This window comes from Triplophysa dalaica, chromosome 14 (genome assembly GCF_015846415.1).
Source record: "Triplophysa dalaica isolate WHDGS20190420 chromosome 14, ASM1584641v1, whole genome shotgun sequence".
NCBI lineage: Eukaryota > Metazoa > Chordata > Actinopteri > Cypriniformes > Nemacheilidae > Triplophysa > Triplophysa dalaica.
In genome coordinates, this window is record NC_079555.1 from 18484952 (window position 1) to 18557040 (window position 72089).

The following is a 72089-nucleotide window of genomic DNA, read 5'->3' on the forward strand; positions in this document are numbered from 1 at the left end:
CAGTTTCCGTGAAAAGACCATATTTCTGACTCTCCCAGCACTCAGAAAGAGCGTTTATGAAACTGATTCTGTTCCTTAGCTGAACGCACTTTTTCATTATGTCCCCAGTCAGTTTTACACAGAATGCAGATTTCAGTGAAATGCCCATATTTCTGACTCTCCCAGCACTCAGAATGAGCGTTTATGAAAATGATTCTGTTCCTTAGCTAAACGCACTTTTTCATTATGCACACAGCCAGTTTGACACAAAATGCTGTTTTCAGTGAAAAGCCCATATCTCTGACTCTCCCGGCACTCAGAAAGAGCGTTTATGAAAATGATTCTGTTCCTTAGCTAAACGACCTTTTTCATAATGCACACAGCCAGTTTGACACAGAATGCAGATTTCAGTGAAATGCCCATATTTCTGACTCTCCCAGCACTCAGAAAGAGCGTTTATGAAACTGATTCTGTTCCTTAGCTGAACGCACTTTTTCATTATGTCCCCAGTCAGTTTTACACAGAATGCAGATTTCAGTGAAATGCCCATATTTCTGACTCTCCCAGCACTCAGAAAGAGCGTTTATGAAACTGATTCTGTTCCTTAGCTGAACGCACTTTTTCATTATGTCCCCAGTCAGTTTTACACAGAATGCAGATTTCAGTGAAATGCCCATATTTCTGACTCTCCCAGCACTCAGAATGAGCGTTTATGAAAATTATTCTGTTCCTTAGCTAAACACACTTTTTCATTATGCACACAGCCAGTTTGACACAGAATGCTGTTTTCAGTGAAAAGCACATATCGCTGAATCTCCTAGAACTCGGAATGAGCGTTTATGAAAATGATTCTGATCCTTAGCTAAACGAATTTTTTCATTATGCACACAGCCAGTTTGACACAGAATGCAGATTTTAGTGAAATGCCCATATTTCTGACTCTCCCAGCACTCAGAAAGAGCGTTTATGAAAACTGATTCTGTTCCTTAGCTAAACGCACTTTTTCATTTTGCACACAGCCAGTTTTATACAGAATGCAGATTTTAGTGAAATGCCCATTTTTCTGACTCTCTCAGCACTCAGAAAGAGCGTTTATGAAAACTGATTCTGATCCTTAGCTAAACGACCTTTTTCATAATGCACACAGCCAGTTTGACACAGAATGTGCAGTTATCAGTGAAATGCCCATATTTCTGACTCTCCCAGAACTCAGAATGAGGGTTTATGAAACTGATTCTGATCCTTAGCTAAACATACTTTTTCATTATGTCCCCAGCCAGTTTTTAACAAAATGCAGTTTTCAGTGAAAAGCCCATATTTCTCACTTTCCCAGCATTCAGAATGAGCGTTTATGAAAACCGATTCTGATCCTTTGCTAAACGCACTTTTTCATTATGCACACACACAGTTTTAACCCAAAATGCAGATTTCAGTGCAAAGCCCATATTTCTGAGTCTCCCAAGGACTCAGAATGAGCGTTTAAGAAAAGTGACTGTGACCCATTGCGAAACGCACTTTTTCATTATGCACACAGCCAGTTTTCCACAAAATACAGATTTCAGTGCACAGCCCGTGTATCTGACTCTCCCAGCACTCAGAATGAGCGTTAATGAAAACTGACTCTGATCCTTTTCTAAACGTACTTTTTCATTATGTCCTCAGCCAGTTTTACACAAAATGCTGTTTTCAGTGCAAACCTCATGTTTCCAAATCTCCCAGCACTCAGAATGTGCGTTCATGAAACTGATTCTGATCCTTTGCTAAACTTACTTTTTTATTATGTCCTCAGCCAGTTTTACACAGAATGAAGTTTTCAGTGAAAAGACCATATATCTGACACTCCCAGCACTTAGAATGATCGTTTCTGAAAACTGATTCTGATCCTTAGCTAAACACACTTTTTTATTATGTCCTCAGCCAGTTTTACACAACATGCAGTTTCCGTGAAAAGACCATATTTCTGACTCTCCCTGCACTCAGAATGATCGTTTATGAAAACTGATTCTGATCCTTTGCTAAACCCAATTTAATGAAAGATTGCGATAGGAGCGCGGGAAGACAAATTTCAAAATAAAAGCGGTTTCGCACTCTCTCATTTGTAATTGTTTTAATGGTTGCAAGTGACTGTGAACCGTAGCCCCTGTTGATGGATGAGGCACAGCTGGCCGCCCAACAGTTGCCAGTCCCGAAACTCCTGGTGTACGCAGACCTCAAGAAAGCTATCGTCCAGCGGGTCGGCCTAAGCCCAGAGCAGCAGCGGCAGCGGTTTCGATCCTTGAAGCTGGGGGATGCTGGCCAACCCTTCGCCTCGGCGCAGCAGCTCCGGGATGCCTGCCGCAAGTGGCTGATGGCCGATGGAGGCAATGCCCAGAAGATCATTGACCGGTTGACAGTGCACCTTTTTCACCTTTTTTGCAGGTATGATTATAACATGAAGGCGGACAATTTTTGTTAATTTCCATTGGTAATTTTTATTCTCTGGACATTCAAATTCAGCCAGCTCTCAGGAGGTGCAGGGTGCTGGGTCCAGGGACATGTCCACAGACAGTGAGTAATCATCACAATAAACAATTCACCTCGAAAAACACATAATTTTATCAACCATAAACCATTTAATCAACTACGTTGTGTGTTAAACCCAGTTGAATCTCAGAGCATATTTCTTCTGTATTTAGTATTTCCATTAACCTGCATTTAACTGTAAATTAACTTAATGTTTTTATATTAGACCCTGCACATTCAAATGTAAACCAAGCCAGCCAGTCGAAGGGTGCTGGGTCTAGTCATCAGTCCAGCCACAGTGATGGATCTCGGCACAGCAACGGGTCAAGGCACAGCGAGACTAGTCATCAGTCCAGCCACAGGGATGGATCCCGGTACAGCGACGGGTCTCACGCACAGAAAACTTTACCGACACAGAAAGCAGTCCAGGCATAGCAACCGGTCCACGGACAGCGACGGGTCCCGGCACAGGAAGCATTGCAGGCACTGCGACCAGCCCAGGGACAGCGACAGGTCCAGGCACAGGCTACTCCAGGGATAGCGACGTGTCAGGGGACAGCAACCAGATGGGACACAGCAAGCAATCCAGGGACAGTATTTACCCAAACCTTTATGCAATTCACAGTGGCAAGGGAATACATAGTGGATGTGTCAGATGTAGTGCATATTTTGAACAACTGGTTTTGTTGTTACATTCTGAGCCTCACGGTGACCACTCTATTTATTATCTATCAAGTGTCATCATGGCCAAAAATAGATTGATCTCTTTGCATTGATTGAGCTCTACTGACTGATGAATACAGGCAGGAACTGAACACTAGGGTTACCCAAACTTAATGAATTATATGGTCAAAAAACTTGCTACAAGAGAAGTATCTACTATTACGAACGAAAAAGTAATATTTGACAAATTTTGTCTTTCAGATTGTGAAAGTGTTTAAACATCAATCTTAAAATACTCTGGGAGGTCTTTCTCAGAGCAGAGTAAGAGATTCTCTGCACATGAGTCCAGTCATACAGAGCCTCATAGGCAAACCGGCATACGTTTTCTTATAGCCATGGCAAGTAAGTACTTAAACTCCCCCTTGGGTGAAAATCAAGTTTTTAATGTTGATTATATGTCTTTGTGGTGTTTTTAATATGCTTCAAGTCAATCCATGTGCAAATACATAAGTCAACTCGTCACGGTATGTCTGGGGAGACAATGCAGGAGAACCCAACTGCAGGCAGAGACAGTACGTTGATGGTAGGGGTAAACAAGGATATTTAATATACAGACAAGACTATACAAAAAGGGAAAAACAAAACCCACAATGGGGAAAACAAGACAGGATAATATATATATATATATATACAGTATTGTTCAAAATAATAGCAGTACAATGTGACTAACCAGAATAATCAAGGTTTTTAGTATATTTTTTATTGCTACGTGGCAAACAAGTTACCAGTAGGTTCAGTAGATTCTCAGAAAACAAACAAGACCCAGCATTCATGATATGCACGCTCTTAAGGCTGTGCAATTGGGCAATTAGTTGAAAGGGGTGTGTTCAAAAAAATAGCAGTGTCTACCTTTGACTGTACAAACTCAAAACTATTTTGTACAAACATTTTTTTTCTTCTGGGATTTAGCCATCCTGTGAATCACTTAACTAATATTTAGTTGTATGACCACAGTTTTTTAAAACTGCTTGACATCTGTGTGGCATGGAGTCAACCAACTTGTGGCACCTCTCAGCTGTTATTCCACTCCATGATTCTTTAACAACATTCCACAATTCATTCACATTTCTTGGTTTTGCTTCAGAAACAGCATTTTTGATATCACCCCACAAGTTCTCAATTGGATTAAGGTCTGGAGATTGGGCTGGCCACTCCATAACATTAATTTTGTTGGTTTGGAACCAAGACTTTGCCCGTTTACTAGTGTGTTTTGGGTCATTGTCTTGTTGAAACAACCATTTCAAGGGCATGTCCTCTTCAGCATAGGGCAACATGACCTCTTCAAGTATTTTAACATATGCAAACTGATCCATGATCCCTGGTATGTGATAAATAGGCCCAACACCATAGTAGGAGAAACATGCCCATATCATGATGCTTGCACCTCCATGCTTCACTGTCTTCACTGTGTACTGTGGCTTGAATTCAGAGTTTGGGGGTCGTCTCACAAACTGCCTGTGGCCCTTGGACCCAAAAAGAACAATTTTACTCTCATCAGTCCACAAAATGTTCCTCCATTTCTCTTTAGGCCAGTTGATGTGTTCTTTGGCAAATTGTAACCTCTTCTGCACATGCCTTTTTTTTAACAGAGGGACTTTGCGGGGGATTCTTGAAAATAGATTAGCTTCACACAGACGTCTTCTAACTGTCACAGTACTTACAGGTAACTCCAGACTGTCTTTGATCATCCTGGAGGTGATCATTGGCTGAGCCTTTGCCATTCTGGTTATTCTTCTATCCATTTTGATGGTTGTCTTCCGTTTTCTTCCACGTCTCTCTGGTTTTGCTCTCCATTTTAAGGCATTGGAGATCAATTTAGCTGAACAGCCTATCATTTTTTGCACCTCTTTATAGGTTTTCCCATCTCCAATCAACTTTTTAATCAAAGTACGCTGTTCTTCTGAACAATGTCTTGAACGACCCATTTTCCTCAGCTTTCAAATGCATGTTCAACAAGTGTTGGCTTCATCCTTAAATAGGGGCCACCTGATTCACACCTGTTTCTTCACAAAATTGATGACCTCAGTGATTGAATGCCACACTGCTATTTTTTTGAACACACCCCTTTCAACTAATTCAACTAATTGCCCAATTGCACAGCCTTAAGAGCGTGCATATCATGAATGCTGGGTCTCATTTGTTTTCTGAGAATCTACTGAACCTACTGGTAACTTGTTTGCCACGTAGCAATAAAAAATATACTAAAAACCTTGATTATTGTGGTTAGTCACATTGTACTGCTATTATTTTGAACAATACTGTATATATATATATATATATTATTTATATAAACAAAAACAAGAACAAGGACTAACTAAACTAACAAGAACAAACACTTGACCAACACTAGACTACACTTACTACGTCAAAGGAACTGGAAGGACAGGGTAACAATGAACAGAAAACTGACGAGGTACAAGGTACAGAATCTCATAAAGATACAGCTACGTACAACGTACAATGAACCAGCACAGGACAATGAACACAAGGATGTTTTAAAGGGAACCAAATCAAGAGGGAACAGGTGCAAGGGATACACTAATTAAGACAAACTAGGAAACAGGAGGGCAGGAACGATGACACAGACCGGAGAGAGAGAGTATGGTGAAAAATAGGAGCCAAAATCGTCTCTCTCCCACATGAAACAAAGGATCCTGTATGATTCCACCTCTAGACCAAGAAATACCTGACACGACGAGGTGGAATCATGACACAACTCCATTGTTGAGTATTTTCTCCTTAAAACTACAGCAAAAAAAAGACTCACGGTTTGAAATCATGGTAGTCTGTGACGTCACAAACGACCTTGTAACGACCTTGACCTTGCAATCACGCCAACGTGCCGGCGGACATTTAGCATATCATTAACTATGATGGATCTAAAGCAAGGGAGTCTCAAAAGAAGCCAAGATATCGCTGTATATTTGAACATTAGAAACACATTATTAACTGTTTGATAATGCAGTCAAGAAAAAGACCAATCATATTCATTACCATGAACGTGAAGTGCCCCACATTCAAGCTGAATAATAAAAAGCACAAGGAACTTCAAACCTGCTTTCATATACAAATACTATATGCGAACACGCATACTGCTTATGTTATTACACTGGTTTTCTTTTTTACATTTATAATTTTAGTTTTTGTTCAACTCTCGCAGCTGCTGTCATGAAATAGGACAAAGATGCTACAGAGGCTACAATCAAGCATCATGCAGCAGAACTTCTTAATAATGCACCAGGGAGAAAAGGAGGTGGAGGGCACACAGGGGTTGAATGAAACGGAATGTATTTATTTCCAGTTTAGGGGACTTTATACCTCCCTCTTTGTGTCATTCTTCAGTTAGCAGTTTATTAATAATTTAACTATTAGTATTGTTTTACTTATCAGCTTGTTCATATTTTGCTGAAAACATTAAAGATTGGAAAAAATATTCTGTTGTCATTTCAAATATTACATTTTGTCATTAATAGACATCACATATTTCCAATTGTAAATAAGGCTACTAAAATGTCTTTGAGTATCTTGTGTATCTAAGGGGATAGTTACTATTTGAAATTTTAAAACTGTACTTCTGCACACTGCCATTTCTATGAATGAGTTTTATTGAATTGTTGAGTTGTGAAAACATCAATTTGGAACCCTGTAAGGATGTCACTTGGACGAGAATAATGAACATTTAGAATACGTGTAAAACAACAATCTCTCCGTTGTCGCGTCTTTTAGCCCGCCCCTTATATCTTCATCAGCTCCCCATTAGTGTTCATCCCTCTCACCTGTACCCTCAGCTTCCCTCCAGTTCCCATTATGTTGTACAAGTCTTGTCACCTGCCCGTCAACCTCTCTGTGTTAATATCCCTATTTAGTGTTTCCTTTATATTGTCTCGGTTGCCATTGTCCCTCGTCGTTGCATTGTTCCATGAATGTTTACCTCGCCTTACCGTACCCTCGTGTTCTGGACTCCTTGTTCCTTCCTGTGGATTTATTGTTGAATAGCCCTTGTTTTGTTTTGTGCCCCTTGAGGGAAGTTTTTTGGTTTTGCCTTATTATTAAGAATCCCTGATTTTGCCCAATTGTGGGTTCTGTTTTGTTTATCTTTGTTAAATATTTTTTTTGTTAAATCCTTGTTGCCTCCGCCTGAGTTCTGCCTCCATTTCTTGACAGAAAATGCTGTTTTTAGGGCAAAACTCATGTTTTTGGCATCTCTGAGCGCCGAAAAAGACCTTTGCACAAACTAACACCGTTCCCTTGCAAAATGCACTCATTCACTCTCCTGTTGTAGTGACACAAAATACTGTTTTCATTGCAAAACAGAACTGAAAGTTCGGTGCGGTCAAAAAGAGCTTTTGACTAATGAACTGTGTTCCGTTGCAAAACTCACTTGTTCAGTTTCTTGGATCACAAAATGCTGTCTTTAGTGCAATAATAATGTTTTCACGGTTCGGAGAGCTCAAAAAGAGCTTTTGACTAATTAAATGTGTTTCCTTGCAAAACTCACTTCTTCACGCTCCTGAGTTCTTCTCTGAGATATGTGAATTCCTAGGTCATTCTTGTTCTTCAATAATGATAAACCATGGTTTACTGATAAACTGGAACAACTTCTTCACACCAAAGAGGATGCTTACAAAAGTGCGGAAAACATTTACAACCAGGCCAGGAACAGACTAACAAAGGAGATTAGCGTGGCTAAAAAAGACAACTCTGACAGCTGAAAAACAAGTTTTCGGCCAACGACCATGGTTTGGACTGGTCTGAAGAACATCATCAAGTACAAGTTGTTGGAGAGGCTGGTCATGGCCTACCTGAAGGACATCAGTGGATCCCTGCAGGATCCTCTTCAGTTTGCCTACAGAGCAAACCGGCTACATTATATTCTGCAACACCTTGATAGATCTGGGAATTTCGCAACAATCTTATTTTTGGACTTGAGTTCGGCCTTTAAACAATTCATATTACACTTATATGTATTTTTTTGTCTATATTTTTCACTTTTTGTATACAGTGCATCATTTTTTTATGTAATTATCTTTTTTTTCTATTTTAATGTATACTTTCACATGTGTACACTTTCTTTTGCACTAGGCTCCTGTCGCCAAGTCAAATTCCTTGTGTGTAAAATATACACGGTAATAAAGCTCCTTTTGATACTGGTTCTGAATTAAAGTTCTCAACCCTACTATGATATTTTTAATAATGATATTTTTAGTTAATATGACATAAATTGTTTAATTTCTCTTTACCAAGATGTTAAGTTAACAGATCTTAACAGAAATTGAATAAAACCACTCATCTAAACAATGGTAACCACAGAACTAGAAAATATAACAAACTCTTCTGAACCTTAAAGATAAATGAACATTAAACACTGAATTTCTGTGTTTTTCAGTTTTCTCAACAAAAATGTTTTTTTGTGATAAATAGTGTTGAATGAACCTTTTTAAATGAAGTAAATTGGACGAGTAGCAAAATTCATATTTTTTTGTGCAAACCCCAAATAATGTGACAATTTAAAAAGAGAAATTGGCATTCCTGAACCTTCTAGTACCATCACAAGCAGTTTTGGGCACGTAAGCAAATGCTCATATCTTATTGAACTGCATTTTTTATTAGCGCAAGGTTAAAAAACCTAGTGCTTGACGTGAACAGCTAAATCATTGATTACTTTAATTCAGAAGCATCATTGCATCACACATTTGTTTCACTTAACCATGTATGAAAGTAACCCTAACATTTCGAAAAACTCTTGATTTAATTTTACAACATAAAATATTTTATCTTTTATATTACTTAAAAATGGGGGGGGGGCACGGTGGCTTAGTGGTTAGCACGTTCGCCTCACACCTCCAGGGTTGGGGGCTCGATTTCCGCTTCCGACTTGTGTGTGTGGAGTTTGCATGTTCTCCCCGTGCCTCGGGGGTTTCCTCCGGGTACTCCGGTTTCCTCCCCTGGTCCAAAGACATGCATGGTAGGTTGATTGGCATCTCTGGAAAAAATTGTCCGTAGGGTGTGAGTGCGTGAGTGCGTGAGTGAATGAGTGAGTGTGTGTGCCCTGCGATGGGTTGGCACTCCATCCAGGGTGTATCCTGCCTTGATGCCCGATGACTCCTGAGATAGGCACAGGCTCCCCGTGACCCGAGGTAGTTCGGATAAGCGGTAGAAAATGGAATGGAATTACTTAAAAATATGTTTGAAAGCTACTAAAATAGAACCCAATTCAAAATACAAGAAAATAAATAAAAAATTCTTAGCAAATGTTATGTTTTTTACGATAATATAGAAAAACAACACAAGCACACATTTTATAGCATGTGTGTTTAACTAGATTTCTATAAAAAAATATATATACTGTATGTATTTTACTAAACAGTAAGTTATTCTGAAACATTGTTGAACCAGTGTTGTTTATGTCATCCGAAGTGATGTATATCCTTGGTTGTCATTGACCCCTGAACACCTAAAGATCTGAGTGTCCAAATTACACATTTTTTAGCACAATGGTATTTTATTAAAATAACTGGAAATATGGAGTATTTATGAGGTGTGAGGTATCGTACAGTAGTATTTCTACGTTAAATACTCTTAACAAAGAAAGAAACAATGGACATTTACAATATAAATATAACCAAAGAAGTGCTACATATACATGCAAACTGTGTAAAAGTGAAACAATACTGATAGACTCAAGGAGAACATTACAAACAGGTCTTGCATAGAATAAAATAAATACATTTAACAGACAAATACATTTGACAGACACTATATTTCTCTATATTTAGTAACAGAGACAACAGCTATAATACATACGCAATCTGATAATTTAACTTTACAAATGTCCAATTTGACATAAACTTGGGTTGAAACAACCAAGCATAATTAATTAATACTGTAACAGTTTATGGTGGTTGGTTGAAATGCATCTGTTTGTTACACAAATGTAAATGACTCTGCTCGGGCTGGGGTTAATTAATGGATTCAAGGGCTCTTGTTTGAATTACGATTCGCTCACCAAAATCCACCATAATTTTGCAGATGCAAATGTATGGAAGCAAATAAGAGACATAATGTTTTGAAATTTAACAGCCTATGAATACTTGATTTTGAATTATTTTACTTTGGAAACCATGTATCTGGATTTATTTGTTTCGAATTTACCTCTATGAAATTTAAATATGAAAATTCTTGATTTCCAATTTAAAAACCTGAATTTAATGCTCACAAATTCAGATACAAAAAAAAATCAACTTACAGAATTTCAGATAAAATACATTCAGATTTATCAAATTTGATTGCTCTTATTCAGATCTCAAATTTCAAGTTAATACTTTTCAAGGAAAACATCTGTCTAATTCGACTGCTCAAATTCAGATCGAAAAATTCAAGTTAAATATTCACATGGTAACATCCGGGCTACCCAGGATAGGAAAAACAGTTAAGCCCAGAGCCCGTCTGCAATTGAACCGAACCATTGAACCGAGCCATTGAACCGAACCAATGAACTGACGTCGGGCGGCCTATCAGAGCACGACAACCTGACTGTCTGTCATGATCCAAGAAGAGGCCAAGGCACGGATATTAAACCTGTTAAGAAGATGACTTCTAGGGAAAACGAAGGCGCTCCGGTAAGTTTGCTGTTTATGTACAATCAGACTCTACAGAACAAAAGTATGTTGTTGCTAATTATTTTTTGGAACTATTATTATTATTATTTTTCGACCGACGTCGGTTCGGTTGGTTCGGTTCATTGGTTCGGTTCAATAGTTCGGTTCAATGGTTCGGTTCAATTACAGACGGGCTCTGGGCTCAATTGTTTTTCCTATCCTGGGTAGCCCGGATGTTACCATGTGAATATTTAACTTGAATTTTGCGATCTGAATTTGAGCAGTCGAATTAGACATGTTTTCTTTGAAAAGTATTAACTTGAAATTTGAGATCTGAATAAGAGCAATCAAATTTGATCAATCTGAATGTATTTTATCTGAAATTCTGTAAGTTGATTTTTTTGGTATCTGAAATTGTGAGCATTAAATTCAGGTTTCAGAAATCAAGAATTCAGAAATCAAGAATTTTCATATTTAAATTTCATAGAGGTAAATTCCAAACAAATAAATTCAGATACATGGTTTCCAAAGTTAAATAATTCAAAATCAAGTATTCATAGGCTGTTAAATTTCAAAACATTATGTCTCTTATTTGCTTCCATACAAATGTGTCTACCAATACAATTTAGTGGTTATATTTATGGTAAACTAGCTGACTTTATATGAAGTTCCTCACAATAAAAGAGAAAGATATAGCTATAACTGCTCCGTTTGCACATGTGTGGCAAAATTTTACAGTGTATACATCTTCTTAAAGCAGGTAAGCAGAAGAAAACAGAATATAAATGTGTAACTCGAAAGGGTACTCATGGTGTTTCCCTCCCCTTTATGAGCTGTCATTTTGCTTGTGGTATTTATATTTCGGGTTCTTCTGCTTGCTTGTACATAGTATAGCAGTATTAATAAGGTGTGTGCTGAATTTGATCTTTACATGTATTTGTCTTCATGCATTATTCCACGTTAAGTATGTTTTTTTAGAAAGCCATGTAAAAAGTGCAAGTTATCGCACCATCAGGTAACATTATTGGCCAAATCAGACTACAGAATATTTTCAATCCGGTTCGTCTATAATGATGTGTCTGCTGTCATTGAGAAGGCGGAACTAGCTTTCACATACAAGAGAAAACCTGCAAGTTAACTTTATGGTCTTTTGTTAAATGCATATGTTTGTTTCACAAATGTAAATCACTCTGCTCAGGAGTTCAAACTACAATTATGAATATAACGATACAGAGGAACAATATCGTTTGAATCACTTTCACTGCATTTTTGCTGTCAGATGAACGATAATACTTACAATAAAGATCCATTGGAACCAAAGGGGCTTGTTTATTTAAGTGAAAATGTAGCGCAGAGTTGAAACCTTATTAAGACGTTATCATCCGTTAGTGTTAACGATATAGTGGCCTTCAGTGGGTCATTTGTTTGTAAATCTGAAATGTGCACAGAGCCAATGTGTGCTCTAAATGAAATGGATCCAGCCGTTTTCCCACTCCCTCAGAGGAGAAATTTTAAACCTGTGACGTCTCACTTTGTAATTAGTTCCATTGTTGTTATCCCAAAATTCACCTCCGCAGACAAAGTACCTGATGGCAAACTGCAGGGTTCCTCCACACTCCATAAAGTTAGGAGTGATAATTTTAAAGCTAAACTTGTCCGTCAGTCCGTCGCTTGAATGGGGCACGTAAAACGCGAGAACATCCATAAATGACGTCCAGTTATTTAAAGAGTACCTCAAACAGATATTTTTCTCGAAAGCCAAATTAAGAACACGCACGACTCCTGCGAGACTGAACTCATCCGCATGAACAGATTCCAGTAAAACCTTTTCATCTTTAACTCTGTTCAGGAAGTCTGGCAGCGAACCTGGACTGGTGAAGAGCAGCTCCATGAACACAGACTGGCTCGACGTGCTGGACTTGTCGAAGTTGTTTAAGTGAAGAGCTCTTGCTTTTCTGAATTTGTCAGCGATACGCTCTGGTACCTCGGGCACATCCGTCTCGTCAAAGTGTTTGATGGAAATCAGGTCCAGGCCCAAAGAGTCGGCAAATCTGACTTTTTTCTGACTGCTTGGGCTCCGGCTTCGCGCGATCTCAAGCTTGGCTCTTTCAGCCGACGTGGGAAGAGATTTACACCTGCGACGCTGGATCGGGCTGTGCGGGGGTCTCAGGGACGCCTCCCTTCCTCTCGGTTTCTCATACACTACACTGATTTCCAGCATTTCGCAGTCTTTATTCGTGTCATCTCCTTCCATGTCTCCGTCCTCAAGCTTCTGCTCGGATGCTAAGCTCCCGAACAGACCGGCGATACAGCTGTAATTCCTGGGGATGCAGTTTTTGGGAGGCAGCATATTACACATCAGATTCCAAAAAAGTCCTTAAAAATGTCTAGATCGAGCTCCGGCGTGAGAAGGCGGTTTAAATGTTAAAGCGTAGTACACTTACTGCTACTGCGGATTTCTTATCCTTTTTGCCGAAACAACGCTAACATAACCGCATGCTAAATGCGAATAGGCGCCGCTATGGCGAAGCCAGTGGTTATTAATATTAATGCGTATTATTAATATTAAATTGGCCAAGCAAGCGTTTCTTGCTTACTCCGCCCCGCAATACATCTGATTAATATTTATAAATCGCGACCGTCACCTCAGCAGATCTGTTGATTCGCCATCTGACTAGCGTCCACCTTCCATCCAATCAACTAAGTCTATTATGCTTACGTCCCGATATGTATTTATTATTCATAAGCCAAGACGTCACCATTTTAGGATTGGCTGTTAGTTAAAGTCACACCCCTCGGCAAAGCAGCCCGTGAGCTCGATCACGTCTCGCTGTTCATAAAAACACAGACGCAGATCCGTGTGCAGAAATCGTCATACGACAGGGCTTACGTGTGATTCAACAAACATTCGCATGACGGCAATCTCAAGATTCGAATGATCGTACCTTGATAAATGTCGCGGGTGAAATCGGTCGTAATTTAAATATCACGCCCCAATAAATTCAGGGTGTAGAAGCATCGCATTCCGCGACATGGAGAAACGTTATCCGGCCAAAAAGAGGAATTTTTTCAATTTAGAAATTAGAAGTTTAACCTTGAAAAGTGGAATCAAAGGAAGTAAAAAAACAGTTTGGAAAGAGATCACTGTGGTCAATCACGTTGGTGTAGTAAACCGAACTACAGCGGAAGTTTGAATTTTTATAGGATATTTATGTTATATAAATATGACCGCAAATATGGTATTTATTATAAGTGTTTCACTGTTAATTTACACTTGACTTAACTGTGAAAAACTTTGTTTAAGTTACATTTATGTGTCATCATAAAAACGAATGTAGATATAAATTACTGATAATTTTTACGGGGCAATTATAGAAAAACTTTATATCTATATGCTTTTATACAGTTCCCTTCATTTGGTTTAAGAGAAAATAGTCTGTGGCGGAGGAGACAGATGAATGTTTCGAAGCATAAAGGTTGAAAATATAATGCTGCTAACCTTGCATTTCAGGCTGCTTAAATCAAGCACACACAGTTTTATGTTTGTTTCATTTATTTTTCTTTTCAGATCTGTCAGAGGCAGGACCCGCTTCTTTAGCCCTATCAAACCGACCTGGAATCTGCCACACAAAGCCAGGCAACCTCGAGTTGTGACCAGTGCGTGTCTTCCACCCCATCGAACATCGGAGATCTCACAAATAAAAAAAACATCAAAGAATGCTTGTTTTCTACTTAAAATTAAAATGCACATTTTTCAAACAAAGAGCTATCATATTGCAACTAGGCAAACTTACCCATTGTAATTGATTACTGTAGGTTTTTAAATGTTTTACTTTTAATTGCTCTATAAACACCATGCACCAGTGCTCTCTGCATTTTTCAGATGAAATTATATCAACTCATTAAATCATGCTGAGCGTTCCAAGGCGTTTCACTGGGACTTTGCCTGACAAATTGTAATAATAATAAAATTATATTTGACCAGTTTAAAACATATCACTAACTGTACATGTACATTTAAATTTTACATTTGAAACAGCTATTGATACCCATAAAAATGTCATATGTAACATTTTCTATTTTCATATGACATGTTAAGCTATATGGTTATCGATTGGGATTTCATCATTCACCAAATATTCTTTGATGCAAAGCTAAATCTGTACCTTAACACAGTACCTTAACCTAAGAACTATTCCGCTGTAATTTTTACATTCCTGAAAGAAGAGGATACAGTCTTCAGACAGACAGTATGTCCATGTGTTATTGGAACTCAGTGAAGTGGAGGATTGGAGGGAGCAAGATAACTTACCTCAAAACCTCTGTCTCCTCAGATGAACTGCACTCCTTCAGCTTTCTTCAGCAAAATATGAAGCCTGAGCCATTACTTAACAAATTGTTGTCTGGAGATGAACAATCTACACACATCTTTTGCAGTCTCCTGTACATCATGTCAAATGCTGAAGGAAAAGGATGAAGCTCTTAGCATCAACAGCTTTAGTGTGTTAAAGAGTCTAGAAACCAGAAGAGCGTAAATATCTTAAAAAAGGAAGTGCAGAGAAATTGGCACCCAGCTGAAAACATCACTCAGGCCATTCATATGGTATGGTCACTCCTTGTGAAAACCCGGGTGTTAATGATGAAGGCAATATCTATCATACAGACTTTATCCTGGGGGACAACAACTATTAGGTATCTCTGAGATTAATGCACTGAACATTCCAGGAAAGCAATTATTGCTATCTACATTTCACAAGAAGTATGAGGTGCACAGCAACAGTTTAATTTCCTTGTTTGATCTTTCTACTAGGATTAAACCTTAGGCAGGAGGAACTGACAAGTAAATTGTATTCTGCCAAAAACACAGATGTCTAAGACGACCTTAACTTCAATATCTAATTTTAATTGGAACAAGAAGTGCCATGCCTGTGTCTTCTCAAAGAATGTTATGAATTTTGCAACAGTGTTGCTAAATTAAATTAATAAATTTACGGTAAAATGAGTATTGTCTTTTGATTTTTAGATGTATCATATGACAAGATTTGGTAGGACCTAGGTTTATCAGTTTTTTGTTGTTTAAAGTTTGTTCAAAGCTCTTGTTCAAGAAATAATTTTTATTTGCTTAAAAGTTAATTCTGCTTGTCAGTTTGACATTTACCATGTGTTGCATTTGAACAGCCTTTTTTGTGCAACCTTAAAAAAATGGGCCTGATAGCACATTAAGGACTGTCGGCTATGCAGTTTTTGCTTTTTTGTCATTTTTTATTGTCTATTATAAAAATAATATTGAAGATGTTATTGTAAGAAAGAATTATATTCATGCACTGACCAAATATAAACATACATGTTAATTATTAAGTTACTATTTAATACACATAATTATGTCCCATATGATATGAAGTTACATAAGATACATTGATGCAACTGTTGCAAAAATGCAACATTAGTAGCTTCAACAATATTATCATCATTAATAAAACAATTATTAATAATTATATTATGCAAGACCATTGCAGAACTTGAACCATTGCATAAAATGAAAAAGCAGGTTTTGCAAAACATTTGTGTTGCTATCAATACCTAGTCACTAAATGCTGCCACACAAAAATGTATTGGCTCGATGAACCTTACACGGCAAACACCGGCATAAAAAAGATATGCATTAAAAGGTATGAAAAAGGATATTTAGAGTCACCAGTGAACTCTGTGCATAAGTTTAGTGAGGAACTTCCGAAGTCGGGATATCAGTTTCCTTTTTAATTTCTAAAATGACTTAACTTACCTAAACAACCGATGAGAGCCAAATTTGACTTGTAATAAACACTAGCTGTTGTCAAAAGAACAAGCCATTATTCCACTATGTAGATGAATGATAGACAGCAAAGCTTAAGGCAGCACAAACTGAGAACATAACACTTTCTGATATCATGCCGATGTTTGATATTGGTGATCACCACAGAATGTTTTGAATTTTGCAAAGCATTTGACCAGCCTTTTTTGTGCAACCTTAAAAAATTGGCCTGATAACTATTCACTACAGCAGCATTCATGCACATTAAGGACTGCTTGGCAGATTTTGCTTTTTTTTGTCAAATGTTATTGGCTCAATGATTGTTAATAATTTTGTTTCCCTTGCTTTGATCAGGTTAAGATATTCCTTAAAATGGTCCTTATAATGGGCGGTACATGTCAGATAACTACGCTCCGCAAACAAACAGCGTCTTGTAGTGCTATCCCAAAAAGGGAAAAAAAAAAATCACTAACGCACCTTCTCTGGATCTGTTCCACATTTGTGGAATGTTCTGGACGCTGCTACAAGATCAGCAGATTCTGTAGCGATCTTTAATAATGGCTGAAAACACATCTTTTCCGTCACACCTGACCGATTTGTTTTGACTTCTACTTCATCTCTACTTTTTCTATCCTTTAAAAAGTATACTTTGTATACTGTGGTAGTCTATATGAGAACAGTTTAACTGCTTTTTGTTGTCCTTACAGAATGTTGTTCCAATTGCTTCTATTGTTTACCTCATTTGTAAATTGCTTTGGAGAAAAGCATCTGCTAAAAGACTAATGGAAAACGGACTGATGCAGGAGAAAATGCTTAATCTGAGATTATTCACTTTAGCCACTGTCCAAAGAATGCTCCATGGATAGTGTTTTTCCGTCTAAATTGTTTAGGTATATTAAGTTTAGGTGTGTTAAGTTTTAGAAATTAAACCAGAAACTGATATCCCGAACAATATCGGAAGTTTGTCACTACGCTTAAAGCCCCGTTCAGACAGCCAGCAACTTTGGACCCGCTCCCAAGGCGCACTTCATGTAGAATTGGGGTCTTGAGGATTTAAATGGTGCATGCTCGCAGTCTGTAGGTTGTCCCATTTGTCTTTCAAAGATGCCTCTTCTAAAGATGATGAACAAGAAAGCCCGCAAACAGTTTACTGAAGAAATCGGACTATGGACATGGAATACTGGAACTATGTCCTGTGGGTCTGATGAGACCAAGATAAACTTATTTGGTACAGAAGGTGTCAATCGCGTGTGGCGGCAACTAGGTGAGGAGTAAATAGACAAGTGTGTCTTGCCTACATTCAAGCACGGTGGTGGTAGTGATATGGCCTGGGGCTGCATGAGTGCTGCAGGCACTGGGGAGCTATATTTCATTGAGGGAACCATGAATGCCGACATGTACTGTGACATACTAAAGCAGCGCATGATCCCCTCCCTTCGGAGACTGGGCCGCAGGGCAGTATTGTAATGTCCCCAAACACACCTCCAAGAGGACAACTGTCTTGCTAAAGAAGCTGAGGGTAAATGTGAAGACCTAAACCCTATTGAGTACTGTGAGATGACTGGAAGAGGACTCCAATGGCAACCTGTTAAGCTCTGGTGAACTCCATGCCAAGAGGGTTTAAGGTAGTGCTGGAAAATAATGGTGGCCACACCAATTATTGACACTTTGGGCTCAATTTGGACATTTTCACCTTTTCATGTGCATACTCACTTTTGTTGCCAGCGGTTTAGACATAATTGGCTGTTTGTTGAGTTATTTTGAGTGGACAGCAAATTAACACAGTTATACAAGCTGTACACTTTACATTGTAGCAAATGGTAATTTCTTCGCTGTTGTCACATGAGAAGATATATTCAAATATTACTAAAAAGTGAGGGGTGTACTCACTTTTGTGAGATACTGTATATGCATATTAAGAACACATTATGCACATTAAGAATAGTGTATACATATAAATAAATATACATAAGCAGTTGCATTACAAAGATAAGTATCGATTGCATAATGGTTGGGTGGCATCAACATATGAAATACAGAACTATAAAAACCGGCAGCTCCTGTACTAAATAAAAACAATGGGACAACAAGTGTGGTCGACTTTACGCGGCACTGTGTAGACCCAAAGTTTTGCTAAGAAGGAAGCATCACAATGCTGCAGTGATTACTGACACTGCAGCGATTACTGAGATTCTCATGTTGCGAAAATTTCTTTATATACAGTACAAGAATACAAATCAATAGGGTATTTAGTTAAAATTCACATTGAATTGGTGAAATAAGTTTTATGAGTAGTGAAAAAGCTGGTGATTTAAGATAAAAGATAAAGCTGCATTACCAATTAAACATGAACACAAAAACTTAACAAAAGATGTTAGGTTATTCTGCTTTTTTTACATTAAAGCAAGACCTGAAATAATTTTCAAGACACTATTTTAATAGTAGAACATATCTTAACCGGTCTACTGCTGCTGCCACCTGAGCTTCATAGCAGTTACAACCACACTCTGTAAGTCACAGCCATACCCATACCCTGCCTGAGGAAGAGTGCAAGATGTTCTTATGCAGAACACTATGGAATCTTCTTTTAAGTAATACACAGATGTTAAATCAATGACATGAGGGAGAATAAATTATAATTTTTTTATTAACTATCCATTTTTTAAGATGTGTAAACTCAATCCTGAAAATTAACAACCTTATAATACATGCTTTCAGGGTAATATGATTTTTGTTTACTGTAAACAAGAGCCATTTTCATATTTAAATAAAATACCGTACAGAAAGCAAATCAAAGTACTGCGTTTTTGAAAGAAAATGAAACATGCGAGTTTGAGTTATCAACTGACTCGAAGATGTACGATAATAAAAGTTCTGATGACATAACAGTATGCAAAAAATGTACAGTATGCATGACCAAGAAACAAAATGTATTCAGTGTCAACAACTAGATTGGTCTTAAGCATTGTACAGTACTAATAAACACAAAAGTCTGCTTTATACAAGTAAACAGTTCAATGACAATAAAACATCCACAATGACTATTAGACTAAACAACAACTGACATTAAAGTATAACTGCAGAACAGAGCCTTTAAATAATTGTATATAATTATCACATCCGATTTCTTTAATTGGACCACACAGAAATTAAGTACTACCAACATAGCATCCAAACTAGAGTCTGTTAACCATTCTCTTTGAACAAATACAAGGTAAAATGCCTGCAATGAAAATAAACTACATAATGACACTGAAGTGATAAAGTGCTGCAATGCTTATGCAAACATCTTTAAGAAACATCCAGATACATTACCTTATTTATGAGTGTCGAAATTTTTACAAGCATGCTGAATTAGAGCATGCAGCTCTACCACCTATACTGTAGGAAATGACAGATAGGACTCTTCCGTAATCTTACTCAAATAACAACTGTCAGTTTGATAAAGCCCTCAGCTTTTTGATTTCCCAGCATTTGGAAACAGTGAAATAAGCTCCTTACATGTCTGCGTTTCCACCGAGCTAAAGTGAGACTCCACGTTCCAAGCCAAATCTGCTGAAAGAAAGTCATCCACTGCTGTTTGGGTCTCGTTACTAGTGTGGAAGCGGTGTCCCAGACTGGTTAATGAACTGGAGATGGTCTGGGTCTTGGCGCTACTAAGTCTGGCCTGTCCTTCCTGAGTGCAGGGCAGGGGCAGCAGTTCGGGCCTTATGTCAGTTTGTGTCTCTATGCCCGAGGACTCTGTGCTTATACTGAAGCCAGGTTGCCTGAGGATGTTGCTGAGGGGCATGTGCCCACTTGTTTTTAATAGGAAGTTGAGGTCTGTCTGGGTCTGGGTGTCAAACATCTCTAGCTCCAGATCATTTGGTTGCACCCTTGTTGCCACATCACTATTGTGTCCATCACCCAGGTTGTCAAAGAGCAAAAAGTCTGTCTGTGTCTCAATATCTAAGAGTTCCAAAGTTGTTTCTGTGTTTAGACTGTTTAAGCCACTTTCTTCTGTCTGAGTCTGAATGTGTGTTGCATTAAGGAACTCCTCAAAATCAAAGTCAATACTAGCATGTTGTGGTTCATGCACAGAAACCAAACCTGAAGTACAGCTTGAAGATACTGTACCCAGGCTGTCTGAAAGGATGTTCTCAAGGTCTCTGAAAAGTATCATAGTCTGAGTCTGGTTGTCTGCAACTGTGTTTTGGTGTAAAATGTCATTCTGGGTCTTGTCTTCAAAAAGTCTGGTATCAGTGTTGGATAGGGAATCCTCCAAACCACTGGTTCTGAAAGAAGCATTAAATGTTGATGTCTGAGTGGAGACACTTAGTGTACCAGTATCGAAAAGATCTGTGCACATAGCCTGGTTCAACTGGCCTTTTTCAAATTGGGCTACACCAGAAGAGCTTGTCTGTGTTTCTCGGTTCACATTAGCAGAAGAGAAACTATAAACATCTGTCTGTGCTCCAATGGAGGACAAGGCTCTAATCCGAGAAGGTAATGTCTGGGTTTGCACACTGACAGGCAGCTGAATTTGAGCACTCACAGTGATGTCTGTTTGAGAGCAAGACGACACCGAGACCTCACAGCTGGGGGGAACATTCACTGGTCCAGCTTCCGTGTTTGCCCATTTAAGGTTTGAGATAGCTGTTTGAATGTTTGTAGAAGTGCCTTTGCCGCTAGATTCAAGATGGATAACTAGATCTCCAACGAATGCAGGGTCCTCAAGATTGACCTGTACTCCTGTGCTAATGGTTTCAGGGCAAGATCTAGGTACAGGGAAAGTGTCTTTGAAATTCATAATTGACGGTTGCAAAAGGTGCACACTGCTAACAGACCCTTGCGCATCTACAGCCAAGACCAATGATCTCACAGCACTACTTTCTGTAGTGGGAAGGAGGATGGGCAGATGTGTGAGTTGCATGACAGGAACATTTACTAGAGCCACTTTGGGTTTGGGGAGTAGGAGCTTCTGAATATTTCTTGGGTAGTAACGTTTGTGTCGTGCGGTGTCTGGGACTTCGGAGAGCCATTCATTAGAAATCTCATTGATTTTTTTCTCAGAGTATGGCATTTCATACATTTGTTCGTTGGGCAAAATGTTTATTGCATTTTTTGCCAATCTTTCCATTTTCCTCTTTTTTACAGGTGGATACCTATAAGAAAGACACAAATTGATACTAAGCAATTCATCAATTAAACAGTGCAATGATAGTCCTGACATAATATAACAATGTGTCACTGTGAAAATGATTTATTTATAGCGAAAACCTGGGTTTTACTACATACAGTATTAAAGGCTATATATTAATTTATGTAAATACATGTTATGTGAAACTTAAATTACATTGGCTGGAACATTTATCACCTTTTCAACAATTGTTCAGTGCATATAGGCACATTTTCATATATACATATAATTGATATGCTTATAGTGTATATGGCTGACATAGAATACACAAATGATTTCTGTTAAATCAATGAACTAATTAGTTCATTGAACTAATGAACTAATTAGTTTGTAATTAGTTAGTAAATCAATGAACTAATTAGTTTGGTTGGCGAATGTTCGCCAACCAAAATTTGTCCAGAAATAGTAAAAAATGCATGTTCAGAGAAAGACGCGCTGCGGGACTTGCAGTGCATGAGTAAATTTCGAAAAACAAACTTTGGTGTATGTTAGTTGGGTCTGAAGCCCCACCACTCCAGACATCCTTTTGAGATCATACAGTGGAGCATGCAAACAAGTTCCCTGTACTAAACAATTTGTGAACACTGACAAAAATGAGCTCTGGGTTTGAATTGTAACAAAAAATTGCAACATTGTCCAAAAAAATCTATTGTATATCATGTTTGGTATTTTACTTTGATATTTTTTAGTAACAAAATCATTTGTTGCGCAATTTTTTTTTAAAGAAATGTTGTATGTATTATCTTGAGTAAAATTGACAATGCTTTTTATATCTTTGCCTTTACAATATACTATTTAAGTTAAATTTACTTAAGTTACTTTAACTTTAACATAGACACAACTGAGCAAAGGATTTCCAGGCATGCTTTGCATAACACAGAAAAATAATAAAAATGTCACATTTGTGTGTTATTCAATGCATTTTAAGCATAACAAGAGAAGTTAGAGTCTTCTTAATATGTGGTACTCAGATTTATTGGTGTAAAATGAGTTTTGGTTTCATTGGTGGTTTAAAGAAGTTACCATTATGCTGAAGAGTAGAGCGTTAACTCAGAAAATAAGAGTTAACAATAGTTTTGAATGTTGCCATGATTGAAAGGCATTATTTTAGATATGCTAATGCTGTGATTACAACTCCTTTGTTCGGACTGTCCTGCGATAATCAGAGGCAGAAATGTGAAACTGGTTGATATTTGGCTGCTTAAAACAGGATAGACAATATTAAGTGAACATAGACAAAGTTTGTAAACTTAGAAATTTAAGTTGCTGTTACTTAAGAATCCAAGCTTAAATTATAAGATACGAAATACAATAACAAATTAAACCAAGTACCTGTGCTCTTTAGGAACCTCGTGACCTGTTCTGTAGGTATGAGACAGCAGTGCTGGTCTACTGGCATAAGGACAACCACATGTACAGCTATATGTCCTCCCACAGTCCTCAGTGTGTCGCCGCAAATCCCACTCTGTGCTGTAGCTATTACAGCACTTCAAACACTTGTGCTTCTTCTCTGCATGCATCTTCATAAAGTGCTGCACCATAAACAGGATTAGGAAACATATGTGCTAGGAACTGCTTTCAAAAAAGGTCATGCTTTTTTATTAAGTTCTTAATAAAACAATATCAGAAAAATGTTAATAAGTACCTGTTTAACAAGTGAAAACTGGGAGAAGGGTCTTTTTGGTCCCCTTGGGCAGCCTTCTACTGGGCAACAATAGATCTTCTGTGAAGCTTTCAAATCTTTCCTGATCGTAGGATTAACCAGACCTTCCTGGAATTATAAGAAACATACAGTAGTAAGAATTGAGTACTTTCTAAAATAAACATGACTGATGTTTTGCCTTTGGTAATTCCTTAATTTCAGATTGACAACCCCCTCCCCAAGAGAATAGTCAGTCTTCATCACTTGATAACTGACCCTTAGTATTGGAGGGGAGGACTTCCTTTGCTAAAGTGACCATATTGAGCTTTGCATTCCCCACATTTATAATAATAGCAGTGGTGCATATTGTTATTATCTTTGACTAAACTCATGCCTGTATTCAAATAACACACAAGGGCTGTAACCGTAGTGATGTAGTAAACATCAAAGATTGCTTTCATTAATGCATTAATAAATTAATACAAATATAATTGTATATACATAAACTCGCTTTAAACACTTTAGTTATTAAAGATGTACTATAACTATTAACTATATTCTATTAGTGTATGATACTTTTTCCTTTATCTGTTATAAAAAACATATATAAGAAGACATTAATATTTATATTAATGTCAGTGTCTTTTGGTTGTTTGATACAGTGGCCCATTGCTGCCACATACATTTTTTTTACTTTTTCCACTCAATTATGTCATAATACCGCGATAAAATGTTGTTTAAGCGGGATAATATGTTGTTTTAACAGGATGTCGTTAAAACGTTACAATTTGTTGAGATGTTGATTAATGAAAACCTGCGTGAGAAAAATATGTTGTTTTAAACAATATATTATCTCATTAAATGTCGTTAAAATTGTATCTTTTCTCGTTTTGACTGGATAATATGTCAATTAAACAATCTATTTTCTTGTTACAAAGGGATAATATGAGGTCTCATAATAATTACACATTAGTCTATTTCATAAAAGTGACATATTTTCTCCGCAGATTGGCGAACCGACGCCCACTGTACACTAGCCAACATCAAGACAGCGATTTCTCTTCTGAGTTGCACTCCCTACGGATCCAGAATATTTAATACATTTTTGACTGACAACAAATCCAGCTTCAAAACATTTCAGATGTAGTAGTTTATATCCACGAAGCTTCCCATTAGGGCTGGGCGAAGTGAAGATGTTAATGTATATCACCAATGTCTCGCAAATATCTCGATGTCAATTACAACAGATAGATACCAAACAATAATCGATAATAATGGAAAATACAAGTTATAACATTATCATGCTGTAACAATGTTCAAAATAAGGAAGGAAGGAGACAGGAACCAGGGAATTAATTCCCTCCCGGTAAGTATCCACAGATTGATTGCTGTGCAACATTTAGCAGATGCTTTTATACAAAGCGACCTACAGAGAATTCAGGCAGCAATAAGCGATATGTTATACAGGAGCAATAATACAATAGGTGCCAATACAAAGTTACTAGTTTCAGCTTAATCTAGACCAAAACATTTTGAGAGAAAGAGAGAGGGTTAGTGTTTATTTATTTTCATTTTTTTGTCAAGTATTCACAGAAGAGATGGGTTTTAAGTATTTTTTTAATGTTGTGAGATATGTGGTTGACTGGACTGAGTAAGGAAGAATCTTCCAATAGGAGGAGCGGGAAAGCGATTTACTGCCCTTTTGATAGGCAATACAAGACACTGCTCATTTGCTGAACGCAGGGTTCTTGATGGGGAGTAGGAGTGTAGTAGGGTGTGAAAGTATGCCAGTGCAGATCCAGTGATAGTCCTGTAGGCAAGCAGTAGTGACTTGAATATGAAACGTGCTTCAACCGGTAGCCACTGGAATAACAATTATGGAACATGATGAGTACATCCCAACAACCAAACAGTTAAAATCGTTTTTATAATTTTATTTAAACACCTTGTATGGAGGATTAAATGAATTTGTGATTTAATCTGTGCATTAAAAACTCAATTTTATCCATATTTTAAATAACTTTCTAGTTCGATATGTATTATACAAAATATAACGATGAATAAAACTTCACTCTATTTAGATACATAAGTAAATTATATTGTGTTGAAGTCTTTGGTAATTTATGTAGAGTATTTAATGCAGATAATTATTGACAAAGATTAATAAATATTATCTTTAAGATTAACATTATATTCTTTACTTACAACAAGTTTAGCAGGATGTCTGTTTTTTAGATACAACCATCCAAAGCTTCTTCAGTCACACTCGAAAATATAAGGGTCCGTTAGTTTTAACCTGCCAAATCGATCGAAAATCACTAAAATATGAGTTTACTCTCACATCTGTAAGGTAAAAGGTAGAAAAAGAATACAAATAAACCGCTAAATATCATGCAGTGAGGCAAAACAAAATAACCATTAATGTGAAAAAATTGATTAATAGCATTCGTTTTGACAATATAATAGATTTTACTCTGATCATACATTTTCAATATAATAACATAATAAATAGAAATCACCTATTTCATTTATCAAATGACCAGTGTCTGTCAAGTGACGACTGGATATTAGCGCACAACAAAGACAAAGTATAATCTAAGAAGGGTTTTAATGAATCCACAGGAACAGAGTTACACGCAAACATAAACAATAGCAGAGAAGGAACTGAGGAACACACAAGGCTTAAATACATGGGGAAACGCAGTCAAGGGAAACTGAATCAGGTGAGGGACTAATTAACTAATAAGGACATCAGAAACCGAAGGCAAAACCGAAACAGAGTTAAACCGTGACAGTGTCATAGGTTATCTGAAGACCCATATACCATGTCGCTACAACATTCTCCATGGGATTAATTTACAACGTTATTTTAGGTCGTAGCTCCAACGTTTTCAGAAAGTTAGCAAAAGTTCTTCGAATTGGAATTCATACTGCAAAAGCAACCAAATAGTTTTTTAAGGGAAAGAAGTGGACTGTTATGCAATGGCCAAGTCAATCACCTGACCTGAATCCGATTGAGCATGCATTTCACTTGCTGAAGACAAAACTGAAGGGAAAATGCCCCGAGAACAAGCAGGAACTGAAGACGGTTGCAGTAGAGGCCTGGAAGAGCATCACCAGGGATAAAACCTAGCGTCTGGTGATGTCTATGTGTTCCAGGCTTCAGACTGTAATTGACTGCAAAGGGTATTATACAACCAAGTATTAAAAAGTGAAAGTTTAATTTATGATTATTATTCTGTCCCATTACTTTTGGTCCCTAACAAGTGGGAGGCACATATGCAAACTGTTGTAATTCCTACACCGTTCACCTGATTTGGATATACATACCCTCAAATTAAAGCTGACAGTCTGCAGTTAAAGCACATCTTGTTCGTTTAATTTGAAATCCATTGTGGTGGTGTATAGAGCCAAAAATGTTAGAATTGTGTCGATGTCCCAATATTTATGGACCTGACTGTATGTTCTGTCTCATGATTCCAGAAGCTTTGTGATTTTGTTAATCTATGTATAACTAATCATGTGAGCTTCATTTACCCAAGTAATGAGGTAGTTCAGGGCTAGTCAACTGGTGACCGCGGCGGGCCAAATCTTTACCTGGCCCCCCTAACATTTAAAATAAGTAGAGAGGCTTTGGTGTGCTTTAAGAAATGCACATCCTGAAAATGCCACACCTTTGAAAGCGGATCCACGTGCAGTAAACATTTAATTTAAATAATAAATGACGAAAACAAACCAAGGTAATCCACAGACTGAACGAAGCATAAAACAAAGACAGACACCAAACAAAGGAAACACTAAGGCTTAGATACACTACGATAACAAGGAAACAGGAAACAACTGGGGAAACTAGTTGAGACTAAAAACTACAAAGGACTACAAAACATGGCACAGAACAGGAAGTAACAGAAAAGTTCACAAATACTGTACAGGGGAAACATGGACAGGGATCGTGACGTACTGGGATCGTGACAGGCACGAATGCAATTGTAATTCACCCAAGGATTCGATAGTAGCGTTCTGTTTCCTTAACACACAGTTTGATTTGCTTTATTAGACGCCAGTTTTAACATCAAGGGGCAGGGATTACTTTTGTGCTGAATGTATTAGCATTTTTTACTTTATTTTTATCTGAATTTCATTTATTCAATATCTTCATAAGTATCTTCTTGGAAAAAAACAATACCACCCACATCTTCGATGTACTGGGGGAATGTGGGTTAGTAAATTAACAGCAATTTCATTAAAACGTTTTAGGGAATATAAAAAAACATTTAAAAAAACAATATCCCTTTAAATTAAATATAATGAAAAGGAGTACACTGGATGCAATATTTGTGTGCATGTTTTAATATGTGACCTGTAAGAAACAGCAACAAAAACAGTATAAAAGGAACAAAATGCAACAAATAACGGAAATACAAAATAACAGAAGAAATTATGATATGGGAAAAATTGGCCTGCATCCAAATTATACTTTTGTAATCTGGCCCACAAAGATAAGTAGTTGAAGACCCGTGACGTAGTTAGTTGACTCTGTTAGCTTAAAAACAACTGCATTTTGAATGTAAGGTAGGTCACCTGTGGAACACCTTGAGAGTGCTGAAGCTGACTTCTGCTGGCAAAACTACAAACTATTTTTCTTCAGTAAATTCTCTTCTATTAATTGCATTCCTGACATCTTGTCTTCATTCATTCATAACTGGTCAACGGGTCTTTTACTGTAAATCCCCAACAACATTACCATATTTTACCCTGGATCACAAAACCAATCTTAAGTAGCACAGGAACATTTTTAGTAAAAGCCAAAAATACATTGTATGGGTCAAGATTATTGATTTTCTTTTATGACAAAAATCATTAGGATATTAAGTAAGGATCATGTTCCATTTAGATATTTTGTGAGTTTCAATATTTAGATTTTTTTGCACCCTCAGATTCCAGAGTTTTAAACAACAGTATCTCTGCCAGATATTGTCCTATCCTAACATCCCATAAATCAATAGAAATATTAATTATTCAGCCTTCGGATATTGTAAAAATCTCCATTTCGAACATATATGATCACAGTTTTTTAAGTTGTTTCTGCCTTTAGGAGTGCAATTAAATATAACATATACAAGACGTTGAAGTTTTTATTGTTAATAAACATGTTTATTTATATTTTTGCCACTGAAACCGTCTTTAATAGTTGTACTTAAAGCCCCAGTGAAAAAAAATAAATCCTTAATGACGTCAATAAAATTATATTTTCCTACGCAGTGACAAAATTTGCAGATATAATCGTTTAAAACTGACAGTCTGGCATGTGCGCTCAAATAAATCTAGAGATTCCATGACATCACGCTACACTGTAAAGTCTAATTGTTGTCCTGACTTACAAATTATTTGTTAACTTTCCTCAGTTGTAAAAATGTATACATTTTACTAGTTTTTATTAAGTTACGATATCTTGCAGGGGAAAAAAAACAACTTACTTTTCGCCTTTAGTATATTTTACTTAAATCAAGCAAGTAGCGGCAAGCGAAGCAATTACTTTACTACACCAGCCAGAGGCAGTGGAGAGCAGCATGCTTTGCGCCAGACTGCATTAGGAGAGTACATTTTTAAAAATATGATTATTTTATATGTTTTTAGTAAAGTTAAAGACTGGATAGAGTTAAATGTTCACTTCTCTCAGATATTTAGAAGAGTTTACATATTTTTAACAGTTTTGTGGTTACCACTGTTTAGAAGATAGGTGCATGTGATTAGGGTCTCCAAAGCTCGCATGTTTTTTACCAATGAGCATAGTGTGTGCACACAGTTGAGATCCGTCTCCTCTTGCTCATTTTGTGTTGCACAAGTCAAGGTGTTTGATTTATGCATTTTTAGAATAATATTTATGTGAACTGTAGTAACATTTAATTTAGCTATACGGTAATCAAAATTTAGTATTGCAAACTTGTCCGGGTATACAGTGCAATAGATCCAAAGGAAATTCTTAAGTTGGTAATAATAGTTAATTCGGAGTACTCCACACTAAGTCAAGAGTACATATTAACTAATTTTTTTAGTTACTTGAACTCATCAATACCATTTCACTTTACTTAGTTTTTTTAATGCAAACGGTTTGCATGCTTTTTTTAAGTAAGATCAACAAATTAGATTTTACAGTGTAGACTTTCACCTCTCGTCAAAGTTCTTGTCCAATCAAATCCTCTTTAGAATCCGAAGAGTCCAACTCCATTCACTATGAAAGCTGCGTAAGCGGCACCTCAAATCAGCCACTTGTTGGCATATGTCTTATGTCCTACATGGTGAATGACGCATAATGCCCTAGATGGGAGATGGGGGCTAATCCAGACAGTGTAAACATTAACATTAAACTCTTTAAAGCAGTTGAAATGTCCTCCGGTTCAGAGACATGATTGCGATCATACGCGCAAATCCACTGAGAAAACACAATGTATCTGACCCGTTTCAAGTACAGAATATTGAATGTTAAGGCTATATGGAAGAGATTGGATATTGCAGCCTTGATGAGTAAAGGAGAAGACAAATGCCAGTGAGTGACACCAACATAAATAACTTATGCTTCAAATGATACATCACTGTTAACAGTGATCTTCCTATTATTTCAAATAGACTTTTACACTATTATGCTTTTAAATGCAGCTTTGCCATGTTGACTGTATGCTGAAAATGAAATGGTTCTACTTGGTTATTTTATAAGGGGGCAGGGTCACTCGACATGTCTCGCGCTCTCTCCATTTTTCAATTCAAATTACATCAACACCTCAAATGCTGCGTGTTCCAAGGCATTCCAGTGGGAATTTTAAAATTAAAAAGAGTGAGACATATCATATTAGTGGGCCACCCCCTTTCAATATAACCAATAGTGTTCTGTTTACTGCACAGTCAGCCTGGCAAAACTGTTTTTAAAAAAGTGTGATGAAACAAGGGTGTAAAAATCTATTGAAAAGAGTAGGAAGATCTATGATAACAGTGATGTGTCATTAGAAGCTTGTTATTAACATTGGTAAATGACACTGGCGTGTCTTCTCCTTTAGTCATTTAGGCTGTGATGTCGGATCTCTTCCATAGAGCTTTAACATTCAATATTCTATGCAAGCTTGCATTAGTAGTATTGTGATTGCAATAACATTTGATAACATAATTCATTACTTTCATTAATTTTAGGTGAACTGTCCCTTTCAATTTTGAACACAGATCAGAGGTCACATTTCACTACAACATATGTCGTCGATTTTGTCTCATAATAAAAAATTAAAATGATCATCTTTTTCTCTTAAGATTTTTGCCTTCAATTTTGAAAAGACAGTGGAGAACAGACAGTAAAGCATTTGATAGAGACAGGGGAGTGGGACCAGCAAAAGATGCTTGAGACGGGAATCAAACTCTGGTCAGACGTTAGTTTGCCGACATGATTTCATTATTGCCTTGAAATGTAACGGTTCCCTTTGTGAAATCAGGGCTGCTGCACATTTTGTAACATCAAATTGAAGACTTTTTAAATCCTGTTTAAGACCTGAACAAAGAAAAAAACAGTACCATTTTTATACTGCAGAACAAACAGCCTTTAAGACACATTTAACATATGTCCCAATTTTTACTCAGAAGAATGAAAGCATCAAAACAGATACATCTCAAATAGGTACATCATATTTGTCAGAAGCCTTTTTCTTAATTTCCTAATCCAGCTGCTCTTTTTTCTCCTTCTGGTCTCTTCTCGGTGTGTTTGACTTTGTTATTCCATCTGCCATACTATAACTAGCTAGCTAAACTAGCTTCTTTGAAACTACTAAGATTTTTATGACAATCTCACAAAAATACAGATGTATAGTATTTATTATATGAAACTGTATAGTAAATTTAGTGTACCGTTTTTTACTAAATAAAAAGAAATATTAAAATATACTACAAAGTGTATAACTGGCTAGCTAATCCTACAGAATAATACTGTAGTATATGTTAATAGAGTGTGATAGTTAACATAATATTCTACAGCTGTAATATACTACAATCTACTATAGGAAATACTAAAGTACACAACAGTATTTTTATGTGATATGATACACCGGAGTATGTATTAATGTCTCATGTTTTAAATTAAGAAGTTTAAAACAATGTAATACAATACCCGTATAATTGTATTGTTTATTAATTGTTTTCCTTACATAAGATTCATATTTAATACTAATAGGATGGGGATGTCGAACTTTATATATTAACCCACTCCTGTTAGTCATTTACGGAACTCTTGCTCTTCTGGGAAAGCAAAGCTACAGTGTTTAACAAGTACGTAGTTGTCAAGCTACTGATAAGTTTAGTCAAGTTAGTTATTATTGTCTCTACTTTAGCTACTACCAACAACACTCCATCACACAAACCCGCCTAAAGTTACTCATTATGGGGAAAATAAAAGTTTAGTCAGACAGATAGAGAGAGAGAAGATATCACCTCATTGTAAAATCAATATAACACAGAGAAGAGTAACCAAGGTGTTGTTTGTTTATGTCTTTTAGAGTTCGCGAGAAAGCAAAATAAGTTTAGCATTGCAAGAAGCTTAGAGCGCGTTCAGCGACAGGAAAGCGACAATATTATGAGTTTTAAGGTTTTTTGGGCCCATCTTGCAAGTAGGCTAATACTCGTTACTTGCACGGGCTAACCAATCTCTTTATTTCCCATCTCGGAGCCAAATAGCATTACAATTACATTTAGCCATCTTTTCTCTTCTGTTTGCACGCACTCCGCAGACTTCCACATGAGCAAAAAAATCGTAAAATAAAATGTTTTGTCTATTTTGTACCATACTCTCCCACATACCCAACTGTTCATTCAACATTAAAACAATCATAAACCTGCGAAACAAGAATACTCGTAAGCAAACTCCAAAGCAAACAGGTTAACGAGTAAACCAAATTGTTTCATGAAATGTTGTATAATGTAATACCTTGACCCTGTGAGATTTTACCAGATGCATGTTCAGTGCTGGAGTGTTGGGCAGAATCTTCCCGCATCCCTCTACAGTACACAGGATGTTGGTGCGTACTTCTCTGCTGAGTTCTGTTATCGAGGGTTTTATAATCTGTCTGTTCTGTAAGGACGGCTGCTCGCAGCATTTCTGCATGTTGTGTACGCTACTGCTGACAGCAGAATCCGCCATGATTCAACGTTTTGCAGAAAAGCGCACACTTTTACTTCCGGGAGACGTCACTTAGCATCGGTCTCGGGCTGTGTCTTAAACCGCTCCCTATGTCCTATTTAGTGCACTATATCGTGTGTCCGCCATTTTGTAGTGGTGTCCGAAACCTATGGCTGAATCCAAAATCGCAAACTCAATGAGTAGGTACGTAATTTCAGTAGGTACGTACTCAACGGGCTAAATGGTACATACTGTTTTCCATGAATGGGTGTAGTATGAATGCGATCGGCCGTTGTCCGCCATATTGATGATTTATTTCCCTTTATAATGGTTGGGTGCAAATTCTGGTTGGGTGCAAATTCCGTTTGTGGTGCACATCCGCCACCTATTGTACTGGATTTTATTGTCAATGAATATAAATATAATTGCTTACAAATTAAGTGTACCCTAGAAATGCATTGCTAGCCCACACATACACTTGGGCACAATATTATTATACTGACCAATAGTTAATGTTTTCCTGAAAATAATATATTGTATTAAAATAGGCTACTAAATGTAATTGTATTGCCATAAACCATCTATGCATTAATACAGACTAAAAAAATATGCCTGAAGTAATGTAATATGTTTTATTTACAGAAAACTATATACGTAAATTTAATGTAAGAAAATAAATTAATGTAATAATTAAAAAATAAATATACAAGTAAACATCACATGAATCCAAGCTTTATTTCAATGTATTGTTGTAACAAATTATCCTGTATCTACAGGCGTTGAACCCCACATACTGCCATCTCGTAGCTGAGCAGCATTGCCACCTTTGTGATTTTAACGAGTGTGAATCAGCACCTCCAAATCTGAGGCCATGGTTCTCAGTTGGAAAAGGGTGGCTTGCCCACTTCAGGTAGGTGGAGAGTTCCTGCCTAAAGTGGAGGAGTTCAAGTATCTGGGGATCTTGTTCACGAGTGAGGGAAGGATGGAACGGGAGATTGACAGACGGATCGGTGCAGCTTCTGCAGTAATGCGGTCGCTGTACCGGTCTGTCGTGGTGAAGAAGGAGTTGAGCCGCAAGGCGAAGCTCTCGATTTACCGGTCAATCTACGTTCCTACTCTCACCTATGGTCATGAGCTGTGAGTCATGACCGAAATTACAAGATCCCGGATACAGGCGGCCGAAATGAGCTTTCTCCGCAGGGTGGCTGGGCGATCCCAGAGAGATAGGGTGAGAAGCTTGGTCACTCGGGAGGAGCTCAGAGTAGATCCGCTGGTCCTCCTCATCGAGAGGGGCCAGCTGAGGTGGCTCAGGTATCTTTTCCGGATGCCCCCTGGACGCCTTCCCGGGAAGGTGTTCCGGGCATGTCCCACCGGGAGGAGACCCCAGGGAAGACCTAGGACACGCTGGAGGGACTATGTCTCCCGGCTGGCCTGGGAACGCCTCGGTGTCCCCCCAGAAGAGCTGGAGGAAGTGTCTAGGGAGAGGGATGTCTGGGCATCCCTGCTTAGACTGCTGCCCCCGCAACCCGGCTGCTGATAAGCGGAAGAAAATGGATGGATGGATGGACGAGTGTGCTCATCCGTCCCTGTAACAGTCAAACAAGATTCAAGTTGCCCCTGTGATTTGTGCTCAATACTGCATTTAAATGTGGAGGTAGATGCACATGTGTTAACTCGCTGTTTAACCAACTCATATTTTCATGAATTCAACAACGGTATTAATGGACAAATAAAATATTTACATTGTGTTAAGTTACTTAAGTAAATATGTTTATTTACATAACTTATATGTATCTATGAAAGCAGTGAACAATGCTTTGTACCAAATATTAACAGACATAAGCTACATCACAGGCAGCCAAAACAGTTTGTACCCAAAAATGGCCAGAAAAAATAACTTCGCCCAGTTGTGGTTGCCACACTCATGCCAAATCTGGGATGAATGAGGCAAATCACTGCAACAAAAAACTGTGCACTCAGCCAGCAAATGTAAATGTGTTTAATAAGAACGATAAAACTAAATTAAGTATATCATTTATACTTAATCATGCACTTTATAAAATCTTCTAAAAAAATGTGTATTAGACAATCAGTTTATGTAAAAGTGAAGATATGTTTTAAATGTTTTTCAACAAAACATAATTTTATTGAGATGTGATTTACTTTTCCCTTCTTAAAACACTTTACATTGAATAGAATAGACTATGCACAGAACAAACCCTTTTAGAGGTTTCAAGTTTCATACTTTAATGTAGGTGTTGCAATGTGCTCCTTATATGTAAAAATGCTCGAAAGAAATATGAGAAATATATGTTTAGATTCTTATTTGAATTGTAACATTACAATAAACAAATGGAAGTGATCGATAAAACATCCGGAATCTCCTCAAGTAAGTGTACCTTAACAGAAGGACAGATTGACAGAAAGAGATACAGTTGAAAGAAAAAGTATGTGAACCCTTTGGGCTTACTTGGATTTCTTCATAAATTGGTCATAAAATGTGTTCTGATCTTCATCTAAGTCACAACAATAGAGAAACACAGTCTGCTTAAACTAATACCGCACAAACATTATACGTTTTCATGTTTTTATTGAACACAACATGTAAACATTCATAGTGTAGGGTGGAAAAAGTATGTGAAATCCTAGGCTAATGACTTCTCCAAGAGCTAATTGGAGCCAGGAGTCAGCCAACCTGGGGTCCAATCAATGTGATGAGATTGGATGTGTTGATTAAAGCTGGCCTGTCCAATAAAAAACACACACCAGTTTTGAGTTTGCTGTTCTGAAGAAGCGTTGTCTGATGTGAACCATGCCTCGCACAAAAGAGCTCTCAGAAGACCTACGATCAAGAATTGTTGACTTACATAAAGCTGGAAAGGGCTACAAAAGTATATCTAAAAGCCTTGATGTCCATGTGTCCACGGCAAGACAGATTGTCTACAAATGGAGAAAGTTCAGCACTGTTGCTACACTCCCTAGGCGTGGTCGTCCTGTAAAGATGACTGCAAGAGCACAGCGCAGAATGCTCAACGAGGTGAAGAAGAATCCTAGAGTGTCAGCTAAACACTTACAGAAATCTCTGGCACATGCTAACATTTTTGTTGACAAATCTACAATGAGGAAAACATTAAACAAGAATGGACTTCATGGGAGGTCACCACGGAGGAAGCCACTGCTGTCCAAAAAAAACATTGCAGCACGTTTGAAGTTTGCAAAAGAGCACCTGGATGTTCCACAGCACTACTGGCAAAACATTCTGTGGACAGATGAAACCAAAATTGAGTTGTTTGGAAAGAAGCGTGTTGTATGTAACCAGCTCTCCTCCTTTCTGATGCTGAACAACTTGCTGGACAGCAACCAGTCAGGTTTCAAGAGTGGTCATTCCACTGAGACTGCGCTGCTCTTTGTCATCGAAGCCCTGAGACTGGCAAGAGCTGCTTCAAACTCGTCTGTACTCATCCTACTGGATCTATCTGCTGCCTTTGACACCGTTAACCACCACATCGCCCTGTCGACCTTCAAGGCTATGGGTGTCTCCAGAATGTTGCTTCAATGATTCAGGTCTTACCTTTCAGGCAGGTCATTTAAAGTATCCTGGAAAGGTGAGGTCTCGGAGTCCCAAACTCTTGATACAGGGGTGCCTCAGGACTCAGTGCTTGGGCCGTTGCTCTTTTTTGTATACATGACATTCCTTGGCTCTGTCATTCGGAAACATGGCTTTTCCTACCACTGCTATGCGGTAGATACACAACTCTACCTGTCATTTCAGCCTGACGATCTGACTGTTTCTAAAAGCATTTCAGCATGCCTGAGTGACATTTCGCTCTGGATGAAGGACCATCACCTGCAGCTGAACCTTGCAAAAACAGAACTCCTTGTAATCCCGTCCCACTCTAAACCTAAATCTAAAAGTGGCTTAACTTCACAGATCAGGTTGCCAGCACCACTCGGTCATGTAGATTCGCCAGATCCTTACGGTCTGCAAATGAACAACGTCTTGTGGTGCCACCCCAAAAAGGTAAAAAATCGCTCTCACGAACCTTCTCTGGATAGGTTCTACATTTGTGGAATGATCTGCATGCTGCTACAAGACCAGCAGATTCTGTGGCCATATTTAAGAATCGGCTGAAAACACATCTCTCCTGTCAGCACCTGACCGATCAATTCCGATTTCTATATCTTCCCTACAATATCTTAAAAAACATGCTTATTTAAACTTAGATAAACTAAACTTGGCTCTGTACACTGTCTTAGGCTGTGTGAGACGTGTTTTTATGATCTTATACTTTTTGTTGTCCTAATGTTTGACCCAACTGCTTCCAATGTTTACCCAACTTGTAAGTTGCTTTGGATAAAAGCGTCAGCTAAATGACTAAATAAAAATATAGTCCTATAGATTATCAATGATGAGAGGCATGTACTATAATACGAATTAAAGCATGACGTTATGTCTGTCTCGTGATTTTCCACTCTTTTTAACTTTCCTGAAACAAAACAATCACACATACACAGACTCCTTAATGGTAGAGTGTGTGTTAACAGAAGATGTTTTTTAAACATGGTGATAAGAAGTCTCTTTTCACAGTCACACTGACCACGCAGGAAGAGAGAGCCTAAGGATTCATTAGAGACTTTAACCTCAAATTATTCTCTACTTTTTGTATCAGAAAAGGCTGATGTAAATCGTGCTTGAATCATCAATTTAACATAAGATAATGCTGAATAATAACTGGTTCATATTTGTCAAAACCACACAAAGATATTTAAATTTAAAATAAGGTGAAGCCAAGCCACTGATCTCTTTAAACTTCACTGTAGGACAACCGTGTTAAATTTTCATAAGGATCCTGAAAGCCAGTCCGTTAACACACAAAGGCAAACTGACTGAGTTATAGGTGTGTGCAGAGTGAGCGCCAGATCAGATCTACTGGAGGGGCATTGGGTCATCGGCGGGGGGGCCGTTTTAGAAATATTTTGACGCAGTGGCAACATCATAGTCCAACACAGCAGAAATGCTATAAAAAGAAAAGTTTTTTCTTTATTGATTATTATTTGCAAATTGTGTTTATTCTTGTTGTTGTTAATTTCCATATCATGTCAGTAAGTTGAGGCTATGTTGTAGATCTATCCACACAGTTTACTCAGTCACACAAAGCGGAGGGCTTCCGTGGAGGCTAAATGCAAATAAATGCAGTTTACCAATCTATGACATGTGTTACATTGAAACATCTCTTTCAAGATGGCTCCTAGTATGGCAGCTGCATGGCGAGCTCCGAACCAACTTTGTCGTTTGTTTTGTCAACCTTCCTTATGTTATTTATACTGGATACTGTTTGCCTTATTTGTACAAGCAGACCTATTAATACCTTAATAACATGACAAACCTTAATAACATGACAACAAAGTAAAAAGACAGCCGGCAGCCCCTAACGGACAACTGCCGGCGAATAAAACAAACCACAACTAAAACCCAGGCCTGGTCCTCTCTTTTCGATGTTCAAAGATGAATTAGGCACACTCTGTGGGGAAAAAGCAAAGATACTGGTGAATCCTGGAATTCCTCCACGTTTTTGTAAAGCTCCCCCACTGTCTTTTTCCATGAAAGCTCACGAATTTGGCACGGATACGTGCCCAAAGTTCCCACGACTCCCTTCCGGGACCAAGTGGTGAACTTGCAGGCACTCCCCATTGGGGAGGAAGACCCAACCCCATCAGTGTTGTGTCCAGTACGCGCACTGCGCCTCTACTTGGACCGCACGAAGAGCTTCAGGAGCTCTGACCAACTCTTTGTCTGTTTCGGAGGACAGCAGAAGGGGAGAGCTGTTTCCAAACAGAGACCGGCGCACTGGATCGTGGATGCCGTCACGGCGGCATACCGATTTATAGTTAAGACATAACACCGGGTGAGCACGACTTCCTTAATTAGGGATGCGCTGCAGAGGCCACTTCCTACCTGGGGGGAGGAATACAGAGGATAAAGATATGGTCTCGACCTTAGAGGAGATCGCATGGAACATGTGGACTGAGTAGTTAACCGCGAGGTGGAGGTCCACCTGGGGGAGGTCATCAGTTACCAAGAGTGGGAACCATTTCATGAGGATACATCAGACGGAACAGCCCACGGAGGGGGTGTTACAGACGTCCGGTAGCACTAGGTCCGGTTAGAGCTATCTGTGATAGTTCATATGTTCTCCCGGCCTAAGTGGGGTGCTTGTTTAGTGATGGATGGAATGCCTGTTCTTAACCATGTGGTTTGGTAAGAAGGGAGGTAGATTTGATGCCTGTTCTAAACCACGTGGTTGGGTAGGAAGGGAGGTAGATAGGACACTGACCCAACCTGTGCGAGGGTGGGGAGGTGTTTTCGCAGGCATACACCCCGCCGGATGCCAGACCTACATGTTGCCAAGCAGGACGTGGGCTGACACCGGGTTTACGCGAAGGTTGTAAAACCTTCTCAGAGTATCTTTATAGAATGAATCGTTACTGTGGGAAAAAAAGAGACAGAGACAGAATTGCTTAGAAAAACAAGAAAGAAAACAAGAATGCAAGAAAACAAAATCTGCAAGATAGCTGTCATTTACTGTATTATGTGAATATAAAAACAAAAAAACCCACCGAAGAATAAAAAAGTTATCTATAACTACTTTTATAACCTAAGAACAATACCTAACTATAACCTAAGCATAGAGGTCTAACTGTCATGAACCTCAATGTGGACATGGCGTGGGAACCCAAGTGCAGGCAGACACAGACGGTATAGATGGTAACAAGGACGTTTATTAACAAATAAACACTAAACAAGACAGGCATAACAAAAACCCACGAGGGGGCAAACAGGACAGGAATATATAACTTTAAGAACAAACACTGACTTACTAAACTATAAAACAAACACTAAACTGACACTTACTATACAGGAAACACGAACAAGAACAAGGCAAGACGACCAGGAACAAGCACAAGTACACAGGTACACAGGTACACAGGTACACAGGTACACAGGTACACAGGTACACAGGTACACAGGTACACAGGTACACAGGTACACAGGTACACAGGTACACAGGTACACAGGTACACAGGTACACAGGTACAAGAACAAGTACAGCAAACAATGCACGAGCACAGGACAATGAAACATGAGGACTCTTTATAGGAGAGACAGACACAGGATCATAACGAGAAACAGGTGCTGGGGATTAGCACTAAGGAGAGGCTGACGAGGAACGTGATGCAGGGAACAATGACGAGACACGAGAAAGAACTATGTCTTTCTCACAAAAAACCATCAGGCAATGCCATGGCTCCACTTGAGACAGGAATTGAACATGACATGGTAGTGGAACCATGACATCTAACCATAGCCCAAGAATAGACCAGTCATCAAACAGTCAAAATGTCATGTTTTTATTATGTAAAAGAGAAGTTTCACAAGTTAGACAAATTATAAAAGAATAATAAAGAAAATAAAATACAGAAAATTACAAGACAAAGCATTTATAAAGACAACTTAAAATTCCAAAAACAATATAAAAATTAAAATTATGTAAGAAATTATTTAAAATATCTTTTCATTTGTTTTCTGGTAAGGTAATCACATTTTCTAGGTACTTATTTTGGGGGGTTTCTTATATCTCCCCCCCTGCTCTCATTGGTGCTTGCTTGAAATGCCCTCCAATTGCATTTAAGATTTCAAACTCTGTTCCCTTTGGAAAATTGGTCATCACTGTATATTACCTCATCTATTGCACTATAACTTCAATAACTGCATTAACTCATCTACTGCACTGTAACCTTAATAACCGCATTAACTCATATACTGCACCGTACCTTTAATAACCGCATTGACTCATCTATTGCACTGCAACTTTAAAAGCTAATGTCTATAATTAATGCACACTTAAGTCACTTGCACTATTGTATAGTCTAAATTGTTATCTGTTCATAACCACCTGTACATTAATGTTCACAGTATATCGCCTTCTGTATATATTGTTCATAGTACATACCGACTGTCATATTTTCATAGAACACTCCTTCTGTAAAGTATTTTCATAGTACATGCCTATTGTATTGTATTTTTCCTAATATTGTATTCTGTATTTATTCACAATGTATATCCTGCACTTGCTAATTGCAGTTCTGTTTAGACCTAAACTACATTTCGTTACACTGTACTTGTATATGTGTAATGACAATAAAGTTGAATCTAATCTAAATCTGTCAAATACGAAATAATTGAATGAGAAACTCTTGACATCATAATCTTTACTTCACAATAAACAATAATAATGACAAAGTCATTGTACACTGTACATCATTTCTAGCGAAGTGGTGTAAAATAACCTTTCAACGTCTTTTCTTTAGCAGTCTACTCATTTTCATCGTACGACAGCGTTTTAGTCCCACCTTAAAAATAAAAAAATAAAAGATTTCGAGAATAAAGTCGAAATGTTACGAGAATAAAGTCGAAATGTTACGAGAATAAAGTCGAAATGTCACGAGAATAAAGTCGAAATGTTTCGAGAATAAAGTGGAAATGTTACGAGAATAAAGTCGAAATGTTACGAGAGTAAAGTGGAAATGTTACGAGAATAAAGTCGAAATGTTACGAGAATAAAGTCGAAATGTTACGAGAATAAAGTCGAAATGTCACGAGAATAAAGTCGAAATGTTTCGAGAATAAAGTGGAAATGTTACGAGAATAAAGTCGAAATGTTACGAGAGTAAAGTCGAAATGTTACGAGAATAAAGTCGAATTATTCAGTTTTTTCTGAATAAGTTCAGTTTCGTACATATTCGCTGCAGTGTCCTTTTACTAATTATAACTCCGTGATGATGCGCCAAAAGACAAAGAATTTCCTTATTGCTAAATCACAATCTAAAGTAGGATTTAACCAAATCCTCAACAGTCATTGTTTCTAGCAATTCTGTTATTTTTCTTAAAATATTACGAGTTTATTCTCGTATTACTACGAGTTTATTCTCGTAACATTTTGACTTTAATCTCGTAACATTTCGACTTTATTCTCGAAATATTTTTTTTTTACGTGGCACTAAAACGCCATCGTGTTCATCGTGCTCATCTTTTCGTAACTTATAAAAAATAAACAGAATAATTTGCGCATCCGCCATCTCAGTTTACAAATTAAATTAAATGTTTGCCGCAAAAGTCAAGATGCTATGCACAACACGTGAAATAATTAAAACAAATAATTTTGAAAACAGTGGGGAGCACTGATTGGTCAATCAACCAGAGCAACAAATCAACAATTCCTTATTTTTATTTTTAAGTTAATATGTTAAGTTATATGTATATATATGTATATTTTAAGTTATATGTATATATATATGTGTGTGTATATATATGTGTGTGTGTGTGTGTATATATATATATATATATATATGTGTATATATATATATATATATATATATATATGTATATGTATGTATAAACAACAATATGAAGTTAGAAAAGTAAAAATGAATATATAATAAGTACAAAAATGTTTTTTTATATAATTTATTTTTCGGTCTGTATGCAAGCAAACGATCTGGCTGTTGTGAATAAACTTGGTTAAAGGTTACATTAATTTAAACCTTTAAAAGAAATCAGGTAAAAAGATTAATAATTCAAAATAACAACATACAAGTGGTCTAAAAATTTACACTTTGTACTTATTCAATCAAAGTGTACAGAACAAGCAACAACCTAGGAATTACACAGTATGTTTTTTATATAATGATCAAATCCTTTATTTAAAATCATTTTTAAAGAAACAAGATAAAAAATGCTAATAAATGTATTAATTAGATTCAACTGTAAAAACATTATATTTTGTCGCTCAATCAGCATTGCAGCAAAATTCAGCGGTGTCATGTCCTCTCTCATGACTATGAACAATACAGAGACAATACATGCAAATCATTTTTCAACTTTGCCGCATGCACAGTATTGCAAATGCATGTCCCAGCGAATGAAACATCGGTGTCCTCAGTCATCCGAAAATTTGTACTGACACTTAGCTGGACACACCGGGTCCTTTATCTGTGATGACGAAATAATTCCTTCCTTTCTGAGTGATGGCAGACAATAGTGGAGTAACTGGACCTTCAGCCATCCCTGCCAAGGAAAAAATGAATTATTAGTAAGGACTACATTTATTTTAAATCTATTCCATTTATTTTTGAAAAGCATTCTTATTTTACCCCTAAATATAAAGTGGGAAAAACAAAATTACTATGAAAGCTTTTATTTTATTATTTTATTCTTAAATCAGCAGGACTTATTCTGTGACCACCAGCAGGAAAACAATGTTTATTAAAAAAACATTTATTCTGTGAAAGAATGCAGCATCATATTTTTTTATTATTAAATTGATTTGTTTATTTTCACATGATATGTTGTATCCAAAATAAATACTTACAAATACAATTAAGCATACAGTTAATTTTTCATACCCTAGGTTAATATGTGAAAATAAATCTGCATCATTAAGCCTTTAAATATAAAATAAGAATTTTAAATGGGGTGAATCTCATTTTGCTCATATTAAATTGTACCCTTTTATTCAATACTTTTTAAAACCTTTTTGCCAAGATAACAGTCTTCGCCCATAATGCCTGATAAGTTTGGAGAACATCTGATGAGATCAGCGACAATTCCTTTAAACAGTATTGCTCATAATTATAAGTATTAGCAGATGACTATAATCCGAGACTATCCTGCTGTTTTTTCCGGATCAATGTAGAATTGCATGTATTTTTATATGTTATTGCCAGAGGTGGGTAGGTACTTAAGTATGTTTAGTTTCAAGTACAAGTTTTACTCCACTACATTCATAAATGTTTTTTTTCAAACCATTTTATATTTGAGTACATTCAAATCCAATACTTTTTACCTTAGGATTTTTACTTTTTTGTGTTATGTCTTGTTTTCTTCCTTTCTTTCCAAACCGCTATATACGCCAGTCTCCCTTATCTGCAGAATGCGATCGATCCCCTCAACCAATCACAACACACCTTTCCACGCATTGTAAACAGTAATGGCGGTGCTCTGAATACGGTCGGTTCCTAGTTTCCATGATCTACTTTGAACTTTGTGTTCAACCAACAAACCAAAAAATGAACAATTTTGACGGCATTGATGAACCTGTGCTGGTTTCTGCGGTGGGGAAGAAACATGACCCATCAAAATCTAATCATTTCCTTTAGGAGATTAAGAAAATGAGGCACTAATTTATAGCATTAAAAGTATTACCAGTCGAATACATTTTAGGAGCATTGACTGATTGAATGTATTTTTATTCCAGTGCCTGTAAGTAAGATTAGTATTGTATTGAGTTCAGAGGCTGTTATATGTGGATCTACTTTGTTGTGTATTTTCAACAGCTTCAATATGAAAAATAACTTTTATACCGATTCAATGGATTTCTTTAATTTTGAAAAAAGTTATGGATTAATGAAAAAATTACTAAATGTAAATGTAATGGCATTTTGGGAATTATTTTTATAATAATCTTTTAATAATATAATCATTTTTTTAATATAAATCTTTTAAAATCAAAATCTAGATTAGATTTTTTTATGTTACTGGAACCTAAAGATGCTATGTGAAACTTTGAAACAGAAAATATTAAAAAAAAAGTCTCATTTTTATGGTAGGTTTATTTTAACTGATATCCGCATATCGAATATCAATAACCGAATATCAACCAAAGAAATCATGGAAAAAAATATATTAATGTTATAAATTGATTTGCATTTCAGTCAGTGAAATAAGTATTTGATGCCGTACCAACCAGCAAGAATTTAGGCTCCAAAGATTGGTTATTTGCCTATATGGACCACAGATTAGTCCTGCCACTTTAAGAAAGTATGCCTAAATCAGCTTGTTATGTATATAAAAGATGCCTGCCAACAGAATCTGTATCTTCCATTTCAACCTCTCCACGACCATGGTCCAGACCAAATAGCTTTCAAATGATGTCAGGGACAAGATTGTAGACCTGCACAAACCTTGAATAGGCTACAGGCAGAAGCTTGGTGAGAAGGAGACAACTGTTGGTGTGATTATTTGGAAATACTTAATTGCCCTTGGAGCTCCCTGCAAGTTACCTCAATGGGGTAAAGATGATCATGAGAAAGGTTAAAGATCAGCCCAGAACTAGAAGAAGCTTGTTAATGATTTCAAAACAGTTGGGACCACAGTTAGCAAGCAAACCATTGGTAACACGCTATGCCATAATAGATTGAAATCCTGAAGTACCCGCAAGGTCCTCCTGCCCAAGAAGGCCTGCATGGCTCGTCTAAAGTTTGACAATGAACATCAAATGATTCAGAAAAGGCTTTGGAGAAAGTACTGCAAGACCAAAATTGACTCCTGTTTTTGGAGGGAGAGAAATGCTGACAATGACCCCAAGAACACCATGCCCACAGAGAAGCAAAGTTTTGGAAAGATGCTTTAGGACTTTTTCTCTGCTATGGGTACAGGATGACTTCACTGCATTGAGGGGCTGAGGGACAGGCCCATTTACGGTAATATGACCCCAGTCCTATAGAAAATCTGTGAAGCAAGCCAAAACTCAAATTTGCTGAGCGACAGCCAAGTCGACTAAAATGTATCTTGACATGTGCAAACCTGGTGACCAACTATCAGAAATGTCTTACCTCTGTGATGTAAGCGCCTAAACTTTAGAATTGCCTTCCCTGCACTGTCCGGGTGGCAGACACACTCTGTCAGTTTAAATCTAGACCAGTGGTTCTCAACTCTGGCCCACGAGATCCACTTTCCTGCCGAGTTTAGCACCAACTCTGATAAAACACCTGAAGATGCGAATCAGTTACTTCAGTAACAGACGCGTTCAATTTAATGTTGGGCTGAGCAGATTGTTTGGTATATCGCATTAAAATACCGCGAGACCGATTCAAATGCGTACCGCGCAATCTGCATTTGAATCTCTTTTGCGGTACTTAAATGTCATACGATGATAGATTTGCGCAGCGCCGCATTACGTTGAACGCATCTATTGTAAAGATGCTGATTAGCTTGTTCAGGTGTTTCATATCAGAGTTGGGGATAAACTCTACATGAAAATGGATCTCGCGGGCCAGAGTTGAGAACCACTGATCTAGACTAAAGACGCATCTTTTAAATCTTGTATACACTACACTTCTACAATATAAATCCTCAGAGGGTTTAGGCTGCATTATTTAGATCAACCGGAACGAGGTACACTTCCAACAACAACTGATGTACTTGTTGCATCAAAGTGTGCAGAACAGTTCTCCACTCACAGCCAGTCTTGTCTCATTGTTCCAAGGTTACCGCAGGATGCAGTTCATGCCCAGACCTGATGGCAGTGCGGAGAATGGGAAGTGGTGACCTGATAAGAGCAGAGATGATAAAGCTGGATAAAGGACGCCACTACAAAATTTCAAATGCTACTGGATTATTAATGATAATCTTAAATCTATAATTTTCCGTAACAGTAAGTTATTTATTTTTTAATTAAGCCTTGTCGTGCAAGCACTGTCGAGCTTGTGCAGAGGCAACAGCTTTTGCCAGAGGGGAACTGGAATCCCCTGGAGGGGCCTGGTTTCTCCTGAGGTTTTTTTTCTCGATTGGAGTTTTGGTTTCTTCGCCACCGTTTGCATACTGTCAGGGGGGGCTGCTTTAGAATTCAGAAGTTTTACATAATAAATATTGCATATAGAAATGTATAATCCGTTTAATATTTGACCTGTGTTTCTCTCTCCTGTATCTTAAATGTGTGCTGTCACTGTGAGTGCATGCGTGCTTGTCCGTGTGTCTATGTCGATGTGTGTAAATATGTGTGCATATTGTGTGTGTGGAGCGTTTGTATGTGGCTATATCTGTCTTCTTTGTTTTCACCTTGTCCTTGATTTTACAGGTAAATGACTTTAGTTGTTTTGCTTATAGTCAATATGTCTCATGTACAGCTGCTTTGTAACAATGGGAATTGTAAAAAAGAGCTATATAAATAAAGTTGAGTTGAGTGGACTTCTTACGAGGCCCCGAGCAAGCCTAGGATCAGAAATCCTCTAATCTCTTATATTTCTTAAGTGAAACATGGACTTGTGTAACACAGAGAAGGGCACTGAAAAGCATGTACAGTATGAGGATTAGATACAGACAAGATTCAGGTAAGGATCCTGCTATCCCATACTTGTATTCAATTCTACACTAAATTGTAATTTTGGGTTTTGACTTAAATAGCAGTCCTGATTGTGTTGAATATTATATAGCCTAAGTCAAAAGCGAGCGCGCTCTTTGGACTCGGTCTTGACTAGTCCTGGTCTTGGACTCGACAACGGTGGACTTGACTTCAGCCCTGCTTGAACGAAATAGCTTAAAACGATCCATCTAACATCAGGAATAGACATTGAACACGACCTCACACATTCACAACCGGTGTTCAATCCCTGCAAGTTGCCTTGAAGGGGTGCTGCAACGATGTGTCATGCATTCTGACTTCTTTACAATGTTAAATGTGCTGTCTTCTCATGCTTAACATGGTCAACTTGTCAAAACACGAGTTGGTCCTATTACGTAGCATTTCTGTGCTCAATACACTCCCCCAGCGATTGTACAGGTTTCGGAAGGTTTTTTCGAACATATAAAACTGTTTTGTAAAAACTTTTCTTAGTCCCTTATTGGACTATTCTCCTGGAAAAGCACGCGGCATGCCCAGGCGCAACAAGGAGAGCAGGAGAAGGAGCATGCACACGTTACTTTCACTTGTGTGCGGGAGAGAGAGAGAGCATATGTTCGCTAGTTCAGGTGTTTGTTTGTTCACTGCATCTGGCTGATGAATGTTATACAAATGGTGGATATAATGCTGGATTTGGAGATAGTTAAAACTGATATATGGAGCCGTCCCAGCGCTAAAAGATGCCGGACATGAATCCTATGTGATGAGTGAAACTGATGTCTGTGTTTTGTTGACAATGTGCTTTAGTTCAGCCTGCCCCCCTCCACGCGCCATATGAGTTTGGACATAATCGTACAGCTCTATCTATCTTTTATAAATGTGATCAAACTTAATAATCTTCGAAGATACGACGTATGCAATACTACTCTATAGGTACTCAAGACTAATATGAGATTGGCAGAAAGCCGCTTTTAGGCATTTGTTAAGAGTATGTTTAATCAGTGTAAAACCCCTTCTGGCGTTTTCTGGATCAATGTCAACCAGAATCTAGAATGTTTCCATTTGTTGAATATATGGGATTTAACCTTTAGATGCAATACTATGCAATGTTGTAGTTCTTGTTGCGACACCCTCACACATTGGAAAGGTTTGATTTTTTGACAGTCGCTTTATCAAAACAAAAATGACACTATTGTACCCCGCGATCCCATTTTTTTAAACCTTTAGTTAGTGTGTAATGTTGCTGCAAGGGCATAAATAATACCAGCAAAATGATTAAGCTCAATGTTCAAGTGAGATATTGTCTTTAACAGAATTCGCTTTTCAAGGACTACAGAGAATGTCTGGATCGGACTACAGCCCTCTACTTTCCAGGTACATGATGTCACCATACTGAGTGATTTTAATTATCTCTGCCCAAAGGAATACATTATAAAAGGGGCAAGGTCTGCCTTAGAGAAGAGGAAGAGCCGCTGGAGTAGTGTTTGGTTATCATAGATTGTAAACATTTGACAGAGCTACGCGCTAAACTACTTTTACTTTCATCCCATCCCCCTACAGCTGGTAATAAGAATTCAGCTACACACATTCTAAGATAACCAACGGTCAAATAACAGCTTCCATGACTTTAATATTGGCTGTGAAAGCTGTTCTGTGTAACACACTGATATTGTGTGTGTGTGTGCGTGTGTGTGTGTGTGTGTGCATAACTCGGTCTAAAACACTTATATGGAACTTCCTATGAAGTCCTGCTTGCAGTCTCCTTGTCAATCTGCTTGTTTTATTATCCAACTGTGTTATTAGTGACAACCGGTCTGACGCCATTCGGTCTGATGTCATTTCCCTCGCCATCTCTGACAAAGATTGACGTTTGCCTATGCACTAGCAGACCTCTGTTACACTTCGATCGATCCACATGTTATGAACTGATAAAGTGAAGTTGGTGCCATTGTAACTGTTTATTGCTAAAAGCCAAAGCTCATGAATTCATGTGCACTGAGAGGGGGACAGACCAGTCACAACACCTTGAGGAGCGGAACTTGCTAATATAGTATGAGTGGGTCATCTTCACACACATACTCCAAGCTTGGAACCAATCATGACAGACCTGGTCAGCTTTACCAATCAGAGCATTACAGAAGGCAGAAAAGAAATCCAGTCGGAATTGTGAGAAAAGAGACAGCGGTGGACGATAGACTTGAAATATGTTAAATATAAAGGGTTTTTTGAAACTAGAAACATGAACATCCATTGGTAAAAACCTAAAAAAACACAATCAAAGCTTTGAAAACAGGGGAAAAAAACGGTGCCTTTAACACCTCTCACCTGAAGCAACACAGTGTCGCAAGGACTGTAGCAGACTGGTGCTTGAGAACTTAACAACACCTCTGAATAATTCCTCCTTCTCACTCAAGGTGGTCTTGCCATTTCCCCTGTATCTCGTCTCGAGCTGGAAACAAACACAGAAGTATGTTTATTAAAACTCAATGTTTTATGCAAGACTTCTGTTTAGCTGTATGTGTGGTGACTTTAAACTACATGTATACTATTACAAGTATGTACATTCATAACTACACCAACTCGGATGTTTGGTCAGAAATGTATTTCATCCACATACTCTATACACAGCTGTCTCCAGCTTTGGAGTAGGGCTGTCCCCAAATGCTTCACAGGCCAACTGATCCCTTCTTTCTTCATGGGGAGCATGTTCCTTTTCAATACAGGGATCTGTATAACAGTTAAAATATAAGTTAATGCATACATAGTTTCTTAAACATTAGAACAAGGATGGGTCAATTTTAAAGGATAGTAGGAAAGCACAAACTATTTAAGAAAAATGTTTGCTTTTAGGCAAAATGAACATTACACTAGAAAACATGTTAAAAAAAATACATTACAGTTCTTATGCACAAATGTTGAATGTGCACAAGTTTTAAAAGCATTGCATTACAGAAAAACATTGATGCAATCAATAATCAAGAACATACGAGAGGCACAAGTGTTTCCTTCGTCTAAGATCATTGAGTGATTGTTCGGAAAAACCTATCAAAAATCAAAAAAGTATTATCAAAGAGTATTGTCAAGTAATGGTAAAAAGTAAAAATAGTAAAATGTGTTACTTTGATAAATTTAAAACTAAACTTTGCAAATACAATGTTACCTGCTGATAATGTCGCAGTAGGAGAGTCCTCATTGCAGTAAGACTTCTGTTGCTCAGGTGTGCATCCTTGATTGACCCATGTTTAGTGGATACAGTCAAAGCCTAACAGTGAAAACACCAGCAGACACAGCCAAAACAAACAAAAAAATGTAATATCGTATTTAATCCTGAGAAAACAAACAGATCGCTCAAGTACCCCCACCCCCCTTAAAGAGCTAACAATATAGTCTAACTGAAATGATTGATTTTGAAAACACAATATTATATGAGAGGTAGACTGATTAAGAGTGTAATGATAAAGTGACCTGATATAGAATGATCTTGTGTTTTGCCATGAGGTTGCAGATGAACACATAAGAGGTATGCAGATGGTGAACAACATAGGTTGGCTTGAGGTGATTGGGTTTGCTGAAGTTATCTCCCCAAGCGATCCTCATCCATAAAGCCTCATCCTCATGTTTCTTTATCTTAATGGAAATCTTGAAAAGCAAAATATTTAGGTTAACAGCTTACCTGAATTTCTGAAGAAAATATGATATTTACACTATAATGGTGAGCAATGACAAACTGACTGGTGGTACATTTACACAACAACGGGGATTAGGGATGTGTATCGTTAAGATATTAACATTATTACTATTATCGATACTGCTTATGGGTCCGTTAATTTAATGGTATTCTTATCGGTACTTTTTGATATAAATAGAAACAAGTTATGAACAGAATCAACATTCCTTTATTTGAATTAACATAATTAACAATAAATAAATAATTAAAAATAAATATATAAATAATATATGCAAATATTTTTCATAAAACACAGCAGGGCAGTGTTGGCTTGCTGACCGGAGACTGCATTTATTTATTAATTAGATATTATCTATTAGAATGATCTTGCTTGTTCTATAAACACCATGCACTGTTTTACCTTTTCTGTTTTTCCTGTTTTCCCCGGTTAAGCTGCTTTGGAACAATGCAGTGTGAAAAGCGCTTTAAAAAAACTTGAATTGAATTAAATTCTTCCTTAATCCTTGGGGCATCAAGAGATGAACTAGATTGGGGTAAGCAGTCAAAAACAGTGCATCTCTTTGTCTGTACATTATACACTTTTGACAGGTGCTTTGACAGATTACTTGTGTTTCCACCCTTACAAGCTTTGTTGCAGTGTTGCACAAACTTTGTCACTGTGAGCATCAACTTTGGTGAAGTGTAACCACACTTTTGAACGTTTAGTTTTCTCCGCCATCGTCAAGAATTAAGAGAGTCTTTCTTCTGTGCGGCTGTTCGTGTGTGCGCGCAGTGTAGAGACAAACTGCACGAGAGACAGGTGATGTGCCACATTGCTCAATCTGGCGGGAATAACGAATATGCATGACTCAAAGAATAAATTCTTTATGATATAGAAAATTAGAAACTATTGTTGAGAAGATTATTTTTCCTGAGGACCGATAAGGGCAGAGCTTTTTCGATGCATCGGTCTTTCATAATTTTGTCCCGGGGCACGATTAATACGGGGTTTCGGTACCCATCCCTAACTATGAAGTTAAAAATGGAAAAAGTTTTTCCTTTGTGTTTATAAAGTTTCACACAGAGATCTTTATTATGCTACTGGCGTTTTAAGAGCGCTCTATACAGATATACAGATCTAATATACTGTGACGCGTCTGTTTTGTTTCCAAGCTGTTAACGTTCATAAAACGGAGTGAATTTAAAATGGACCCTTGCTTATATGGGAATTTTGTCGTAATTTTGACTTTATTTGTCCGTTTCAGAGTAAGTAGACGTGAAGAGAACTCAGTTTCGTATTTTGTGCTCTGACTCTCTAGGCGTGCATGTTTAAACATGTTTTCTGCATTAGCCTAACACTACATACAATACACGCAACCCCATTTTTTTAACATTGCTGTTTTGTACCTTAGCCGGGGAAATGTTTGTATTCTGCAGGCTATTGATTTCTTTCTGCTTTATCAATAATAGCATTAAATAAACCTTTTACACCCGCACATATTAAATCTTTGTGGGGCGAGGGCACTGATAGACAAGCGCATGACTGAAGGCTAAATTACTTTTTACTGAAAATAGGTTCCACTAAACTAAACATTTGGCTACATAAAGCCTGTTTTTAACTTCTGCATTGGACCTACGCCTTAGCCTATGCAAAGACGCCTACCCTACAATGTACCCTATGCACTGTAATATGTCTGCTTGAACCCCCTCCCTTCAGGTTAATAAACGATGGCATCGGGTTTACTCATATGCATTTCCAATTGAATTATTTTTAATTTGAATTTATCTATGAATGTTTTTCAGTATTTAACAACTCAAGCTTCAAAAGTCTCTGTTTACTTACATTTACATTTAGTCATTTAGCAGACACTTTTATCCAAAGGGATTTACAGAGAGTTAGGGTTACACACAACATGCTTGTGGACACTGACCCCTATTGGCCCTTTCCTGTCAACGCAGACAACACTTCCTTCTGTGTAAAATTATTATTTATCGTTAATACTTGTACGCACAAGACACTAAGACTTGTTATTGCTTTTAATCTTTCTCTTTTAGCTCCAAAATATGTTGTGGATGCAACATCTACCATATCATAACTAGAATCCCACTATTGGATTAAGATTAAGCTTCTTTTATCTTTATTTGTTACACTGGTGTTATCAAATTTAAGCAAAGTCTGTGGACTATTAGCACAGAGACAAGAATATTGGGAACTTTCTATGTATATGGAATGGGACTTTTGATAGAACACATATGATAAAAAATGTTACTTGACTTCTCCGCATAGTGTCATAATCCCCACATTGCTACTCAGCATTTTTAAGATATTTTAGTTTTTTTAAATATTGTATCTATATTGTTATTTATTGTATGTACTTTTGCAATGAAAATTGTAAAAAGCTATATATAAATAAAGTTGAGATGCAATATGTGGGTTTTTTATCTATTATTAAATCTTTGTGGATTTTGTCCTCACCGTTTCTGTGATTCCTTCGTTAATTAATAATCTCTTAGTGTGGTTGCGGTTACGCTAGATTTCTATTCAATTTTAGTTCTTCAATTTAGTGTAATCTCAGTCCTAACCATAGACATAAGAATACCTAGACTGGGCATTGGCTGATCGATCGTACATCAACAGCGCAGGCATGGCAGTCCTGGCAAAAGACCACTTTGAATGAATGGCTGAGCTGCGGATTTTCTGGTTAAAAAAAAATAACATTTACATTATGATTTAGTAAAGTATTAAAATAAATGACAAAGTATTTACTGTAAATTGTAAAGAAACATTTCAGCTCCAGTTATTGAGTTATCCAGTTACTTGAAAAATTATTTAATGTCATAAGGATGTTAAAATTCAAGCTTGTCAAGTTTGTTTGTTTGTTTGTTTGTTTTACGCAATACCAGCTTCCATGGCAATTTATATGGTGAGATTTTTTTTGTCTATATTATAATTAATAATTGTATTATTTTTTTCAAAAAAATATCTAAACTGTATTTGATGTTAGGCTATTAAAATTCTCTTCAAAGAATTTAACTGTATAACATTTTCTCTCAGAGTTAAAACCATCACAATCTACTAAAACATGCTTCAAGGACAAAAGGCTTTAACAGTCAGTGAGGACATATTAGAGCATTGGTTCTCAACTCTGGCCCGCGAGATCCATTTTCCTGCCGAGATTAGCCTGAACTCTGATATAAAACACATGTACAAGCTAATCAGCGTCTTTAGGAATAGATGCGTTCAACTTAATGCGGTGCTGCACAAATGTATCAGCGTATGAGATTTAAGTACCGCGAGAGCGATTAAAGGCCAGACTGCTGCATACTGTTTTGCACTATTTGCCTGGCTGGGGGGCTGCTTTAGAATTCAGAAGTTTTACATAAATAATATTATTTAATAACTAGAGACATGGGCCCAGTTGCATTTACTTAGCCGCTAAGTTATGCCTTAACAATGACCAGCAGTTAGTTCGGACTTATCATCTTACTTTACGTATACAAGTATACAAATCTACCGCTTTATGTAATCGACTTCAGTTATGACCAGTCTTGAAGAAAAATAATTTATGAATAACTTCTAAGACTAGTCTAAGCAGTTTCTGCATCCGGCCCATGTTGTTTTTGTACTCCATGTAAGGTATAAACCTTTGAAATGTGTTAAGAAATACAAAAAATGTGTACAGAGCCGTTTCCCTACCGCTGCAGCAAGGCAAGCGGTTCCACTGTCTAGGTATCTCTGTGGTACCAAGGCTAGTGTTGTGGGCTTACGAGGACCCATCGGCAAGATCGGGCCTCAGGCAACTGCCTGTTTCGCCTGTAGGACAGCGGGCCCTGCCAGCAATTAATCAAATCATCTGACAAAGTCTAGAAACAAAGTTATCCCTTACAGGCACATTAGAACAGTAAAAAAAACATGATTTAAACAAATGATGGAAAGAGGTGACTGAGGTCGTCGAGGTTAAGCTGCAGTTTGAAGCTGTGGACAACGCAGCACGAGAATCATGCACATTTTAAATGCAGAAATAGTTATACATTTTACGTAAAGCGGTCCTAACTGTTAAATAAAAAAATAAAAAAATGGTGCTGTTAATTTAGTTTTTGTGGACTATTTGAGTTTTGAGCCCTTAACAGTTGTTTTATGGTATATTATCTAATGGTCTTATTGTTAAGGTAAATTATTGTTTAAATATGAACGGTACACAACCCTAGTTGCCCCTTTGTTTTTTTTATTGTGTGTTACGGTTATTACATGTCTGATAACCCCCTCTAAGTATGCTTTAAGCTGCTCCTTAAACTGTGTCAACTCCACAAAACGTGCATCATCTGTGGAAAGAGAAAGAAATAGCACAACAATTTATTTAACAAACAATTATGTGCTACATTAAAACACACATTCTTTGAAATCAAATATATACATAAGACCTCTTACCTTGTGGCTCAACAAGTTGACATGTATGCCAGGTGTCATTATCAGGGTTTTCTATACGGTCTGATGGATTTTAAAATGTATATACATTTGAATACTCTGAAGTTATTAAAAGACAAAATGTAAAACCTACATGAATTTGTAAAATGTTAAGTTCATGAACATTGTGAAAGAGAGTGCATGTCTGCAATTATTTACTTTGTTTAACATTATTTTGGGAAATCACTCACTGATCATTTCCAAATTGGTTATATGCTTCAGGTTCAATCTTCTCTCCTAAAACACAGAACGAGAAAGTGATTCTCAAAACAACTGTTCTTTAACAAGTGATCTCTTGTGTTTAGGAACGGAACTCTAGATACTTTGGTTTATCCATAGCGTTTAATTTAACCGTAAATCCATTTAAGTGAGGTTCCTAGAGAGCGTTTAGGTCTAAGTAACTTTAGCGTACACATAAACACACACACATAGCAAAACACCTTATGCAAAAAGCATAGCATATACACATTTACGGAAGATACAAATCTGACAAACAAATATCTACATTTATACTGAAAATATAGTCAGTCTGAAAAATGAATAATAGGGTTCACGGAAGACTATAACGTTACTAAACGATTCCCCACAGAATCGAAAAGAGTGAAACAAAAGCGATTAAAAACGAACTAAACATTTGGTGTTATTAAGCGTCAGCCTATTCAGCGAATGTCTTTCAGCGAATGTAAATTAACGTTCTCACCTCGCAGAAACTGATTATGCTTTCCACTAAAGTCCATTTGGGTCTGGTGTAATCCAGCGCGCGCAGTTGATCTGCATTTAAACAATTCCAATTTTTCAGAAGATCCTCGATATTTCTGCTCGGTATTTTTTTAAATATCCTGCGCAAAACAAATTTAGTCTGTTCATCCATTGTTTGACAAACCGCTAAAACTCAAACAGATAGTTGAACCGGAACATCCGGCTGATCAGACACGAGAAACAAATAACATAAAAGTCATTGCAGAAAAAAACATGATTGAAACATTCAGCCTTACGTCATTTATTGTAATAAGTACAGGGCATACTACTATTGCTTTCCATATAATGTCGAAGCTAATCGACATTAAAAATCGCGGTTATTTTCTTGTTTTTATTTTATTAGCAGTCCAGCTATTTCGTGCATATACCACCACCAACTGTAACAGGAGTGTAAAAGCATAGACAGGAAATTATCTAAACATGAATATTATTCATATCTTTATTATAATTTAATTCACATTTCTTAAAAAACTCAAACTTTCGTGTTGCAATGAAGATCTCCCATTGTCACTTTTGTAATATTTTCTAGTTACAATGTTTTATTTAAAATTTCTATCAGTTGATTTATTACTTGCCCTTTATTATTATGTTTTACAATGCATCAGTATATGTTAAACTCTTTCTGGTTCATTACACTTATTCAACTTCTCTGTATGATGTTTGTTAGCATTCGACCATGTCTTATTCGAAGTCTAGAGATTATTATAATGTATTTATTTATAATGTGGAGTATAATAAATAAGGAGACAAGAGACGAAGATGCGTCGAGACAGCTTTACGCTCCACTTTAATAAATCACACTCTGAACACCGAGTGAGGACAAAAACAACAACGCACATCAACAACCGGAACACAACACTAAAACTACCCCCCCCCCTTCCTTAAAGGTACAGTACCTTGGTGAATGTCTCTTCAGTAAACTTGTGGTTCGCCACAATTAACTATATTAATTTACACCGTACAACACTAAGAAGACGATTGCATAATAAAACGTGATTTTAAACATGGAAAAATTGAGTGATCTGTTTTTGCAAATAACTCTTCAACTCTTCAAAAAACAAAGGGTCCTTGAGTGTATTCCAGAAACTGCTGTGGCCTGTATCACAAAGCCGGTTTTAAAAAGGTAAGTTCGCGTTTAGTTTTCGGGCTCAAGAAAGTGGATTGCTTTTGAGCTGGTTTCGTCGCCATGGTAAGGCTACACGGCTAACCTGCTTCGGAGCACGTTTTATTCTGGGTTGGAGCTCGCAAACCAAAACTGGAACAATCGAGAAGGGTCTAGCTGCAGACCAGATGCACTCTCAGGCCAGATGCACTGTCAGCGGCGCATGCGCACTCCGACACATGCAGTCTCAGCCGCGCATGCGCACTCAAACAAACGCACTGTCAGACACGTGTGTGAATTAAATGCACCTACAGGCCAATTATAAGTATATTTATTAAATATTCAATTTATTTATTTATTCTCATACAAGATCAAGTCGAAGTAAAAGTGTTATTATGAATTATTTGACAAATATAATCGAAAACGTTCTTTAACATTATCAGACGAATGTTGTAAGTATATTGATTTCATTCATACAGTATTAGATAGATGTAAAGTATCGTTTTAATATATAAGATAATGTTTTCGAAACCTAACTCAATCCTTATAATCAATGGTAGATATATCGCATCTATGATACTTGGTTAACGATACATGTTCTTCATACAGTAATTTATTGAAGAACTAACGTTATCTAAATTAATTTTGTAGCGTTGCTTGAAAACTCACAGGAAAGTTTGTAGGTGACCTGCACTTTATAGTTATTTTTTTGACAATGTGTTTCTCAAAATTATTTAATATGACGTTGAAATCTATCAAATATAGGGATGTAACGATTCACTCAGCTCACGATGCGATTTATTCAAGATTTATTTTTACAAAATGAACAACTTCCCTTGTATTATTTCTAAAATGCTTCACGTTTCTTTGTATAATAAATTATGTTTTATTTCAAACAACAAAACTAACCTGCAATATTAAAACAAATTAATATTAGAACAATTATTTTTATATAAACAAACTATATATATATAAACTATAATATATATATATATATATATATAGTATGTCTATATAATAAAACTTTATCATTAAACCATTGATTAACAAGCACCTGTTTATTGTAGAATGAGACATTTATGTATATATGTGAGTTTGTTTATATTTTTAGGGTGGAAGATTACGTGTACAAGAAAAGGTTTTATAAAGTTATGTATTTTCATTATTAGTGCAGATGCACATTAATGTATTTCAGCTATAATTATAATAAATACCTGGCCTTGAACTGAACCACCAGTATTCACGGTACTCTTAAAAAGCAGTAACCTTAACATTTTATTAATAGAATCTTACAGTTCACCTTGTGAAATACGTTAGAGCGTGCATGGGACGAGTGCGCATGCGCGGCTGACAGTGCATGTGACGAGTGCGCATGCGCGGCTGACAGTGCATGTGTCTCGTCTGCAGCCAGATGCTATTGGAACAATCAGGGCTACGTTCAGCCCCGACAAAACGTTGCCAGATGTTTTTTAAATGGAAACGGTGGTGCTGTTGAACACCATGTTGTGACGACGCAAGAGTTGAACTATGGCAGCTGAGAATGTCATTCTTTGTGTTCCTTTTAAAGAATTTTCGAAGCCTGATGAAATCGGTATGAATACGTGTTGAATACTGAATACTTGAGAAGTTTAATACAGAAGCACAAATAGTTGACATAGATAATTCATTCCGAAATGCGTTTGAGTAAACATGACTCTATCGCAGTTTTATTTTACCTGAGGGAGGTGTTCAAATAGACCAATCCCAGCGCTTGCGGTCCATGTAGGGTCCGCAATGAGTTGACGTGTTGTTCCATTTTTGGAGAGGTGCACGTCAGACTATGGCGTAGGGTACGCATAGGGTACACGGCTCTGAGTAAGCTTTGCCGTAGGTTACGGCTTAGGTCCTATTCACGACTATAAATTGCGCTTAACGTGTTAACGCGTAGATACGTGTTAAGGGCTGGTTATACTCGACGCAGTCGCTAGTTCGCCTGGGTGCGCGCGCCAAATATGACGTCATCGCGGAGTTAGCGGAAGTTCGCTTTGTGTCCGCGCGAACTCATTTCGCGTGGCAGCGTGCACGACATTTTTTGTGACTCGAGCGAACAGTTCGCGCGGCGCCGCAGTCAACATGAAAGCTTTGAAGAGATTTTGGCTGAACATGTACGCCTGTACAGACATATTTAATCATCAGTGTGTCTGTTTTATATTGTATTCAGAATAAAAAATAATATTTATAAACATTGCTCTTTTGAACTGTTCTTATATCCTCTCATTTTATAAAACAAAGACATCCAATAGGTTAATCTATGGCAATGTACATTTAGCAGTCCCTAACCAACAATATGTAGAAATGTGTCTGCATTATGCACAGAAATGAAAGAGTGAACAAAAAGTTTTTGATGTAAAAATGTATTAAATCAACAAACAATATTTTGAAATGCATTTCCCCGTCCATCACACACATCTGCTTCACAAGAGCGAAGTATTCTACATCTCCACGTTTTGTGGCATGCAGTGGGTGAACATTCCATCTCCTTTTTCGCCATTTTTTTAATAGTCCTAAATTTATCCTAAATTTCCTTGATGATCTGAAGTAATTCCGGTAAAATTCCTAATTTTCTTCTACTTCCTGCGGATTTACAAGACGATTTCGTTTGTGCGCCCCCTGTCGTTTCAAAGAATATCTTAACGGCGAACGCGTCAAGTATAAACGTCTCGTCCGTTTGGGGAGTTGCGCGCGCGGACAGCGGAGGCTCGTGAAGCGGAGCCAGGCTCGCTTTAAAGGGGTTATTTTTTTCTAGTTTAACACAAATGTAATATAAATCATAGGGGTCCACATAATGTGTCCGTGAAGTTTCAGCTCATGCCCACTTTACCATGTGATGAGAAACGAACTGTTTTGGTTGTGTGTCCCTTTAAGTGCAAGGGAGCTGCTAGTCTCCGCCCCCTTTTCAGCAGAAAACTCAGCCAAGGCTGTGAGCCTGTGCTTCCAGCGACAAAACAATAAAGTATGGTCACATAAAGCGAACGAGAAACAAGGTCTCTTCTTTGAACACCAAATACATTGTTTACGATAAGCACACCGATTACCCCCCGGGGCCATTTGCGAAGCCTCTCCGGTCCCTGTTGGTCCGGTGATGACCGCATTCAGGAGAGAGAACCGCGTTGCATGTTTACAAACCATACACCAAGTTTTCTGAAGTGAAGATACTCGAGACAAACACATTGCTATTTCAAAGTCAAATTAACGTCACAAAGGACAATCCCGTCGTTTACAAGCCACAAACATTGCTTTCTAATAGTGAAAAGACAAACGTATCACTATCATATTGACATTTTATCTACTTTCAAGTTGCCACATGTCCCTGGAATCTTACTTACAAAATACCGGTACTTACAATATATTTTTTTGCAGCTTTGCCTCGTTCAGTGTGGATGATTTCCATTGAAAACTAAGTAATTCCATGATTTGTCTTTTTTCAAGTTTTCAAGTTTTCTGAGTTGGCAGATGTGCAATAGACCCCTGATTTTAGCATTTAAACATGGAAAAAAGTATATTTTTCATAAAAATCTCCCCTTTATTATGTAATTACGTGTTAACGTGTAATTGCCTATTAACAGTGTAGTTTAAAACAAGATGTTATCAAGTTAATTACGTGTTAACACGTGGTTTGGTGCATGCATATTGGATCATGCTTTATCACCACCAATTGACGTGGCGATTTTGCTCAAACAAAATGAAGCAAAAGACTAGACTTATAAATTGCAATATTTGATCTAAAATATAATCCTTACAATATTATTTGCGGGCATAAGCAGTCTACAAATACCTAGAATGATTACAACACAATAATAAATCAAGTACTGTTTAAATGGAGCCATCAAACACTGAAAGGCATGGCCATATTCAGATATCAGGCTAATGAAGTGTAAGGTTTTTTGCATCTTTCTCAAAACATTTTCATAAGTACTTGCATATCCTTTAGCCAAGTTTGTTAAGATTTTTTTTATTAAAATCAGTATTCATATGCAAAACCAATGCATTAATATTTCTTAATGTGTCCCTTTGATAACACATATAATGCTGAGATACCTTTGTGCATTTCGTCAGTAATATAATTCAATATAATGCCTTATCATCAGATATACTCAAGATTTGACAGACCTTTTTCAAATGTAATCACAATAAATAAAAGTGTATTATTTCAGTGTATGTGTTTGATTCAAGTTAACAGTTGAAAATTGGTAGGGAATAATATGATGTTTGAGGCCACCTTTATTTCTTTAGGTATGAAAGGACGGAGTGTACAGGGTTGTTTGATAAGTACAGACAGGTCTGCTCAAGCCACATATTTACCTGCAAAATACATTTATTTATATAGCAGTTTTCACAATTTTCATTGTTGTAAAGCAGATTTACATATTAAAACAATAAAACACACACTTTACTAAATGGTGTCTAACAAATGTAAACTATTGTGTTAGATTTTTTAAAATCTTTATATTATTACATTGGGGTAACAATTTGTGCCACATATATTTTGCCAAAAAAAGAGAATCACTAATAAAACGTATAGTATATTAGTTTTTCTATGTATAAAAAACTTTTTATAACTTAAAAATATTTCTCACTCCTGACGCATATTATCTTTTTATATTGTATTTTCATTGGTATTAAAAAAATTATTCAAAAATAATCAAAACTAATTACAAAAAAGACTAATTTGTTAGTAATTTTTTAAATGTCTTTTGATCTTAAGTGCAATTTTCAATAAAGAGTTTATACAAAAAAAATCCGGTATGCGTCACTACTTTTCTTTTTAAAACTGCCGTAAATTGTTTCGGCCGGAAGTAGACGCACTTTCGCGCATGCGCGTAACAAATCGTGTTTCCGGGACGGATACACTCCCTTGCAAATCCCACAAGAAAAATAAGATCACTACTCCGAACCAGATGGGGGCGATAAAGCACAAATTCGCCAGATTCCAACCGGCGGAAAAAAAATAGGAAGAAGGCGCTACGATAACACAGTTATGCAAGATGATTTTGGATTTGATCTGTCAGAATAAAACATTGGGGTTGTGGCATTAATAAAAAATATCAGTAGAGAGCTGAGCAAACTTAATTATCCTTATTTGGAAGCAGTGCGAAATTGTCACCATCTTTTACCGCAGATCTGGGTGTCTTTTGGCATTGTGCATATCAAGACACCGTTTGTAAAGTCTTCAAACAATCTGTAAGGCTTCTGTGCTGGTGAGTTAAATTCACACAAACTAACGTAAAGATACGATTGAGCAGTTAAAGCGGTGCTTTGTTTCTATTTCATGGTTTGCTTTATAAAAGTGTTGCCATTATACATTGCTTTTTGTAGTAATTAGAGGTCACGTTATATTGCAAAGCATTTATATAGAATGTTAGACATAGAAAATAACGTAGGGGATAGAAATGAAAATGATACAAAATGTTTTCTCTTGTTGCAGGTAAGTGTCCCCGAGGATTTCAATATGAGTGATGGCATGGGATGGGGAGGCAGCAGTATCCTTAAGAGATATCAATCTTTTAAAAAATTATGTAAAAAAAATTAAACAACAACATAAAAAACTAGGTATAGTGACCCTTAAGAAAGGTTTGTGTACTTTCAAATGTTCTGTTAAGGGGGTAACACCGATGTTGCCACACTCAGCATATGCTGGTTTGGTATGTTTTGATGCTGGTATGTGCTGGTTTAAGTTGGTCATGTGCTGGTCCATAGCTGGTTTAAACTGGTAAAAAACAGCATCAAAACCTACCTAACCCACCATATGCTGTTTTTTCAACAGGGAGAGCCAACCATCTTTAAAAGCAGGGGCGGCATTTGCGTATGGCAGAGTATTGTAGTTGCAATGCCCTAACATATAGACAAAACAGTGGAAACAAAAGCCCTAAAGGGACGTTGATTTTTATTGCTATCCGAATCCATGTGTGTGTTTTTCTCCCACCACCACTGGAAAATTTGCCAATTACCTACTGTTTTGTGACAATCGCCAAGGTTTTGTGTTTTTTTATTGCCCCCTGAATCGACTTCTCTGAGTTTATAATAGGTGACAAGTCCAAATTATTTTTTGTAAGTCTGACCACTTAGAAGCCCTGTATAGTGTTGCTATTCAGGGGGTTAAGGGAATATATTGTCTGATTCATTAAAAATACCGTAAATGGCAGCATTAACAGCACACCATTACTCGCATAACGTCACATTTCACGAAGGGCACCTGAAGGGCATTCTACCAGAAACTGACATTTCCCGTGACAGGGCCTGACACTTTAGCTCATCCTCCTCAAAAAAAGCATAACAAAACAATGCATGCTGTAGGTCCAATTTGGCTGAGGACAATGAGAGGATCTGTGATTTTCAAAAATGTTTTTAAGAAAAAAATATCTGAGAACCTAATGAATGACATATTCCTTTATTGAACAACTCACTGAAATCAAAAATCAGTCAGTATTAGACATTTTTGGATGAAATATTCACTGTAACAGATCAAGGTCAGATATTGTAAGTTTCTAGTAGAATGTCCCCTGAAGTGCTTCTGCGAACGGAGACAAACTTTATTTTACTAAATGTTTTGTGGTAATCGTGTGTACACAAATAAATGTAAAATAATAACAGCTTCGAATGATATCTTTCTTATCTGTATGATGACCAGATGATACAGAGTTTTATAAGAATGCTAACGTGACTGACTTATGAAACATTACAGCATATAAACGAAATCTATCTTTTTCATGAATGAAAGTAATAAAAACTACAGACACTCTAGATTAAAAGACACATTTTTCCTATGTAAGCAAACTGGACCTGTTATATAAATTAGCTGCAATGCTAACGTGACTGACTTATGAAACATTACAGCTTATAAACAAAATGTATACACATCCTATATCATGAATCCAAGTCATAAAATCGGCAAACACTCTACATTAGAAGACACATTTTTAGACAATAGCGGGCTGACACCTGATTATCAGAACTATTTCAGTAGGACATTAACTCTTTCACCGCTAGTCATTTAAAATAAACGGTTGTACGCCAAAGACGAGTTATTACGGCAATCAGTGTTTGTACTGTTTGACAGCAGGTGCCGCTGTTACACACCTTTTGGAAAAAGTACAGAATCCCAGAATTTATATTTCATATTGGTTTTTAATGATTGTTCTGAGTGTAATCTATGCTGAATCTTTGAGAAAACGTTTATTATCTCAGCTGTCTTCTATCTTCAATCAAAGTGAACAAACTACCCACATCTACGGAGTGATAAAAAAGGACAAATGAAGATTGAACAATATGATTTATTTTGTTTATAAGCTGAGACTCTGTTCTTTCTCTATATATTGAGTTTTACCACAACTAAGGGGATAAATAGTTTAATCTTATGTGGGTTGCCGACAGATAACGTTGGTATCATCTGTGATGTAAAGTTTGTATACATTTATATTTATGCATTTGGCAGACGTGCACACCCGATGCGGTTTTACCATGTTAAAACCATGAAAAAAAGGCCAAGACCCACCTTCAGGCAAACAATAATTTAATAAATGTTTAGCAATAGCTAATACCAAACTTTAGAGGTGATAATATGCGGATTCATATATCAGCATTAACGGTAAACGCAGACAGGCGAGGTTGAGGCAGGTATCTTATAATATTCACAAATGGCTACTCAAACAATGTTATACGCACAGATGTATTTATTTTATGCCACAGACACCAGCATCATAATGTACAATTCATAAACGCAAAATAATGTCTACATACCAATTAATCAAGGTTGTTACAGCGATTTACCATTGAAGGCAAGGCAAGGCAAGTTAAGTTATATAGCACATTTCATACACAAGGGCAATTCAAAGTGCTTTACATAAAATGATTGACAGAGAGAAATAAGTCCGATCTTCAAAATGCGAATAATTTAAGATCACAAATACTTTAGATTTTAAGTAACAATAAAACAGCAATAAAACATGAAAGCATGAACAAGTTTCTCTAAATCTTGGTTTGAGACAAATCATCTGATTCTGGCTATGTTTCTGAGATGATAGTACGCTGATTTGCTTATTGTTTTGACATGACTGGTGAAACTAAGGTCAGACTCTAAAATGACAACAAGATTGTGGAACACTTTGGAACATCACCAGGCGCCATTTCAGACAGAGTTACTAATTTCTGATGTACTGATGTCAGACTGACCTGACTGCTGCATGGAGCTTTGCTGATTTCCATTCTGATATTATTCATCTTCTCAAGGAAAAAATTGGAAAATCATTGCATTTGTCATCAGACAGAATTTCCCTGTGAACTTGACTCAGGGGATTTGTTAGTGTCTCTACAGTTGCAGAAAGAGTGTCAGTGTTATTTATTTTGCAGTTTATAATGTTAGAGAAAAAGTTCTGTCTAGCTTTGTCTTTATAGATGTTATAGTGAACTTCAAGTTTTGTTTTTCTCCACATACGCTCAGCTTTTCTGCATGTTCTTTTCATGCTTTGTACTGCTGGTGTGTTTCTCCAGGGTGCAATACGCCTTCCAGTTATCGCCTTGACTTTTACTGGAGAAATGGCATCGATAGCATTTTTAACTCTTGCATTAAAGCTATCGAGGAGAACATCCAATGAGTCTGCAGATATACTTGGTGACAAAAACATATCATTCATAAATAGCTCACTGGTGTTCTCATTTATGAATCTCATTATTACAGAGACGGGTCTATCTTCAGTTGCAGGACTGATTGATATATCAAAGAAAATACAGAAATGATCCGACAGTGACACATCTCTAATATTAGTGGATGAAATGTTTAAACCTTTGCTAATGAGCAGATCCAGAGTGTGTCCACGATTGTGTGTGGGACCGTGCGCATGCTGGATCAGATCAAAAGTGTTTAAAACATTTAAGAGTTAATTTGCAGTGTTGTTTTCTGTCTTGTCTACATGAATATTAAAATCTCCAGCAATAACATTCAGTCAAATTCTGAGGAAATAGCTGATAGCAGTTCTGAAAAATCATCAACAAAGACTTGGGAGTATTTGGGAGGTCTGTAAATAATTGTAAACATAAGGCGTGGTGCACCTTTTAAAGCAATACTCAAGTATTCAAAGGACAGGTAGTCACCAAGTAAAACTTTCTTGCAGTCAAAGAGATCTTTAAATAGAGCAGCTATTCCTCCACCTCTCCTAATAGCTCTGCAAACATTTATAAAAGTAAAGTTTGGGGGGGGCAGATTCATTGAGGATTGTAGCACTACAACTATCATCTAACCAAGTTTCATTTATGAAGTCTAGTTTGTTACATGTGATGAGGTCATTGACCAAAAAGGATTTGTTTTTTAGTGAACGGATGTTTAAAAGTGCTAATTTTAGGAACTGTATTTTTTGTTTTTTACCCCTGTCATTCTCCGAGTGACGTCTAAAAGGTAGTAGATTAGATAGCTTTGCCCTACGACTGGAAAGGGCCTTAGTTTTTTGTTCACTTATCAGGACATATATAGAGAAAACTAAAGGAACACTGGGTTCCGACTTGTTCTGTAAATATTTGAGATTGTTGCTGTTATCATAGCAGGAACCCAATTCATATCAGTTACCAGTGCTCTTTGCAGTCTTGTTTAGTCCATCTCCAGCAGATGGGGGTTTATGTGATCCCTGGCGTTGTGGCAGAGGCCGGAGAGATCTTTCAGAGGGAACGGGTTAGCCAGGTTGACCCAGAAGCTTTGGTGGCAGTGAGGCCTGTCGCTTTTTAGTTGAAACCTGTGGACTCACGACAATAGAGTGGGAGAGTTTTGTTCCAGCACATACTAGTTCCTCCATTTTCTCTGAGAAGCTCGAAAGAGATGATGTAGTAGAGAGGGAGAGTGTGTGTGGTGAGAGGGCCAGCATTGTCTTTTCACATGCGCACAACTTCCTACTTTGGTTTTTATCTGATCAAGTGTTTCCATCAAGCTGATTACAAACGCCATAAATCACCACTTTCAATCCGACTGAAATTTCAATCAGCCTGGGCATTTTTAATCTGATTGACATGTTTTTATGGAGAATTTTCATTCGGATTGGATTTTTAATCGGATTACATTGGTCCATGTAAACGCAGCTACTGTTCCTATGGACGCCATTTTTTACTGAGCGGACTGAGACAAAACCAAGACAATTGTGCTTAGAGGCTATTTCAACTCCATAATATAATTTAAAACTCAAACTTTAATTCAATAACTCTGTTTAGGCATATGTCTGTCTGACTTCCGTCATGTACATTTATGCATTTGGCAGACACATTATCCAAAGCGACTTACATTGCATTGTACTATATATTTGTTTCTGACTATGTGCAAATCTCTGGGATTGAACCCATGACCTTGGCGTTGTTAGCGCTATCCTCTTACCACTGAGCCACAGGAATGCTAACAGCAAAGTCAGTTTACAGAAATATCACACCTCTAAAAAATCTGCCTTGCCCTTAAACTTTACAACATGGAGAAATATAACCCGGCCAGGAAGAAAACACTAGCTCCAGATAAACAATGAGTCTCAAAATGGCTCAGTTACTAAAGGTTTCCACAAGTACTGAACATTCATTAACGGGAATGTTATTGCTACTACTATCCACTAGATGTCACTTTTCCTTTTAAAACAGGTGGATATTACAAAAGGGACTCAGGGAGCATGTCATTCATTCATTGCTTTATTAACGTGGCGCGAATATAAACATTACCTTCAAATAAAAGGCAGCAGTTCATATGATTGTAGTCTCTCTTTATGGCTAATTTTGGGAAATTTTGTTTGTTATACTGTATCTTAAATGTAAAATGACCTGATCCTGTTTGATCAAGCTTGTTTATTTGTTGACTGTTTCGTAAGTTGTTAGCGTTTTTGTTACGTTGGTAATGAAGTGAAGTTGCCGTTAGCCGCTCGTTACGGCTTGACATTATAAGTTTGCACTTAAAAGCACCGAGCTAGTTGATCGCTGTTTGATCCATGGCCCATTCAAGTCGTTTCAGACTTTGTTTTGCTAATCGAGAAGGCATGTTCCAGCTGTATTCTGTTCGCGCTAATATAACTTTTCACACTCAACTCAGTGTTGTTGTAGTTTACCGCCCCCCAGGTCCTCTTCACAACTTCGTTGAAGAGTTTTTTTTCTGAGAAAACAACATCCATCAGCAAACAATTCTCGGTACCTCAGACCTTGGTACACACCTCCCACACGTCAACCATCGAACTCTCCTCTTTCACCCCACTGACGGACACTGAAGTAATCAGACTTCTCTCCAGCCACCCCACCACCTGTCCCATTGACCCAATCCCCTCCGATCTCCTTCAGGCCATATCCAGCACACTCACACCTGCACTCACACACATCATCAACACCTCCTTACTCAGCAGCACTTTTCCATCCACATTCAAACAGGCCCAGGTCACGCCCCTACTGAAGAAACCCTCATTGGACCCCTCTACTCCCGACAGTTACAGAACTGCCTCTCTCCTCCCATTCATCTTAAAAACACTTGAAAGGGCAGCGTTCAACCAGGTGTCTTCCTACCTATCCCAGAACAAATTACTGGATGACAAGCAGTCTGGCTTCAAAACGAACCACTCCACTGAGACTGTACTGCTATCGGTCACAGAGGAACTGCGTCTAGCCAAGGCGGATTCTAAATCCTCCGTCCTGATTCTGCTAGACTTATCTGCAGCGTTTATCTGCAGCCCGTATCAGATTCAAGTCACTAACGCTTGCCTTCAGGACCGTAACTCGATCTGCACCGGCTTACTTTCACATTCTCCTGCACTCCTACACCCCATCAAGATCCCTGCGTTCAGCAAACCAGCGTTGTCTTGTATTGCCTTCTCATAAGGACAGTAAATCGTGTTCCCGCTCATTCTGCTTCACAACTTCTTCCTGGTGAAACATTCTTCCTAACTCTCAAATACGTATAATAAATGATGATTAACTATACCTGTTTTATACACTTTGTCGGATTCGGCAGACCTGATAATAGCGACAAACTAAATTCACTCATCCAGCGAGTGATCCGCAGATCGTATATCAAATCTAAGAAATATTACTTTCCTAGCCTTGGAAACATAACGCTCTTACTGTATGTAGTACAGTACCGCTCCAGAAATAATAACGAAATCAAGCAGTTTAAGTGACATTAATATGTGATAAAGAAACACAGCAACAATTCAATTCAATTCAAGTTTATTTATATAGCGCTTTTCACAATGTGTATTGTTTCAAAGCAGCTTTACAGGGGCAAACAGGAAAAACAGAAAAGTTAAAACACAGAACAGTGCATGGTATTTATACAACGAGTAAGTTCATTCTAATAAATAACATCTAATTTCTAAATAAATAAATAAATAAATGAATGAATGCAGTCTCCCGGTGAGCAGGCCAACACTGCCCTGCTGTGGCGAGGAACCCAAACTCCAATGATTGATTAATGGAGAAAAAAACCTCGGGAGAAACCAGGCTCAACCGGGAGGGCCAGATCCCCTCTGACGTGTCATAGCTGCACTCAGACTGGTGACATGTGATTTTAGTTTAGCATTTAATACCAAATATTGTAACTTCAGCATTAATAAGACAAATAGTCCGTCTTTGCTCTTGGTTGGGGATGTAGTGGTCTGAGCTGGGATGGTCCGATGGTCATATTTCTCTTGGCAGCTGGTGGAATTGCCTTAGATGGAGCTGGGATGGTCAGTCAGTCTGCAGCTGTATCTGGTGTAATCTCAAATTGGGGATGGGCATCTGTCGGTCGTCTGGACATGGTGGAACTTCTTCCTACCTCGGGATGGGCATGGGGATGGGCATCTGTCGGTCGTCTGGACATGTTGGAACTTCTTCCTACCTCGGGATGGGCATCCCGAGGCAGAGGCGGAAAGAGAATAAAGAGAATAATTAGCGTAGCTGCTGTTCATTAACTATGCATTAAGTGAAAGCTTGGCTGAAAACATGTGTCTTTAATCTAGATTTAAATTGGGAGAGTGTGTCTGACCCTCGTATAGTATCAGGAAGGCTATTCCAGAGTTTAGGTGCTACGTATGAGAATTCAAGCGTGCAGACAAATGTAGGTTTATTGACCACTGTGGCAAGGGGGCCATGGTTCGACGCGGTCTGCGGCGAGAGGGCGTGTCAGGAGAATGACGGTAAGTAAGCAGATCAACGGCTTAGTGAAAACACCTGATTCTCGTTCTAGTAATTGGCGAGGAGACGCATTTAAGGCGCGACGGTAGGAGCAAGGGAGAGAGAGAAACCAGGCTGGGAAAACGGATGCAAGGAAACTTACCCGGACGCAACGTCGAGGAGTATCCGGAGGAAAGAAAGAGTTACAACCAAAGAGTGTGTGTGTATCTGTCAGTGAATAAGTGAGCGGGTCTGCAACCCGGAAGTATTGCAGCAATAAAAGTAAACTTACGTTTTCCCAGCCAAGCCGACCCCGCCTCCTTTCTTCCTCAGACATTGAACCATTTTACAGTGGTGCCAAAACCCGGGAAGAAAGGAAGGAGCCGCCACCAGCATGCAGTCGCCGCCAGGATCGCCGTTTGCCGAGGTCATCAGCTCTCTCGCCGGTCTCCACCAGGAACAACATCAGGCCCTGTTGAGCCTTAGAGAAGACCAGGAGAGACGTTTCCAGGCCCTCATCCAGACCCAACAGGAGGACCGGGAGTCATTCCGGAGCTGGTTGAGCCAGGAAGGAGGCCACCCAACATCGGCTGGTTCCCCGACGGTATCGTTACACATAATGGGAGCCCAGGACGAGCCGGAAGCCTTCCTGGACTTATTTGAGAGGTCTGCGGAACTATCCGGGTGGCAACCGGATAGTTCCGGTTAGTTCCATCCTCGAGCGGGTGGGTCGGAGTCCCGAGCAGCACAGACAATGGTTCCGGTCCCTGGAGTTCGGGGAACGTTATCAGCCGGTTGCCTTTGCTCACCAGCTCCGGGATGCCTGTCGTAGATGGTTGATGACTGGAGCCAGCACCGTTGATACCATTCTCGATCAGGTGACATTGGAGCAGTTCGTGGTCAGGTTACCCAAGAAAACCTCACAGTGGGTCCAGTGTCACCGCCCGACGGTGTTGGCCCAGGCGATCCAGTTGGCGGAGGACCAGTTGGTGGCGTGCCCCGGGGCCGGCATAGGCCTACCATCACTTTCTCTCTCTCCCTCTATTGTCCCTTCTCCCTCTGTCAGACCCGTTCCCTTTCCCAGGTCTCGAGGGATGTTCTATCCGCCTCCAGCGCCGCGGATTCGGCTCTTCCCAGAGGCGGGACCACACGGGGGCGTTAGGTCCTCAGAGGGACCCTCCGGCCGGCCGGGCAACGGCGCACATACTTCTTCCCTTCCGCCAGCCTCTCCTCGCCAATTCGGGGGTCTGCTTCCTGCCGCTGTGGCGGCGGGGACTCCTGGGCCGGCATGTTGGCGTTGTGGGGACCCCGGCCATTTTATCGACCGCTGCCCGATGATGGAGGTCGGTATGATGGTGCGGGTGCCCGACAATCCTCAGGCTGCCCTCGGTCAGGACGGGCTGTACCAGATACCTGTGAGTATCAGGGGGTACATATCAGGCCTTGGTGGATTCAGGATGTAACCAAACCTCAATCCACCATAGCCTGATTCAATTCGAGGGATTAGATACGAGCCGCGGGGTTAAGGTATGGTGTGTACACAGGGATTTCGTGAACTACCCTTTGGTGCCGTTGACCATAAAATTTCGGGGACAAAAACATAGGATAGAGGTGGCTGTTAATGAGCACCTCTGACATCCTCTAATTTTAGGGACAAATTGGCTGACTTTCTCTCCCGAAGGGGGGGGGGGGAAGGCTGCAGTCCGGATGGAGCCTCGGCCTGAGTCGGGCGGTGGGGGTATGTGGCAAGGGGGGCCGTGGTTTGACGCGGTCTGCGCCGAGAGGGCGTGTCGGGAGAATGACGGTAAGTAAGCAGATAAACGGCTTAGTGAAAACACCTGATTTCGTTCTAGTAATTGTCGAGGAGACGCATTTAAGGCGCGACGGAAGGAGCAAGGGAGAGAGAGAAACCAGGCTGGGAAAACGGATGCAAGGAAACTTACCCGGACGCAACGTCGAGGAGTATCCGGAGGAAAGAAAGAGTTACAACCAAAGAGTGTGTGTGTATCTGTCAGTGAATAAGTGAGCGGGTCTGCAACCCGGAAGTATTGCAGCAATAAAAGTATACTTACGTTTTCCCAGCCAAGCCGACCCTGCCTCCTTTCTTCCTCAGACATTGAACCTTTTTACAACCACACTAAAGGGAAAACAAACCGACTAACTAAGAAATAACAAACAGACATGAAATGTAAAAGCAGTAACGAAATGGAAGAAATAGACAAAGCAAAG

The 72089-nt window shown here is 38.0% G+C and overlaps 5 protein-coding genes across 8 annotated transcripts in view; 2 read left to right on the forward strand and 3 right to left on the reverse strand.

The window, feature by feature from the left end:
• Positions 1 to 11319: 11319 nt before the first annotated feature.
• On the reverse strand, positions 11320 to 14724 carry LOC130435143 (protein phosphatase 1 regulatory subunit 3E). Its single transcript, XM_056765490.1, has one exon. It carries the CDS (start codon positions 13159 to 13161, stop codon positions 12265 to 12267), a length of 897 nt encoding a protein of 298 aa, XP_056621468.1. The 5' UTR covers positions 13162 to 14724; the 3' UTR covers positions 11320 to 12264.
• A 4498-nt stretch (positions 14725 to 19222) lies between these two features.
• On the reverse strand, positions 19223 to 32623 carry atmin (ATM interactor). Of its 3 annotated transcripts, XM_056766167.1 has the most exons (5): positions 32371 to 32510; positions 25620 to 25757; positions 23418 to 25277; positions 23105 to 23304; positions 19223 to 21737 (listed from the first exon to the last, which is right to left on the reverse strand). In XM_056766167.1, the coding sequence occupies exons 4-5, from the start codon at positions 23296 to 23298 to the stop codon at positions 20045 to 20047; spliced, it is 1887 nt and encodes a 628-aa protein (XP_056622145.1). In that variant the 5' UTR covers positions 23299 to 23304; positions 23418 to 25277; positions 25620 to 25757; positions 32371 to 32510; the 3' UTR covers positions 19223 to 20044. The 3 variants fall into 3 exon arrangements, with proteins under 3 accessions (XP_056622145.1, XP_056622144.1, XP_056622146.1); XM_056766166.1 differs by lacking the exon at positions 25620 to 25757 and having other exon boundaries at positions 23418 to 23543; positions 32371 to 32623; XM_056766168.1 differs by lacking the exons at positions 25620 to 25757; positions 32371 to 32510 and having other exon boundaries at positions 23418 to 23543; positions 25113 to 25271.
• A 9449-nt stretch (positions 32624 to 42072) lies between these two features.
• On the reverse strand, positions 42073 to 55842 carry cenpn (centromere protein N). Of its 2 annotated transcripts, XM_056766251.1 has the most exons (11): positions 55572 to 55842; positions 55063 to 55108; positions 54836 to 54895; positions 54656 to 54729; positions 50205 to 50378; positions 49900 to 50001; positions 49727 to 49781; positions 49357 to 49466; positions 49065 to 49188; positions 45862 to 45950; positions 42073 to 42688 (listed from the first exon to the last, which is right to left on the reverse strand). In XM_056766251.1, the coding sequence occupies exons 1-10, from the start codon at positions 55740 to 55742 to the stop codon at positions 45889 to 45891; spliced, it is 978 nt and encodes a 325-aa protein (XP_056622229.1). In that variant the 5' UTR covers positions 55743 to 55842; the 3' UTR covers positions 42073 to 42688; positions 45862 to 45888. The 2 variants fall into 2 exon arrangements, with proteins under 2 accessions (XP_056622229.1, XP_056622228.1); XM_056766250.1 differs by lacking the exon at positions 45862 to 45950 and having other exon boundaries at positions 55572 to 55812.
• Positions 55843 to 61672: 5830 nt separating this feature from the next.
• cmc2 (C-x(9)-C motif containing 2) overlaps positions 61673 to 72089 on the forward strand; it is a 22046-nt gene continuing 11629 nt past the window's right edge. Inside the window, exon 1 of the mRNA XM_056765883.1 lies at positions 61673 to 61969. The gene's annotated coding sequence lies outside the window, so the exon portion shown is untranslated. The remainder of the gene's footprint in view (positions 61970 to 72089) is intronic.
• The window catches only part of LOC130435997 (uncharacterized), a 3034-nt gene continuing 1199 nt past the window's right edge, over positions 70255 to 72089 (forward strand). The window contains exons 1-2 of the mRNA XM_056766893.1: positions 70255 to 70435; positions 70479 to 72089. The exon at positions 70479 to 72089 is cut by the window's right edge and continues 1199 nt beyond it. Of these exons, the coding sequence (XP_056622871.1) occupies positions 70255 to 70435; positions 70479 to 71323 (1026 nt within the window). The 3' untranslated portion in view covers positions 71324 to 72089. The remainder of the gene's footprint in view (positions 70436 to 70478) is intronic.

Coding starts and splice junctions, on each gene's coding strand:
- atmin (XM_056766166.1), bottom strand. CDS start 32,583: ATGGCGGATTCTGCTGTCAGCAGTAGCGTACACAACATGCAGAAATGC. Junction 23,305..23,417: donor AGTTTTCACTTGTTAAACAG/GTACTTATTAAC, acceptor TTTATGGTGCAG/CACTTTATGAAGATGCATGC. Junction 21,738..23,104: donor GAGGTTCCTAAAGAGCACAG/GTACTTGGTTTA, acceptor TCTTTCTTATAG/GTATCCACCTGTAAAAAAGA.
- LOC130435143 (XM_056765490.1), bottom strand. CDS start 13,161: ATGTGTAATATGCTGCCTCCCAAAAACTGCATCCCCAGGAATTACAGC.
- cenpn (XM_056766250.1), bottom strand. CDS start 55,742: ATGGATGAACAGACTAAATTTGTTTTGCGCAGGATATTTAAAAAAATA. Junction 50,002..50,204: donor ACAAGATCATTCTATATCAG/GTCACTTTATCA, acceptor TTTCACTGTTAG/GCTTTGACTGTATCCACTAA. Junction 42,689..49,064: donor GCGACACTGTGTTGCTTCAG/GTGAGAGGTGTT, acceptor TTTCCTTGGCAG/GGATGGCTGAAGGTCCAGTT.